At 44.7% G+C, this 72,089-nt stretch overlaps 1 protein-coding gene and 1 long non-coding RNA gene across 2 annotated transcripts in view; both read right to left on the reverse strand.

Annotated features, from left to right (window-relative positions):
• Window positions 1-9,274: 9,274 nt before the first annotated feature.
• LOC124008575 lies at window positions 9,275-37,878 on the reverse strand. Its single transcript, XR_006834115.1, has 3 exons — window positions 37,553-37,878; window positions 10,668-10,722; window positions 9,275-9,710 (listed from the first exon to the last, which is right to left on the reverse strand). It is a non-coding gene; the product is annotated as an uncharacterized LOC124008575 (long non-coding RNA).
• Window positions 37,879-44,591: 6,713 nt separating this feature from the next.
• The window catches only part of LOC124007899 (zinc finger protein 219-like), a 92,403-nt gene continuing 64,905 nt past the window's right edge, over window positions 44,592-72,089 (reverse strand). Inside the window, 7 exon segments of the mRNA XM_046318759.1 lie at window positions 44,592-50,137; window positions 50,288-51,167; window positions 54,144-54,290; window positions 54,694-55,186; window positions 55,188-55,505; window positions 55,725-57,236; window positions 57,680-57,743. Of these exon segments, the coding sequence (XP_046174715.1) occupies window positions 49,759-50,137; window positions 50,288-51,167; window positions 54,144-54,290; window positions 54,694-55,186; window positions 55,188-55,505; window positions 55,725-57,236; window positions 57,680-57,743 (3,793 nt within the window). The 3' untranslated portion in view covers window positions 44,592-49,758.

The following is a 72,089-nucleotide window of genomic DNA, read 5'->3' on the forward strand; positions in this document are numbered from 1 at the left end:
AGGGAGGTGCACAGGAGGCCGGATGCGTGAGACTGGCACAATCTTCACCAGCCGACTAACACGCACCTCAGGACGAGTATGGAGAGCTGACCCAGGTGCCATCAAATCCCCGACATGCTCCGTCGGGCGACTATCTTGCATATTACGCCAAATCAACTGCTCTCTCTCTTCACTCTCCTCCACTTCTATTAACAACTCCTCGAGTGTCTCCTCATCTCCCATCTGTTCACTCTCCTCCATTCTGTCCAATAATTCCTCGACCCTCTCAGACTCAGCCCTCAGCTTCGCCGATAGCTCCAATAACACCCATGGCTCCTTACGGAAAACAAGGGGAGTTGGCTTAGGTCTGAACCCTGACTCTGCCACACTCTCCCTGAGCCCCCCCCCCCCCCATACATTTTTGGGGCTGACTCTCGGTCTTCCGTCCGCGCCGCCATGCTTGCTTCGCCAACTCCATTCTCCGATAACCTGCTTCGCACTGCTCCAGCGAATCCCAGGCGGGCTCCGGGCACTCTCTCTGGGTCGACCGCCCGCCTGTCTATTTCCTCCCAAGTAGTGTAGTCCCGATATTGTTGCTCCTGCTGCCGCTGTTGCTTCTCCTCATACCAGCGCCTCTCAGCTCTTGCCGCCTCCAGGCTGATCCCAGGGTCCTTCTCCGAACAATTCATCCTCCCATGTCCGTTCCTCCTTTCGCTGCTTCTGCTGTCGCTGCCTGTCACCACGCTGCTCGGTCCTGGTGTGGTGGGTGATTCTGTAACGGCTTTCTTCCGTCGAAGGAGAGTCGGACCAAAATGCAGCATGGTTAGTTCGATACATCTTTAATAATGAAAACACGAACAAACAAAAACAACAAACGGAACGTGAAAACCTATACAGCCTATCTGGTGAACACAAACACAGAGACAGGAACAATCACCCATGACATACTCAAAGAATATGGCTGACTAAATATGGTTCCCAATCAGAGACAACGAAAATCACCTGACTCTGATTGAGAACCGCCTCAGGCAGCCATAGACTATGCTAGACACCCCATAAACACCCCATGACAAAAACGCACCACAATAACCCATGTCACACCCTGGCCTGACCAAATAAATGAAGACAAACATAAATACTTCGACCAGGGCGTGACAGTAGCCTACTTTATATTTCAATGCGGTCATCTCGGTTTTCATTTGAAGCATATTTTTACCCTTTGCTTGTTTATAACAATTTCAAAGACAACTTTGTTTTGTAGTCAACTTCATTCTGAAGTTATCGGCAGTCACAGAGAGACGGATAAACATCTTGATTCTATGTTTGGCAGAGATACATTGTTTGGAACTAAAGGTATTTTTTCTCCAATGTAATCAGTTACTTTCCAACCCTGTGCATGTCTGCCCTGTTAATGCGAGGACATGAAATCACATCACGCCATCACATCCGTTGAGCTCTTAGGCAATTTGCAGCAAATTTTATTAGTGCAGAAAAACACAGTACAAGGGTGTACAGTACAGGGATATTTCATGTGCATTCTCACTGCAAACTCCATCTCTATATAATATATGTATATATACTATTCCTCCCACACCCCTGGTAGTTTGAAATGCCAAAACACAGAATGGGGAATATTAGCAACAAAACAACAACAGAAAATGTATCTCATCACATGCGACCTCAAGTTGAAATACTCCAAATAAACCAAACAGAAGGGTATAGGTAGCGTAGGTAGGTAGATAGTTATAAACATAAATAAACCAAACAGAAGGGTATAGGTAGCGTAGGTAGGTAGATAGTTATAAACATAAATAAACCAAACAGAAGGGTATAGGTACCGTAGGTAGGTAGATAGTTATAAACATAAATAAACCAAACAGAAGGGTATAGGTAGCGTAGGTAGGTAGATAGTTATAAACATAAATACACCAAACAGAAGGGTATAGGTAGCGTAGGTAGGTAGATAGTTATAAACATAAATAAACCAAACAGAAGGGTATAGGTAGCGTAGGTAGGTAGATAGTTATAAACATAAATAAACCAAACAGAAGGGTATAGGTAGCGTAGGTAGGTAGATAGTTATAAACATAAATAAACCAAACAGAAGGGTATAGGTAGCGTAGGTAGGTAGATAGTTATAAACATAAATAAACCAAACAGAAGGGTATAGGTAGCGTAGGTAGGTAGATAGTTATAAACATAAATAAACCAAACAGAAGGGTATAGGTAGCGTAGGTAGGTAGATAGTTATAAACATAAATAAACCAAACAGAAGGGTATAGGTAGCGTAGGTAGGTAGATAGTTATAAACATAAATAAACCAAACAGAAGGGTATAGGTAGCGTAGGTAGGTAGATAGTTATAAACATAAATAAACCAAACAGAAGGGTATAGGTAGCGTAGGTAGGTAGATAGTTATAAACATAAATAAACCAAACAGAAGGGTATAGGTACCGTAGGTAGGTTGTTATAAAGATAAATAAACTAAACAAAAGGGTATAGGTACCGTAGGTAGGTAGGTAGTTATAAACATAAATACACCAAACAGAAGGGTATAGGTACTGTAGGTAGGTAGGTAGTTATAAACATGAATACACCAAACAGAAGGGTATAGGTACCGTAGGTAGGTAGATAGTTATAAACATGAATACACCAAACAAAAGGGTATAGGTAGCGTAGGTAGGTAGGTAGTTATAAACATAAATAAACCAAACAGAAGGGTATAGGTACCGTAGGTAGGCAGGTAGGTAGTTATAAACATGAATAAACCAAACAGAAGGGTATAGGTAGAGTACGTAGGTAGGTAGGTAGTTATAAACATAAATACACCAAACAGAAGGGTATAGGTACCGTAGGTAGGTAGGCAGTTATAAACATAAATAAACCAAACAGAAGGGTATAGGTACCGTAGGTAGGCAGGTAGGTAGTTATAAACATGAATAAACCAAACAGAAGGGTATAGGTAGAGTACGTAGGTAGGTAGGTAGTTATAAACATGAATACACCAAACAGAAGGGTATAGGTACCGTAGGTAGGTAGTTATAAACATAAATAAACCAAACAGAAGGGTATAGGTACCGTAGGTAGGCAGGTAGGTAGTTATAAACATGAATAAACCAAACAGAAGGGTATAGGTAGAGTACGTAGGTAGGTAGGTAGTTATAAACATGAATACACCAAACAGAAGGGTATAGGTAGCGTAGGTAGGTAGGTAGTTATAAACATAAATAAACCAAACAGAAGGGTATAGGTAGCGTAGGTAGGTAGGTAGTTATAAACATGAATAAACCAAACAGAAGGGTATAGGTAGCGTAGGTAGGTAGGTAGTTATAAACATGAATACACCAAAAAGAAGGGTATAGGTAGCGTAGGTAGGTAGGTAGTTATAAACATGAATAAACCAAACAGAAGGGTATAGGTAGCGTAGGTAGGTAGTTATAAACATGAATACACCAAACAGAAGGGTATAGGTAGCGTAGGTAGGTAGGTAGTTATAAACATAAATAAACCAAACAGAAGGGTATAGGTACCGTAGGTAGGTAGGTAGTTATAAACATGAATAAACCAAACAGAAGGGTATAGGTACCGTAGGTAGGTAGTTATAAACATAAATAAACCAAACAGAAGGGTATAGGTACCGTAGGTAGGTAGTTATAAACATAAATAAACCAAACAGAAGGGTATAGGTACCGTAGGTAGGTAGTTATAAACATAAATAAACCAAACAGAAGGGTATAGGTACCGTAGGTAGGTAGGTAGTTATAAACATAAATAAACCAAACAGAAGGGTATAGGTACCGTAGGTAGGTAGTTATAAACATAAATAAACCAAACAGAAGGGTATAGGTACCGTAGGTAGGTAGGTAGTTATAAACATAAATAAACCAAACAGAAGGGTATAGGTACCGTAGTTAGGTAGGTAGTTATAAACATAAATAAACCAAACAGAAGGGTATAGGTACCGTAGGTAGGTAGGTAGTTATAAACATAAATAAACCAAACAGAAGGGTATAGGTACCGTAGGTAGGTAGTTATAAACATAAATAAACCAAACAGAAGGGTATAGGTACCGTAGGTAGGTAGGTAGTTATAAACATAAATAAACCAAACAGAAGGGTATAGGTAGCATAGGTAGGTAGGTAGTTATAAACATAAATAAACCAAACAGAAGGGTATAGGTACCGTAGGTAGATAGTTATAAACATAAATAAACCAAACAGAAGGGTATAGGTAGCGTAGGTAGGTAGTTATAAACATAAATAAACCAAACAGAAGGGTATAGGTACCGTAGGTAGGTAGGTAGGTAGGTAGGTAGGTAGGTAGGTAGGTAGGTAGGTAGGTAGGTAGGTAGGTAGGTAGGTAGTTATAAACATAAATAAACCAAACAGAAGGGTATAGGTACCGTAGGTAGGTAGGTAGGTAGTTATAAACATAAATAAACCAAACAGAAGGGTATAGGTACCGTAGGTAGGTAGTTATAAACATAAATAAACCAAACAGAAGGGTATAGGTACCGTAGGTAGGTAGGTAGGTAGGTAGGTAGGTAGTTATAAACATAAATAAACCAAACAGAAGGGTATAGGTAGCGTAGGTAGGTAGTTATAAACATAAATAAACCAAACAGAAGGGTATAGGTAGCGTAGGTAGGTAGTTATAAACATAAATAAACCAAACAGAAGGGTATAGGTACCGTAGGTAGGTAGTTATAAACATAAATACACCAAACAGAAGGGTATAGGTAGCGTAGGTAGGTAGTTATAAACATAAATAAACCAAACAGAAGGGTATAGGTACCGTAGGTAGGTAGTTATAAACATAAATAAACCAAACAGAAGGGTATAGGTACCGTAGGTAGGTAGGTAGGTAGTTATAAACATAAATAAACCAAACAGAAGGGTATAGGTACCGTAGGTAGTTATAAACATAAATAAACCAAACAGAAGGGTATAGGTACCGTAGGTAGGTAGGTAGGTAGGTAGTTATAAACATAAATAAACCAAACAGAAGGGTATAGGTAGCGTAGGTAGGTAGTTATAAACATAAATAAACCAAACAGAAGGGTATAGGTAGCGTAGGTAGGTAGTTATAAACATAAATAAACCAAACAGAAGGGTATAGGTACCGTAGGTAGGTAGTTATAAACATAAATACACCAAACAGAAGGGTATAGGTAGCGTAGGTAGGTAGTTATAAACATAAATAAACCAAACAGAAGGGTATAGGTACCGTAGGTAGGTAGTTATAAACATAAATAAACCAAACAGAAGGGTATAGGTACCGTAGGTAGGTTGTTATAAACATAAATAAACCAAACAGACAGAACTTAAACATCATCAGTAAATAACACATCAATAATATATGAATTCAATAATTAAATATAGACAATATAATGTTTTGATTGATCCTAACCACAAACAGAGAGTTTGCTTGGGGGAGTAAATCTGAAATGACACCCTATTCCCTACATAGTGCACTTCTTCCTGACCATACTATTCCCTACATAGTGCACTTCTTCGGACCATACTATTCCCTTGATAGTGCACCATTTTATTTTACCATATTATTCCCTAGATAGTGGACTACTTCAAACATACTATTCCCTAAATAGTACACTATGTACTGAAATGCACTGTCTAGGGAACGGGGAGTCATTTGAAACGCAGATCCCTTGAAATGATTGGTGAGGATTCACTTTAGGATGGTCTCCTTACTAAACTGGGTTAGTCTACTATTGCTTTAAGTCACTACAGAGTACACCGACAGTAAGGACATATAGGCAACTAGAACATGTGACTTACAGTCATATAGGGGTTGGCTGAACAGTCTTCGGTGAGATAAGTATGTATGGGTCTAATGTTAAATCCAAGTTGTATTTTTGTGTATATCCAAAAATCCATGTTACTAGCATACTTCTACTGCTACCTCCTTAGTATATCGTAAGTAAGCTAGAACAGTAAGCCAGAACAGCCCATAGGGCAGGAGCATATCTCCTGTTTCTGTAGCATGAGGCAGCTTAATGTGCAAGTACACCCCCTAAACAGGACACTACTTGTGCTGTGCAGTAATATATTGGCCAAGCATACTTAAAACTATGTTCACAGGAGGTTGGTGGCCCCTTAAATGGGGAACGCCTGGAGCGGAATTAGTGGAATGGTATCAAATACATCAAACACATTGTTTCCACATGGTTTCCACATGGTTTCCTCATGGTTTCCACATGGTTTCCACATGGTTTCCACATGGTTTCCTCATGGTTTCCACATGGTTTCCACATGGTTTCCTCATGGTTTCCTCATGGTTTCCACATGGTTTCCTCATGGTTTCCACATGGTTTCCACATGGTTTCCTCATGGTTTCCTCATGGTTTCCACATGGTTTCCACATGGTTTCCACATGGTTTCCTCATGGTTTCCATGGTTTCCTCATGGTTTCCACATGGTTTCCTCATGGTTTCCTCATGGTTTCTTCATGGTTTCCACATGGTTTCCTCATGGTTTCCACATGGTTTCCACATGGTGTCCACATGGTGTCCACATGGTTTCCATGTGTTTGCAATTCCATTTGCGCCGTTCCAGCCATTATTATGAGCCGACCTCCACTCAGCAGCCTCCTGTGTTCTAGTATGGATATTGGGACACACATTGTTTACGGGATGTGCTATTTTGCTATAAGGGTCTATAGCTCTTGTCAAGAATTAGGTCACTAGGGTTTTGGAGGAGAGCAGAATTGTTTACTTAAAGAGATTCTCCAGTACTTTTGTATACTTTTTAGTCAGTCTTTCTGAAAGTAGCGCTCACGAGTCAAAAGTGGTCCCCTAAAATGGTGTAGTATGTCACATATGTGCAGATATGTGCACCACGTCATTGCTCTTTCTCTCGTTCTGCTGTGTGTGGATCTTGCTAGTTGTTACTCAAATGGTGAGGGGCTGAAGTTCGTTGGCTAGAATGTGAATTGCTATAGGGCTGGCCCACTTGGGGGAAAATGTAGAGAAAATGGCGCACCACAGCGTCCAGACAAACACTCACTTTCAAACTAGGGACTTTGTGGCTAATTGAGGTAAAACAGTAATTCTGCTCATAGATTATGCATGTATAAACTACACATTGACACATCCAGCCCAAAGCGGGAGGTAAAAAAACCCAAAACACACTTAGTAGTCGCCAAAGTTCCGGAGCATGTCTTGAAGACATCTCAGACCCACTCTATATACCCTATCTAGAATCCATCATTAATTCCATTCAGAAACACAATCACCAAGACAGGCTTTCATCACATCATCCATTTAGTCACAGTAGCACTATGTTCTTGATAATCCTACAATATTTGGTTGCCTTTAGGGGAAGAAGTGGAAAAGGGTCCGGTTAACCAAGAACTAAGATGACTACAACCCAGGTTTTAAATGGGGCCATCTCTGATTCAATAGAACTAACTAACTAGCTCTGGGCCCGTAGTTATCAAGCGTCTCAGAGTCGGAGTGCTGATCTCGGATCAGGTCCTCTCCATGTCCATACAGATCAGATTCATTATGATCTAAAAGGCCAAGCTGATCCCAGATATGCATTCCTGTTCTGAGTGAGCTCCGACTGACAAGGGGCTCTTAGAAAAAGTCTTAAGTAAAAAATCCATATGTAAGATATAGTCCAAGATAAGGGTAAATGAGAAAAGGCTTAGGAGGGAGGAGAGAGGAGGGGGGTGGGTGGAATGATATTGCTTGTGCTCGTTTTGTCTTAATCTGCTCTGTCCTTGAAATAGAAAAGAGGTTACATTCCAATAATAATACTATGAATTAGTAGGGAGATTAAAGCGTAAGGAGTACAGAGGTCTGGGCTTTCAGGAGCAGTCCTGTGTGCTACATACGAGGGGAGGGGATGGAAAGTGGGAGTGGGTTTAATCATTGTCCAAACAGGCAGAATTATTAGTTCTGTGCGTAGGAAATATGTGTGTGCGTGTGCATGTGTGTGTGTTTGTTTGTGCAGACTTTTTCACTGTCAAGTGCAGTCGTCGACATTTTGTCGTTTTTTTACGATTGTGTGCTCCGGATTGGGCGTATGATTGCTATTTTTATATATGGGTGCAGTGTGACTGTGCTGTGGGGGCGTTAGTATGCAACTCTTTTACCTCTCGCTCCTCATTCATTTCTCTATCCTCTCACCTCATTATATCTCTCTCTCTCTCTCTTTCTTGCTCTTTCCATCTCTCACACCCCCTCTGCCAGTCTGTCTGTCTCTGTGTAAACTGAGGGTTTTTAGATCAGGTCATATGTCGGTGCTGGCACCTGGTCCAGAGATGTTATCAAGTGTTTATTTAAGGGCCTGAGGGTCTCAGGTTACAGCAGAAGTAACTCTACACCACTGCTAGGCTGACCCACAAGAATACAACATTCAGCTACAACCAGTTGACCAAGACCTTTCCAAAAATATTTCCCTAAAGGGACAGACTGGCTCAGGTATTCCGAACACACCGGATAGTTATCTATCAGCGGGTTAACTTTATAGTCTCTTTCCTGGAGGGTTATCTGACCATCTCTTGACTGATATTGATATTGTTTTTGATGAGCCAATGAAAGCGTCAGTAACTGGATGTTGGATGGAAAAAGGCTCCTATGTACTCTGTTGAGTTTCTAATGGTTATGTAAGTACAACTGAGTTTTCTGTCCGCCTGTCCATCATCTCAGCGCGTCCTCTCATGAGGTCAGAGCCACTGAGTCCAGCGATCGGATGTCTGGCCTACATCGGAAAAAGAATGGAAAAGAAAGGAAGAGAGAGAGATACAGAGCCCTTTAAAACTAACTAATTACAGCTGTCTAAAACAGGAGCTAGTAACTCTGCCTTTCTTATTGAGGGTACCACAAAAACACACACACACACACACACATGCACGCACGCACATACACACACACAGAGAGAGAGATGTTAAATGAATGAAAGAGAGCTGGAAATATAGTATGTGTTTTTTTACATGCTGTGTGTGGCAGCCAGTTGTGTTTGTTCGGTCAGAGGACTTTGTTCTCTGTTTTCAAGGGAACAGTTTTCCTCTCTCTTGGGGGTTGGGGGCATGGGGATGTGCGGCTGTGCAGTGGGAGTGGTGGGATGGGGTGTGTTTGGGAGGGAGGATGCAGGGGGATTCATCAGGATATCTGCAAAGGTGGTGGTGACTGGGGTTATTGGTCATGCCAGATTATAAATGATGTTTTAACATATTATCTCTTCTCCTCTCCTTTCTTCTCCTCTCTTCCCCTCTCCTCTCCCCTTCTCCTCTCTTCCCTCTCCTCTCCTTCCCTCTCCTCTCTTCTCTTCTTCCCTCCCTTCCTTCCCTCTCCTCTCTTCTCCTCCCTTCCCCTCTGCTCTCTTCTCCTCTCCTTCCCTCTCCTTTCTTGTCCTCTCCTCTCCTCCCCTCTCCCTCTCTCACAGTGAAGATATTGGTTGGTTTTATAATTTGCGATGACACAATTCCTAACTTCATCTCCCCTCTTCCTCAACGTCTCCACCCTCACACCACCCGTCCTCCTCCATCACTATTTATCTGTTCTGCAGAAAGTTTTTTGTCTTTTTTTTTCTTCTCTTTTTTCCTTCCTTTCTTCTCCTTCTGTCACTACTTCTTGTTCTTCTTGAAGCGTCTGAACTGGTTCTGGATGGCGAGCGCTGCTTTCTCCGTCTCTGGCGCTTCCAAGTCGATGTCCACTTCCTCTTCCTCCTCCCCAGTCGCTGGGGCCTTGGAGTCAACCGCCTTCTCTGGAGTGGACAAATCAAAAAGGCATTGATTTCAAAAGGGCATAAGTAACAAATACGTGTACACACACAGTAGCGATGTTCCCACATCCATGTTCATCTTTACCAGGTTTGGCCTGGCCATGAAGGACAGGACAGTGGGTAAGTGTTTGGGGTGACTTAGTGTGTTAGTGTCTCTCCATCGGGCTGCTATAGGTCACAGACCTCGGGTTCAAACACTATTTGAAATCTGTCAAATACTTATAAGTGTTTACTTTAGCCTGCCTGGAGTGGCAGTTGGGAAGAGTGTGGAATTTTATGATTATTCTGTCAGTTCCATTGCGCCAGGCAAACTCAATATAGAACAGCTAAAGTATTCAACATGATTTTGTCTGGTAGCTTCAGCACTACTTTGACAGAGGTGACAGAGGTGCAGAGGAGAGAGGATGGAATGACTGTTCTAACAGTCCAAAGTGGCTGGAGTGACAATGTACTTCTAGACAAACAAACTCATCAAATATATATTTAGTGTCTTGGAGATGGAGAATACAAAACAAAGAATTATAACGAGGGGCCAAATATGGAGGTGGAGATTTAGCTCATGCATTCAGCCCCAACAACATATCACAGGATGCGTCCCAAATGACACAATTTTACCTTTTTAGTGCACTACTTTGTACAGGGCCGATAGGGCACAGGGTGCCATTTGGGAGACAACCCCAGTGAATCCAGACAAAATTTTAAACATTGGGCCAAATATGGAGACTTAGTTTATGCATTCACCTGAAAAAAGTAATCCCAAAATTAGGAGAATGTGGCCTTCAGCCGGGCTAACAATGGCCATATCAGGCAAAACCTACACTGAAAGGCTAGCAGGTCGGTGATACACTTACAGATGAGAGAGCGAGTATGACAGACAAGGAGAAAGAGACAGAGACCAAGTTTATAGAGTGTGCAGTCTAAATACACTGTGAGACAGACCTTTGTTGTCTGACGCAGGCGCCTGGCTGCTGTTGGGGTTCCCAGTGGATCTGAGCTGCAGAGAAGAAGAGAAAGAAAGAAGAGGTGTCAACTACAACAGAATTCTTCAACTAACACACAATATCACCAGTGTCAACTACATAACCAGTATCACTACATAACCAGTATCAACTACATAACCAGTATCAACTAAATAACCAGTATCAACTACATAACCAGTATCACTACATAACCAGTATCAACTACATAACCAGTATCACTACATAACCAGTATCACTACATAACCAGTATCACTACATAACCAGTATCAACTACATAACCAGTATCAACTACATAACCAGTATCACTACATAACCAGAATCAACTACATAACCAGTATCAACTAAATAACCAGTATCAACTACATAACCAGTATCACTACATTACCAGTATCACTACATAACCAGTATCAACTACATAACCAGCATCACTACATAACCAGTATCAACTACATAACCAGTATCACTACATAACCAGTATCACTACATAACCAGTATCACTACATAACCCGTATCACTACATAACCAGTATCACTTCATAACCAGTATCAACTACATAACCAGTATCACTACATAACCAGTATCACTACATAACCAGTATCACTTCATAACCAGTATCAACTACATAACCAGTATCACTACATAACCCGTATCACTTCATAACCAGTATCACTACATAACCAGTATCAACTACATAACCAGTATCACTACATAACCAGTATCACTTCATAACCAGTATCAACTACATAACCAGTATCACTACATAACCCGTATCACTTCATAACCAGTATCACTACATAACCAGTATCACTACATAACCAGTATCACTACATAACCAGTATCGACTACATAACCAGTATCACTACATAACCAGTATCACTTCATCACCAGTATCACTACATAACCAGTATCACTACATAACCAGTATCACTACATAACCAGTATCACTTCAAATGAGTATCACTACATAACCAGTATCAACTACATAACCAGTATCACTACATAACCAGTATCACTTCATAACCAGTATCAACTACATAACCAGTATCACTACATAACCCGTATCACTTCATAACCAGTATCACTACATAACCAGTATCAACTACATAACCAGTATCACTACATAACCAGTATCACTACATAACCAGTATCACTACATAACCAGTATCGACTACATAACCAGTATCACTACATAACCAGTATCACTTCATCACCAGTATCACTACATAACCAGTATCAACTACATAACCAGTATCACTACATAACCAGTATCACTTCATAACCAGTATCACTACAAAACCAGTATCACTACATAACCAGTATCACTACATAACCAGTATCACTACATAACCAGTATCACTTCATAACCAGTATCAACTACATAACCAGTATCAACTACATAACCAGTATCAACTACATAACCAGTATCACTACATAACCCGTATCACTTCATAACCAGTATCACTACATAACCAGTATCAACTACATAACCAGTATCACTACATAACCAGTATCGGCTACATAACCAGTATCACTACATAACCAGTATCACTTCATCACCAGTATCACTACATAACCAGTATCACGACATAACCAGTATCACTACATAGCCAGTATCAGCAGTAATACCTTTATCAGCAACACAACTCGTGCCAACTTCATGTAACTGCCAAAATAAAGGAAACACCAACATAAAGTGACCTAATGGGGAATTGGGCCAGAACAGCTTCAATGCATCTTCACATAGATTATACAAGTGTCTGGAACTCTATTGGAGGGATGCGACACCATTCTTCAATGAGAAATTCCATGTTTTGGTGTTTTGTTGGTAGTGGTGGAAAACTTATGCTCCACTCCAAAATCTCCAAAAAGTGTTCATTTGGGTTTAGATATGGTGACTGAGACACACACACACACATTACTTGCCTAATTAACTAAGGAACCTCAAGTGAACTGCACTTTCTTTCAATAAACTTTGTATCCTTCATTTACTCAAGTGTTACCTTTCTTATGTAGTTGCCAGTATTAACTGACTGAATTACAAGAGACATGTACGAGGACAGGCAGTCCTCTTGGAGTGGGTAACAGGAGTGTCTATGAGAGTGACATCCTCTTAGAGTGGGTAACAGGAGTGTCTGTGAGAGTGACATCCTCTTGGAGTGGGTAACAGGAGTGTCTGTGAGAGTGACATCCTCTTGGAGTGGGTAACAGGAGTGTCTGTGAGAGTGACATCCTCTTAGAGTGGGTAACAGGAGTGTCTGTGAGAGTGACATCCTCTTAGAGTGGGTAACAGGAGTGTCTGTGAGAGTGACATCCTCTTGGAGTGGGTAACAGGAGTGTCTGTGAGAGTGACATCCTCTTGGAGTGGGTAACAGGAGTGTCTGTGAGAGTGACATTCTCTTGGAGTGGGTAACAGGAGTGTCTGTGAGAGTGACATCCTCTTGGAGTGGGTAACAGGAGTGTCTGTGAGAGTGACATCCTCTTGGAGTGGGTAACAGGAGTGTCTGTGAGAGTGACATACTCTTGGAGTGGGTAACAGGAGTGTCTGTGAGAGTGACATCCTCTTGGAGTGGATAACAGGAGTGTCTGCGGGAGTGACATCCTCTTGGAGTGGGTAACAGGAGTGTCTGTGAGAGTGACATCCTCTTGGAGTGGGTAACAGGAGTGTCTGTGAGAGTGACATCCTCTTGGAGTGGGTAACAGGAGTGTCTGTGAGAGTGACATCCTCTTGGAGTGGGTAACAGGAGTGTCTGTGAGAGTGACATCCTCTTGGACTGGGTAACAGGAGTGTCTGTGAGAGTGACATCCTCTTAGAGTGGGTAACAGGAGTGTCTGTGAGAGTGACATCCTCTTGGAGTGGGTAACAGGAGTGTCTGTGAGAATGACATCCTCTTGGAGTGGGTAACAGGAGTGTCTGTGAGAGTGACATCCTCTTGGAGTGGGTAACAGGAGTGTCTGTGAGAGTGACATCCTCTTGGAGTGGGTAACAGGAGTGTCTGTGAGAGTGACATCCTCTTGGAGTGGGTAACAGGAGTGTCTGTGAGAGTGACATACTCTTGGAGTGGGTAACAGGAGTGTCTGTGAGAGTGACATCCTCTTGGAGTGGATAACAGGAGTGTCTGCGAGAGTGACATCCTCTTGGAGTGGGTAACAGGAGTGTCTGTGAGAGTGACATCCTCTTGGAGTGGGTAACAGGAGTGTCTGTGAGAGTGACATCCTCTTGGAGTGGGTAACAGGAGTGTCTGTGAGAGTGTCATCCTCTTGGAGTGGGTAACAGGAGTGTCTGTGAGAGTGACATCCTCTTGGAGTGGGTAACAGGAGTGTCTGTGAGAGTGACATCCTCTTGGAGTGGGTAACAGGAGTGTCTGTGAGAGTGACATCCTCTTGGAGTGGGTAACAGGAGTGTCTGTGAGAGTGACATCCTCTTGGAGTGGGTAACAGGAGTGTCTGTGAGAGTGACATCCTCTTGGAGTGGGTAACAGGAGTGTCTGTGAGAGTGACATCCCCAGAGACACAATGGAACCAGAGAACATAGATGGTTTAACAAGAGAATGTTTTTTTCCCTCTCCTTTTCCCTTTAATCTCTTTAGTGTCTCTGTGTGTGTGTGTGTGTGTGTGTGTGTGTGTGTGTGTGTGTGTGTGTGTGTGTGTGTGTGTGTGTGTGTGTGTGTGTGTGTGTGTGTGTGTGTGTGTGTGTGTGTGTGTGTGTGTGTGTGTGTGTGTGTGTGTGTGTGTGTGTGTGTGTGTGTGTGTGTGTGTGTGTGTGGTTTACACATGAGGCCCTTTCCCTCAAGCACATTAAAAGACACCAGACCGTCCTGGCTGACCCCTCCCTGTGTGTGACAAGTGACCTAATTTTATGATCTCTATTTCTCATCTCCCCTCTCTTTCATTTCCCATTTCACTCTCATTATCTCTCTCTTTCCCTCCCTCTCTCTCATTTTCCGCTATATCTCTCTCATCTCCCTCTCTCTCTTTTTCTGTTTTAAGGTCTCCTAAATTATAAGTACTGTGCTTATGTGCATACGTCTCGGGCAGGGGGAAAGACAGGGAGAGAGATAAGGTGGAGATGGTGGATACAGAGAGATAGCGCATCTGCTGTGTGTGTGTGTGTGTGTATTGTGTCCCTGCGTAACCCCAACATCCTCATTACGCCTTGTGATGCAGGCACGAAATGGATCGTGCATAAAACAATCTCCAGCTAAGCGTGATGTGCAAACATGAGGCCTGCCACTCCGGCCTTAGTGATGAAATAACATAATAGTTAGTGTGAGACACCTTAGAGATCGTAGAAACTCATGTAAATGACAAAGACTGAGTTTGTGTATCGTGGAGAGAGAGAGAGATGGAGAGAGAGAGAGAGAGAGAGAGAGAGAGAGAGAGAGAGAGAGAGAGAGAGAGAGAGAGAGAGAGAGAGAGAGAGAGAGAGAGAGAGGGAGATTGAGAGATATGGAGAAAGAGATGGAGGGAAAGAGAGAGATGGAGAAAGAGATGGAGGGCGAGAGAGAGATGGGGAGAAAGAGGGATGGATGGATGGATGGAGAGAGATGGAGAAAGAGATGGGGGGAATGGAGAGAGAGAATGTAAGCGTTGGTTAGAAAGAGAGTACGAGCGGACATACAGAGGCTTTCAGACGGCATTAAATCGTCCTTTCACTGAAAAAGCACAGCTCTCATCAAAAACATCACTGCTCTATTCCTGTACTCGCCTCTCACTGACTCTCCCAATCACTGTCAGCGCTGCGGCGGATGAGAAAGGGAAGGAGGGAGGGAAGGGTGGCGGTAATAGCAAGTGTGAAAGAGACACAGGATGCTTAGCTGAAGAGTGAAAAGCACCCTTGGCTTTGGAACGCGTATCTGCAACAATGCCATAATGTTATATCATCTGTCTGTCTGTGCTATAGGTCTTAAGCTGACAATCATTATCTAGTATGAATATAAATTATGTTGAAATAGATACTGGTATAGATTTGGACCAGTATAACAGAGTATGATAATCTGGTCTGTTAGTGTCACTAAGCTATAGCTTTATGTTCAATATCCTCCATCTATTCTCTATTGTTCTCTTCTTCGTTGTCATTCCTCCCTTCTTCCCTCTCTGACTGACACACACACACACACACACACACACACACACACACACACACACACACACACACACACACACACACACACACACACACACACACACACACACACACACACACACACACACACACACACACACACACACACACACACACACACACACACACACACACACACACACACTGCCTGGAGGCAATGGTTGTCTCTCTATGCTGTGTTGTTCCTCTCACACTCAGAGGAGACAAAAACTGACACACAAAGCAGGAGAGGAGATGGGCTTGAGTGAGAAAGAGAGTGGGGAGAGAGAAGAAAAGCAGGCATCTGGGTTGCAGAGAGGTGGCTTTGAATGATGAGCTGAGAGAGAGAGAGAGAGAGATAGAGAGAGAGAGAGAGAGAGGGAGAGGGAGAGCACAGGGACGGGAATGGAGAAAAAAGAGACTAAGGTTGAAGAGTGAAAAGAGAGAACTCACACGATAAACACATTCCCACTGTGAATAGACCTCCGTTTTACCTCTTCTTACCCCCCACACTCTCTCTATTACACACATACACCCTCTCTCTGCTACATTCTCATCTTTACATGGATGGCTGGCTAAAACTCAAGTGAAGATGGCACTCTCTCTCCCTCCCTGCTTGTCAAGGATTTCTTACTTATTTGTAGCTGCTAACGCCATAACCCATGAATATATAGACATGAAGCACAGAGAAGGCCAAAAAGTGGAGAGGGGAGGGAAAGGTGAAACGAGGGAGGGAGAGAGGGGTGCGAGACAGATTGCCTGGGAGCTGCTGTAGGTGTTGGAGAGAGAGGAAACGAGAGACAGAGAGAGAGAGAGAGAGAGAGAGAGAGAGAGAGAGAGAGAGAGAGAGAGAGAGAGAGAGAGAGAGAGAGAGAGAGAGAGAGAGAGAGAGAGAGAGAGAGAGAGTGAGTGAATGGAGGAAGAAAGGAGGGAGACAGCAAGTGGATGAAAACGGAAGATTCCTACTTATCGAGACAGACGGTTGGGAAAATGGAGCCGAGGGATAGACAGACATCGCTTAATTTTCCCCCCATGCCAACATGCTTTAGCCGGACAAGCTTTCTATTCTAGGAATATACTATCTCTTTCCATCAAAGTTTCATCAGTTTTCTACTGTATGTTGTAAAGCCTTTTATCTTTCAGTCCCTTACTTCTCACTGTTTGACACTGACACTGTCTCTGCATCCAAAATAGCACTGTAATCACTCTTTAGTGAGCTACATTTGATCAGGGGACTAGTGCACTTAATAGGGAAGTTTGTATGGCCATTCGTCCCAGCTCTATACTGTCTGTATTCATCATTCTGTGTTCAGTTATCTGTTTGTATGGCCATTCGTCCCAGCTCTATACTGTCTGTATTCATCATTCTGTGTTCAGTTATCTGTTTGTATGGCCATTCGTCCCAGCTCTATACTGTCTGTATTCATCATTCTGTGTTCAGTTATCTGTTTGTATGGCCATTCGTCCCAGCTCTATACTGTCTGTATTCATCATTCTGTGAAAAATCTGGTAACCTTCGCAAAATGAAAACCAAAAGTAATAATCCTAAAACTCCTGGATGTAAGATTAGCAGAATGGGGAGGGAATAAGCAGGAATAAAAAGCAAACAAATGGGGGTGAAGTTACCAGAATTTTGCAACCCTACAACCTGTGTTTAGCTGTGTTAGTATGGCCATTTGGCCCAGATCTATACTGAATTCATAATCCAGCCGGCTGATCATGGAGATGTAAACTGTCCTCCACCAGCTGTCTGTCTGTCACTGGCTACATACTGGACTGCTGTCTGTCTCCAGGCTACATACTGGACTGCTGTATGTTATCCTCACTGCTCCCAACTGCACTTAGCCAGATGGACACACACGAGCACAAGCACGCAAAAACTTCTATCCACCTAGCTGTTTTCTCACTGCCGAAAATGTCATTCTGAGGGACTCCAGTCCTCGCTTTTATTTTCCATCCTGAACCACTCTGACCGTCTCTATATGAACCACTGACAACTTGGAGGGAAAATTACTGAGGATAATAGCGGACAATATTGGCATTCCTATTTGCCACATCTTCAAATTAAAATCAGATCAAATCAAATTGTATTGGTCACATGCTTGTTTTCCTAGCTCCAACAGTGCAGTAGCACCTATCAATTCACAACAATCCACACAAATCCAAAACTAAAAGAATGGAATTAAGAAATATATAAATATTAAGATGAGCAATGTCGGAGTGGCACTGATTAAAATACAGTGGAATTTAGGCCTCCCGGGTGGCGCAGTGGACTAAAGCACTGCATTGCAGTGCTAGCTGTGCCACCAGAGACCCTGGGTTTGAGCCCAGGCTCTGTCGCAGCCGGCTGCGACCGGGAGGTCCATGGGGTGACGCACAATTGGCCTAGCGTCGTCCGGGTTAGGTAGGGTTTGGCCGGTAGGGATATCCTTGTCTCATCGTGCACTAGTGACTCCTGTGGTGGGTCAGGTGCAGTGCCCGCTGACCAGGTCGCCAGGTGCACTGTGTTTCCTCCAACACATGGATGCTTCAGGGTTGGATGTGCGCTGTGTGGCTTGGTTGGGTTGTGTTTCGGAGGACACATGGCGTTCAGCCTTTGTCTCTCCTGAGCCTGTATGGTAGTTGTAGAGATGAGACAAGACAGTAACTACTAACAATTAGATACCATGAAATTGGGGAGAAAAAGAGGGTAAAATCTAAAAAATTAAAAAATACAGTGGAATTTAATACAGAATATACATATGAGATGAGTAAAGCATTACGTAAACATTATTAAAGTGAGTAGTGTTCCGTTAGTGGGCAGTGATTCCATGTCTATGTAAATAAGGCAGCAGCCTCTAAGGTTCAGGGTTGAGTAGTCGGGTGGTAGCCGGCTAGTGATGGCTGTTTTAATTGATTGTTTGTGGTCTGATGGCCTTCAGATAGAAGCTGTTTTTTTAGTCCTTTTTAGTTTTTTAGTCTCTCTGTCCCTGATTTGATGCACCTGTTCTGACATCACCGAGTGGTTGATGTCCTTAATGATCTGTTTGGCCTTCCTGTGACATCGGATGCTGTAGGGATACTGGAGGGCAGGCAGTGTGCCCCCCAGTGATGCATTGGGTGGACCACACCACCCTCTGGAGTGCCCTGCGGTTGTGGGCGTTGCAGTTGCCGTACCAGGTGGTGATACAGCCCAACAGGATGCTCTCAATTGTGCATCTGTAAAAGTTTGTGAGGGTCTTAGCCCTGAGGTTGAAGAGGTGCTGTATCACCACACTGTCTGTGTGGCTGGACCATTTCAGATTGTCAGTGATGTGTATGCCGAGGAACTTGAAGCTTTCCGCCATCTCCACTGTGGTCCCATCGATTTGGGCCGATTTCAAGTTTTCATAACAATCGTAATCAGCCTTTTTGGATCCTGATTATGGCCGATTACATTGCAATCCATGAGGAGACTGCATGGCAGGCTGACCACCTGTTACATGAGTGCAGCTTCAAAAGGACCTTGTGGCTGCAAGGAGCCAAGGTAAATTGCTAGCTAGCATTAAACTTATCTCATAAAAAAAAATCTATCTTCACATTATCACTAGTTAATAACACATGGTTGATGGTTGATGATATTACAATGAGGTGCCTGTTAATTTATCATCGAATCAAAGCCTACTTCAACTTGATGATTTAACAAAAGCTCATTCGCAAAAAAGCACAATCGTTGCAATATTGTACATAACCATAAACATCCATGCCTTTCTTAAAATCAATACACAAGTATATATTTTTTTAAACCTGCATATGTAGTTAAAATAAATTATTGTTAGCAGGCAATATTAACTAGGAAATTGTGTCACCTCTTGCGTTCAGTGCAAGCAGAGTCAGGGTATATGCAGCAGTTTGAGCCGCCTGGCTCGTTGCGAACTGTTGAAAGGCCATTTATTCCTAACAAAGACCGTAATAAATTTGCAAGAATTTGAAATAATTATGACATAATATTGAAGGTTGTGCAATGTAAGAGTAATATTTAGACTTATGGTTGCCACCCGTTCCATAAAATACGGAACCGTTCCGTATGTCACTGAAAGAATAAACGTTTTGTTTTCGAAATGACAGTTTCCGGATTTGACCATATTAATGACCTAAGGCTCATATATATATATGTGTGTTCAGCAGGCTCGTAAGCATTCATTCAAAAAGCAGCTCCTAGCAATGCTGGGATGCACAGCACTGTTTATGACTTCAAGCCTATCAACTCCCGAGATTAGGCTAGCAATACTAAAGTGCCTTTAAAGAACATCCAATAGTCAAAGGTATATGAAATACAAATGGTTTAGAGAGAAATAGTTCTATAATTCCTATAATAACTACATCTTAAAACTTCTTAACTGGGAATATTGAAGACTCATGTTAAAAGGAAGCACCAGCTTTCATATGTTCTCATGTTTTGAGCAAGGAACTAAAAAATGTTTTACATGGCACATATTGCACTTTTAACTTCTTCTCCAACACTGTGTTTTTGCATTATTTAAACCAAATTGAAGATGTTTCATTATTTATTTGAGACTAAATAGATTTTGTTTATGTATTATATTAAGTTAAAATAAAAGTCTTTATTGTTCATTCAGCATTGTTGTAATTGTCATTTACTACAAATATATATATATAAATTGTCCGATTAATCGGTATCGGCTTTTTTTTGTGTCCTCCAATAATCGGTATCGACGTAAAAAAAAAAAAAAAAAAACATAATCGGTATACCTCTAATGTGGATAGGAGCATCTTCAATCTAAGCCTAATAGAAAGCCTGTGCCCTCAGGCCGGGAGGAAAGCAAAAGTAATTCCGCTACCCAAGATAGCCGACCAATCAGCCTGTTACCAACCCTTAGTAAACTTTTGGGAAAAAATGTGTTTGAGCAGATAAAATGCTATTTTACTGTAAACAAATTGACAAACACTTTTAGCAGGCTTATAGAAAAGGACATTCAACAAGCACAGCACCTACACAAATGACTGATGATAGGTTGAGAGAAATTGATGATAAAAAGATAGTGGGAGCAATTTTGTTAGACTTCAGTGTGGCTAGTCTGATGATTGAAAAACGTATGTGTTACTGCTATATTGTGGATAAAAAGCTACTTTTTTTAAATAGAAGCCTCTTCAACATAATCCAGGTAGAATCAGGAATTCTCCAGGGCAGCTATCTAGGCCCCATACTTTTTTCAATCTTTACTAATGACATGGACATGTTGCTAGCCTTGAGTAAAGCCAGCTGGTCTATGTATGCGGATGACTCAACACTATACACGTTAGCTACTACAGCGTGTGAAATCTCAGCAACACTTACAAAGAGCTGCAGGTAGTTTCAGAATGTGTAGCAAGGAATAAGTTAGTCCTGTATATTTCAAAAACAAAAAGCATTATAAATCATTACAAATCATTAATTAAACCATAAACCTCAACTAAATCTTGTAATAAATCATGTGGAAATGAAGCAAGTTGAGGTGACTAAACTGCTTGGAGTAACCCTGGATTGTAAACTGTCATGGTCAAAACATGTTGATACAACAGTAGCTAAAATTGGGAGAAGTATGTCCATAATGAAGCACTGCTCTGCCTTTTGAACAACACTATGAACAAGGCAGATCCTACAGTCCAGGTGAGTTTTGTCTCACCTGGACTACTGTTCAGTCGTGTGTTCAGGTGCCACAAAGACAATTGGCTCAGAACAGGGAAGCACGGCTGACCCTTAAAAGTACACGAAGAGCTAACATGAATAATATGCATATAAATCTATCATGGCTCAAATTGGAAGAGAGATTGACTTCATAACTACTTGTTTTTGTAAGAAGTGTTGACATGCTAAATCCACCGAGATGTCTGATTAAACTACTAGCACACAGCTCAGACACCCATGCACACCCCAGAAGACAAGCCACCAGAGGTCTATTCACAATCCACAAGTCAAGAACAGGCTATGGGAGACGCGCAGTACTATTTAGAGTCATGGCTACATGGAACTCTCTTCAACATCAGATAACTGACGTGAGCAAGTAGAATCAGATAAAAAACAGATAAAAATACACCTTATGGAACAGCAGAGAGTGTGAAGAGACACACACAGGCATAGACACACATACAGATGATAAGACACACTGTACACACATGTACACATGGATGTTGTATTGTAAATATGTGATAGTGGTGTAGTGGCCTAAGTGTCATGCAGGTGAAAGAGGACCCAAAAGCGACTTAACAGAAACAGAGTTTATTTAAGTCCAAACAGGGAATAACAGAAATCCTCTAGTCTGTAGAGGGGAATAACTGGAGAAGCGGCCACAGACTGCAGGTCGCTTCGGGTAGGCGCAGGCCGTAGTAGACAGCGACACCTGCTCACACGCAGCATCTGATGAAGGCAAAAAACACGACAGGACAGGGCGATACACAATCACAGCAAAAACACGACAGGACAGGGCGAAACGCAATCACAGCATGGTGAATACTAAACAAGGAACCGACGGGACAGGAACGGAACACAAAGGAATAAATAGGGACTCTAATCAGGGGAAAGGATCGGGAACAGGTGTGGGAAGACTAAATGATGATTAGGGGAATAGGAACAGCTGGGAGCAGGAACGGAACGATAGAGAGAGGAGAGAGAGGGAGGGGAGAGAGAGGGATAGAAAAAGGGAACGAACCTAATAAGACCAGCAGGGGGAAACGAACAGAAGGAAAAGCAAAATGACAAGATGATATAAGACAAAACATGACAGTACCCCCCACTCACCGAGCGCCTCCTGGCGCTCTCGAGGAGGAACACTGGCGGCAACGGAGGAAATCATAGATCAAACGGTCCAGCACGTCCCGAGAAAGAACCCAACTCCTCTCCTCAGGACCGTAACGAAAAACGATAAAAGGGAAACTAGGGTACTACTCTAAAAAAAAAATGAGAACTAGGGACAGACTGAGACACAGCAAGGGCAGGAACAAGAACAGGAGAGATGCGATGGCAGGGAACAGACTGAGACCCAGCAAGACCAGGAGCAGAAGCAGAAAAAAATTACCAGACTTCTTCTGCGCGCAGTCTGAACACGCAGCCACGAAACGGCGCGTGTCACGCTCCTGAGTCGGCCACCAAAAGCGCTGGCGAATAGACGCAAGAGTGCCTCGAACACCGGGATGACCAGCTAACTTGGCAGAGTGAGCCCACTGAAGAACAGCCAGACGAGTGGAAACAGGAACGAAAAAGGAGGTTACTAGGACAAGCGCGCGGCGACGCAGTGTGCGTGAGTGCTTGCTTAACCTGTCTTTCAATTCCCCAGACTGTCAACCCGACAACACGCCCATAAGGAAGAATCCCCTCGAGATCAGTAGAAGCCACAGAAGAACTAAACAGACGGGATAAGGCATCAGGCTTGGTGTTCTTGCTACCCGGACGGTAAGAAATCACAAACTCGAAACGAGCGAAAAACAACGCCCAACGAGCTTGACGGGCATTAAGTCGTTTGGCAGAACGGATGTACTCAAGGTTCTTATGGTCTGTCCAAACGACAAAGGAACGGTCGCCCCTCCAACCACTGTCGCCATTCGCCTAGGGCTAAGCGGATGGCGAGCAGTTCACGGTTACCCACATCATAGTTGCGCTCAGATGGCGACAGGCGATGAGAAAAATAAGCGCAAGGATGAACCTTATCGTCAGACTGGAAGCGCTGGGATAGAATGGCTCCCACGCCTACCTCTGAAGCGTCAACCTCGACAATGAATTGTCTAGTGACGTCAGGAGTAACGAGGATAGGAGCGGACGTAAAACGTTCTTTTAGAAGATCAAAAGCTCCCTGGGCGGAACCGGACCACTTAAAACACGTCTTGACAGAAGTAAGAGCTGTGAGAGGGGCAGCAACTTGACCGAAATTACGAATGAAACGCCGATAGAAATTAGCGAAACCTAAAAGCGCTGCAACTCGACACGTGACCTTGGAACGGGCCAATCACTGACAGCTTGGACCTTAGCGGAATCCATCTGAATGCCTTCAGCGGAAATAACGGAACCGAGAAAAGTAACGGAGGAGACATGAAAAGAGCACTTCTCAGCCTTTACGTAGAGACAATTCTCTAAAAGGCGCTGTAGAACACGTCGAACGTGCTGAACATGAATCTCGAGTGACGGAGAAAAAATCAGGATATCGTCAAGATAGACAAAAACAAAAATGTTCAGCATGTCTCTCAGAACATCATTAACTAATGCCTGAAAAACAGCTGGCGCATTGGCGAGACCGAACGGCAGAACCCGGTACTCAAAATGCCCTAACGGAGTGTTAAACGCCGTTTTCCACTCGTCCCCCTCTCTGATGCGCACGAGATGGTAAGCGTTACGAAGGTCCAACTTAGTAAAGCACCTGGCTCCCTGCAGAATCTCGAAGGCTGATGACATAAGGGGAAGCGGATAACGATTCTTAACCGTTATGTCATTCAGCCTCGATAATCCACGCAGGGGCGCAGAGTACCGTCCTTCTTCTTAACAAAAAGAACCCCGCCCCGGCCGGAGAAGAAGAAGGCACTATGGTACCGGCGTCAAGAGACACAGACAAATAATCCTCGAGAGCCTTACGTTCGGGAGCCGACAGAGAGTATAGTCTACCTCGAGGAGGAGTGGTCCCCGGAAGGAGATCAATACTACAATCATACGACCGGTGAGGAGGAAGGGAGTTGGCTCGGGACCGACTGAAGACCGTGCGCAGATCATGATATTCCTCCGGCACTCCTGTCAAATCGCCAGGTTCCTCCTGGGAAGTAGGGACAGAAGAAACGGGAGGGATGGCAGACATTAAACACTTCACATGACAAGAAACGTTCCAGGATAGGATAGAATTACTAGACCAATTAATAGAAGGATTATGACATACTAGCCAGGGATGACCCAAAACAACAGGTGTAAACGGTGAACGGAAAATCAAAAAAGAAATAGTCTCACTGTGGTTACCAGATACTGTGAGGGTTAAAGGTAGTGTCTCAAATCTGATACTGGGAAGATGACTACCATCTAAGGCAAACATGGGCGTAGGCTTGTCTAACGGTCTGAAAGGAATGTTATGTTTCCGAACCCATGCTTCGTCCATGAAACAACCCTCAGCCCCAGAGTCAATCAAGGCACTGCATGTAGCACCCGAACCGGTCCAGCGTAGATGGACCGACATAGTAGTACAAGATCTAGATGAAGAGACCAGAGTAGTAGCGCTCACCAGTAGCCCTCCGCTTACTGATGGGCTCTGGCCTCTTACTGGACATGAATTAACAAAATGTCCAGCAACTCCGCAATAGAGGCACAGGCGGTTGGTGATCCTCCGTTCCCTCTCCTTAGTCGAGATGCGAATCCCTCCCAGCTGCATGGGCTCAGTCTCAAAGCCAGAGGAGGGAGATGGTTGCGATGCGGAGCAGGGAAACACCGTTGATGCGAGCTCTCTTCCACGAGCCCGGTGACGAAGATCTACCCGTCGTTCTATGCGGATGGCGAGAGCAATCAAAGAGTCCACATCTGAAGGAACCTCCCGGGAGAGAATCTCATCCTTAACCACTGCGTGGAGTCCCTCCAGAAAACGAGCGAGCAGCGCCGGCTCGTTCCACTCACTAGAGGCAGCAAGAGTGCGAAACTCAATAGAATAATCCGTTATGGACCGTTCACCTTGGCATAAGGAAGCCAGGGCCCTAGAAGCCTCCCTACCAAAAACTGAACGGTCAAAAACCCGAATCATCTCCTCTTTAAAGTTCTGGAACTTGTTAGAGCAATCAGCCCTTGCCTCCCAGATAGCTGTGCCCCATTCTCGAGCCCGGCCAGTAAGGAGTGAAATGACGTAAGCAACCCTAGCTCTCTCTCTAGAGTATGTGTGGGGTTGGAGAGAGAACACAATCTCACACTGCGTGAGAAAGGAGCGGCACTCAGTGGGCTGCCCGGAGTAGCAAGGTGGGTTATTAACCCTAGGTTCTGGAGGCTCGGCAGGCCAGGAAGTAACAGGTGGCACGAGACGTAGACTCTGGAACTGTCCAGAGAGGTCGGAAACCTGAGCGGCCAGGTTCTCCACGGCATGGCGAGCAGCAGACAATTCCTGCTCGTGTCTGCCGAGCATGGCTCCTTGGATCTCGACGGCAGTGTAACGAGCGTCTGAAGTCGCTGGGTCCATTACTTGGTCGGTTCCTTCTGTCATGCAGGTGAAAGAGGACCCAAAAGCGACTTAACAGAAACAGAGTTTATTTAAGTCCAAACAGGGAATAACAGAAATCCTCTAGTCTGTAGAGGGGAATAACTGGAGAAGCGGCCACAGACTGCAGGTCGCCGGGTAGGCGCAGGCCGTAGTAGACAGCGACACCTGCTCACACGCAGCATCTGATGAAGGCAAAAACACGACAGGACAGGGCGATACACAATCACAGCAAAAACACGACAGGACAGGGCGAAACGCAATCACAGCATGGTGAATACTAAACAAGGAACCGACGGGACAGGAACGGAACACAAAGGAATAAATAGGGACTCTAATCAGGGGAAAGGATCGGGAACAGGTGTGGGAAGACTAAATGATGATTAGGGGAATAGGAACAGCTGGGAGCAGGAACGGAACGATAGAGAGAGGAGAGAGAGGGAGGGGGAGAGAGAGGGATAGAAAAAGGGAACGAACCTAATAAGACCAGCAGGGGGAAACGAACAGAAGGAAAAGCAAAATGACAAGATGATATAAGACAAAACATGACACTAAGGGAGCGCACTACATGTATAGAGTAAAGTGTTATGAAATGTCATATTTTAAATGGTTTGTAACTGCCTTAATGTTGCTGGACCCCCGGAAGAGTAGCCTTGGTAGTAGCTAATGGGGATCCTTAATAAAAACAAACACAAATACTTCATAGACCAGTTAGTCAACACTCAGTTTCTTATGTTTTAATAGGTCTAGCTCTCCATACTTAAGCAATGAAGGAATCAGAGGACAAACTGCATTGCCTTGCATAATGTAATTCAATATTCACATTGTCTACCCCTCTCTCCCTACCCCCCACCCTCTTTCTCTCTCTCCCTCCCTCCCCTCTCTCTCGCTCCAGGCATCAAGATCTGACGATGACTTTCAACCAACGCTCGCTACCTCGCTCTCCAACCAGAAATATTGGCCCTCAATGTAAACTATTTCCAGTTAATGGTTTTATATAAGTACTGTAAGTAGGTGGATGGAAGGGAGTCTATTGGGTAACGTACTTCAAAAATACACTGACACCTGGGAGATGGAGGATTATGCCTGCGTCCCAAATGGCCCATAGGACAATGCTCAGGAGAGATAGAGAGAGAGACAAGCGAGAGAGAGACAAACGAGACAAGCGAGAGAGAGACAAACGAGACAAGCGAGAGAGGGAGACAAGCAAGAGAGAGATTTTGTAACCTTACTCTGTGTTCAGCTGTGAGTTACAGTAGTATGGCCATTTGGCCCAGATCTATACTGAATTCATAATCCAGCCGGCTGTTCATGGGGATGTAAACTGTCCTCCACCAGCTGTCTGTCTGTCACTCCTCCAGACTACATACTGGACTGCTGTATGTTATCCTCACTGCTCCCAACTGCACTTAGCCAGATGGACACATACACACACACGAGCGTAAGCACACACACACACAGGAACAAAAGCATGCAAAAATGTGGAAACACACACACTGTTCTACAGTATAGGCCTTCTGTATCCACCAAGCTGTTTTCTCACTGCAGAACATGTCATTTTGAGGGACTCCAGTCCTCGCTTTTATTTTCCATCCTGAACCACTTTGACCGTCTCTATATGAACCTCCCCATAGACCAGTTAGTCAACACTCGGTTTCTTCTGTTTTAAAAGGTCTTGGCTTCCCCCTTTCTCTTCATAAGAACAAACTGTTCTTCATTGCCTTGCATCATGTAATTCAATATCCAGATATGAGGCATGTTAAGGACTGCCACTCGGATACCCTCTCCTGTACTTTCTTTCTGAAGATGTCAAATAATACAAATAAAGTCCTTTCCTTTTTGATCTCTAATGACAATTTGACATTTTTCTCACTCTCAATCTGATACTGCCATGTCATCACCTGATCATCTCTCTCTCTTTCTCACTCTCAATCTGATACTGCCATGTCATCACCTGATCATCTCTCTCTCTTTCTCTCTCTCAATCTGATACTGCCATGTCATCACCTGATCATCTCTCTCTCTTTCTCTCTCTCAATCTGATACTGCCATGTCATCACCTGATCATCTCTCTCTCTTTCTCTCTCTCAATCTGATACTGCCCTGTCATCACCTGATCATCTCTCTCTCTTTCTCTCTCTCAATCTGATACTGCCTTGTCATCACCTAATCATCTCTTTCTCTCTCTCTCTCTCTCTCTCTCTCTCTCTCTCTCTCTCTCTCTCAATCTGATACCGCCATGTCATCACCTAATCATCTCTTTCTCTCTCTTTCTCTCTCTCTCAATCTGATACTGCCATGTCATCACCTAATCATCTCTTTTCTCTCTCTCTCTCTCTCTCTCTCTCTCTCTCTCTCTCTCTCTCTCTCTCTCTCTCTCTCGCTCTCAATCTGATACTGCCATGTCATCACCTAATCATCTCTCTCTCTCTCTCTCTCTCTCTCTCTCTCTCTCTCTCTCTCTCTCTCTCTCTCTCTCTCTCAATCTGATACTGCCATGTCATCACCTAATCATCTCTTTCTTTTCTCTCTCTCTCTCTCTCTCTCTCTCTCTCTCTCTCTCTCTCTCTCTCTCTCTCTCTCTCTCTCGCTCTCAATCTGATACTGCCATGTCATCACCTAATCATCTCTTTCTCTCTCTCTCTCTCTCTCTCTCTCTCTCTCTCTCTCTCTCTCTCTCTCTCTCTCTCTCTCTCTCTCTCTCTCTCTCTCTCTCTCTCTCTCTCTCTCTCTCTCTCTCTCTCTCTCTCTCTCTCTCTCTCTCAATCTGATACTGCCATGTCATCACCTAATCATCTCTTTCTCTCTCTCTCTCTCTCTCTCTCTCTCTCTCTCTCTCTCTCTCTCTCTCTCTCTCTCTCTCTCTCTCTCTCTCTCTCTCTCTCTCTCTCTTCTCTCTCTCTCAATCTGATACTGTCATGTCATCACCTAATCATCTCTTTCTCTCTCTTTCTCTCTCTCTCAATCTGATACTGCCATGTCATCACCTAATCATCTCTTTCTCTCTCTCTCTCTCTCTCTCTCTCTCTCTCTCTCTCTCTCTCTCTCTCTCTCTCTCAATCTGATACTGCCATGTCATCACCTAATCATCTCTTTCTTTCTCTCTCTCTCTCTCTCTCTCTCTCTCTCTCTCTCTCTCTCTCTCTCTCTCTCTCTCTCTCTCTCTCTCTCTCTCTCTCTCTCTCTCAATCTGATACTGTCATGTCATCACCTAATCATCTCTTTCTCTCTCTTTCTCTCTCTCTCAATCTGATACTGCCATGTCATCACCTAATCATCTCTTTCTTCTCTCTCTCTCTCTCTCTCTCTCTCTCTCTCTCTCTCTCTCTCTCTCTCTCTCTCTCTCTCTCTCTCTCTCTCTCTCAATCTGATACTGCCATGTCATCACCTAATCATCTCTCTCTCTCTCTCTCTCTCTCTCTCTCTCTCTCTCTCTCTCTCTCTCTCTCTCAATCTGATACTGCCATGTCATCACCTAATCATCTCTTTCTCTCTCTCTCTCTCTCTCAATCTGATACTGTCATGTCATCACCTAATCATCTCTTTCTCTCTCTCTCTCTCTCTCTCTCTCAATCTGATACTGTCATGTCATCACCTAATCATCTCTTTCTCTCTCTCTCTCTCTCTCTCAATCTGATACTGCCATGTCATCACCTAATCATCTCTTTCTCTCTCTTTCTCTCTCTCTCAATCTGATACTGCCATGTCATCACCTAATCATCTCTCTCTCTCTCTCTCTCTCTCTCTCTCTCTCTCTCTCTCTCTCTCTCTCTCTCTCTCTCTCTCTCTCTCTCTCTCTCTCTCTCTCTCTCTCTCTCTCTCAATCTGATACTGTCATGTCATCACCTAATCATCTCTTTCTCTCTCTTTTCTCTCTCTCTCAATCTGATACTGCCATGTCATCACCTAATAATCTCTTTCTCTCTCTCTCTCTCTCTCTCTCTCAATCTGATACTGTCATGTCATCCCCTGATCAACTATTTATCTTTCTATCTCTATCTCCCCACCCTCTCCCTCTGTCTATCTCTATCTCCCCACCCTCTCCCTCTCTCTATCTCTATATAGCTCCCTCTCTCAATTGCTCTTCATCAATCTTTCTCAGGCTCTTTCTCTCATACTCTTCTCTCACTTTCTCTATCTCTACCCCCTCTCTCTTTCTCTCCTTCTCTCTCTCCTTCTCCAGACGTCAAGATCTGATGATGACTTTCAACCCACGCTCGCTACCTCGCTCTCCAACCAGAAATATTGGCCCTTAATGTAAACGTAAACTATGTGCAGTTAATGGTTTTATGTAAGTACTGTAAGTAGGTGGATGGAAGGGAGTCTATTTGGTAACGTACTTCAAAAATAGACTGACACCTGGGAAATGAAGGATTATGGATTTGTCCTAAATGACACCCTATTCCCTACGAAGTGCACTCCTTTTGACCAGCACCCACAGGGCTATGGTCAGAAGTAGTGCACTATGTAGGGAATAGGGTGCCAGTTGGTATGATCTCTGATGATGCAGTTTGAAACAGTGAAATGGAGAGGGAGGGAGGGAGGGAGGGAGGGAGGGAGGGAGGGAGGGAGGGAGGGAGGGAGGGAGGGAGGGAGGGAGGGAGGGAGGGAGGGAGGGAGGGAGGGAGAGAGAGAGAGAGGGAGGGAGGGAGGATAAATGGAGAGAGAGAGATTTGAAGAGAAACAGACAAGGGGTCTTAAAGAGGAGGAGCATAGGAAAGAGGAGAGAGGGAAGGGAGTGACAAAAGGAGAGAACAAGAAAACATGACAGGTTTGACTTTAGACATTTAACTGCCCTTTATGGATAATTTTTTTCATTTTCATAATTTTCACAGCATGTGTTGGTCTTTAATCGAACCACAAATACCACTCTACATCTCTAAGAAAAACAGCACAGCTAAAGATATATTGGAGGGGATAAAGAATAGACCCAAAGCATACGCAACCTGTTATACAAGGCCCACAAATGCATGTATTGGTACAACAAAAGAGACATTACTGTAAGAATAATAATACAGTGCCTTGCGAAAGTATTCGGCCCCCTTGAACTTTGTGACCTTTTGCCACATTTCAGGCTTCAAACATAAAGATATAAAACTGTATTTTTTTGTGAAGAATCAACAACAAGTGGGACACAATCATGAAGTGGAACAACATTTATTGGATATTTCAAACTTTTTTAACAAACAAAAAACTGAAAAATTGGGCGTGCAAAATTATTCAGCCCCTTTACTTTCAGTACAGCAAGCTTTAAACATCCCAAGGAGCACTGTGCAAGCAATAATATTGAAATGGAAGGAGTATCAGACCACTGCAAATCTACCAAGACCTGGCCGTCCCTCTAAACTTTCAGCTCATACAAGGAGAAGACTGATCAGAGATGCAGCCAAGAGGCCCATGATCACTCTGGATGAACTGCAGAGATCTACAGCTGAGATGGGAGACTCTGTCCATAGGACAACAATCAGTCGTATATTGCACAAATCTGGCCTTTATGGAAGAGTGGCAAGAAGAAAGCCATTTCTTAAAGATATCCATAAAAAGTGTCGTTTAAAGTTCGCCACAAGCCACCTGGGAGACACACCAAACATGTGGAAGGAGGTGCTCTGGTCAGATGAAACCAAAATTGAACTTTTTAGCAACAAGGCAAAACGTTATGTTTGGCGTAAAAGCAACACAGCTCATCACCCTGAACACACCATCCCCACTGTCAAACATGGTGGTGGCAGCATCATGGTTTGGGCCTGCTTTTCTTCAGCAGGGACAGGGAAGATGGTTAAAATTGATGGGAAGATGGATGGAGCCAAATACAGGACCATTCTGGAAGAAAACCTGATGGAGTCTGCAAAAGACCTGAGACTGGGACGGAGATTTGTCTTCCAACAAGACAATGATCCAAAACATAAAGCAAAATCTACAATGGAATGGTTCAAAAATAAACATATCCAGGTGTTAGAATGGCCAAGTCAAAGTCCAGACCTGAATCCAATCGAGAATCTGTGGAAAGAACTGAAAACTGCTGTTCACAAATGCTCTCCATCCAACCTCACTGAGCTCGAGCTGTTTTGCAAGGAGGAATGGGAAAAAATTTCAGTCTCTCGATGTGCAAAACTGATAGAGACATACCCCAAGCGACTTACAGCTGTAATCACAGCAAAAGGTGGTGCTAAAAAAGTATTAACTTAAGGGGGCTGAATAATTTAAAAAAAGTTTTATATCTTTATGTTTGAAGCCTGAAATGTGGCAAAAGGTCGCAAAGTTCAAGGGGGCCGAATACTTTCACAAGGCACTGTATATACAATACTATTCAAAAGTTTGGGGTCACTTAGAAATGTCCTTGTTTTTGAAAGAAAAGCTACTTTTTTGTCCATTAAAATAACATCAAATTGATAAGAAATACACTGTAGACATGGTTAATGTTGTAAATGACTATTGTAGCTGGAAACTGCAGATTTTTTATTGAATATCTACATAGGCATACAGAGGCCCATTATCAGCAACCATCACTCCTGTGTTCCAATGGCACGTTGTGTTAGCTAATCCAGGTTGATCATTTTAAAAGGTTAATTGATCATTAGAAAACCTGTTTGAAATTATGTTAGCACAGCTGAAAACTGTTGTCCTGATTAAAGAAACAATACAACTGGCCTTCGTTAGACGAGTTGAGTATCTGGAACATCAGCATTTGTGCGTTCAATTACAGGCTCAAAATGGCCAGAAACAAAGACCTTTCTTCTGAATCTCGTCTGTCTATTCTTGTTCTGAGAAATGAAGGCTATTCCATGTGAGAAATTTCCAAGAAACTGAAGATCTCGCACAATGCTGTGTACTATTCCCTTTTACAGAACAGCACAAACTGGCCCTAACCAGAATAGAAACTGAGCAAGAGGACAAGTACATTACAGGGTCTAGTTTGAGAAAGAGATGCCTCACAAGTCCTCAACTGGCAGCTTCATTAAATAGTAACCGCAAAACACCAGTCTCATCGTCAACAGTGAAGAGGCGACTTCGGGATGCTGGGAGCACACCAGGGCCTCCCACTCCTATTTCTATTCTGTTTAGAGACAGTTTGAGGTTAGTTAACACAGTGTCCAAAGAAGGGCCAGATGTATATAGAATGGCATCGTCTGCGTAGAGGTGGATCGGGGAATCACCCGCAGCAAGAGCAACACCATTGACATATACAGAGAAAAGAGTCGGCCCGAGAATTGAACGCTGTGGTACCCCCATAGAGACTGCCAGAGGTCCGGACAACAGGCCCTCCGATTTGACACACTGAACTCGAACTGAGAACCAGACGAGGCAGTCATTTGAGAAACCAAGGCTGTTGAGTCTGCCGATAATAATACGGTGATTGACAGAGTCGAAAGACTTGGCCAGGTCGATGAAGAAGGCTGCACAGTACTATTTTTTATTGATGGCGGTTATGATATTGTTTAGTACCTTGAGCGTGGCTGAGGTGCACCCGTGACCAGCTTGGAAACTGGATTGCACAGCGGAGAAGGTAGGGTGGGATTCAAAATGGTCAGTGATCTGTTTATTAACTTGGCTTTCGAAGACTTTAGAGGGGCAGGGCAGGATGGATATAGGTCTATAACAGTTTGGTTCTAGAGTGTCACCCCCTTTGAAGAGGGGGATGACCGTGGCATCTTTCCAATCTTTAGGGATCTCGGACGATACGAAAGAGAGGTTGCACAGACTGATAATAGGGGTTGCAACAATGGCGGCAGATAGTTTTAGAAAGAGAGTGTCCAGATTGTCTAGCCCAGCTGATTTGTACGGGTCCAGGTTCTGCTCTCTCAGAACATCTGCTATCTGGATTTGGGTGAAGGAGAAGCTGGGAAGGCTCGAGCAAGTAGCTGTGGGGGGGGGATGCTCTTGTTCTCCATGGACTTATCCAACTAGTCTAAAGAAGGACAGTTTTATTGCTTTCTTTTTCTTTCTTTTTATTGCTTCTTTTTTTATTGCTTCTTTTTGCTAACATAATTGCAAAAGGGTTTCCTAATGATCAATTAGCGTTTTAAAATGACAAACTTGGATTAGCTAACACAAAGTGCCATTGGAATACAGGAGTGGTGGTTGTTGATAATGGGCCTCTGTAGCCGTTTCCAGCTACAATAGTCATTTACAACATTAACAATGTCTACACTGTATTTCTGATCAATTTGATGTTATTTTAGTGGGGGAAAAATGTATTTTTCTTACAACAACAAGGACATTTCTAAGTGAGCCCAAACTTTTGAATAGTAGTGTATAAGCCTACAGGAAGGCTTAAAACCGCATCGGGTCCACGGGAGAGGAGAGAGAAAGAGGAACTACCCTCCTCAGCATTAAAATGTCTTTATTTATAGATATCAATAAAGGGATTATCTCCTTGTCGGGGGAGAGGGAGAAAGGAGAAGAGGAGGGGACCGAGCCATAAGCCAATAATATTCTAACATCCCAGTCAAGAAGAGGAGAGGGGGAGAGATAGAGTCAGGAAGGCAGAGAGATAAGGGGGGATAGGTTGAGAGATGGAGGGGGGATTGGCACTTTTTCACTTTTTGCCTCAGTGGCTGGAGGATTGGCCTCGCGCTGCAATTAAGACCTGCTAATTAGCCACACATGATTAAAATAGAACGTGTTTAGTGAGGAGGAAACCTGCTAACTGTTAATTGCAAGCATGTGTGCGTGTGTAGGCTGCCTGCAGGCACTTGCGACAGTTGCGCAAATGTAATTTCTTATATCTATCTGTGCTACAGCCTAGTCTATAGAATTGTATATTTTATGAATAAATAATCACTCACAAATTCCAACGAGTCTGAACTTGACAAGAGAGGCGACAAGTACAAAATGAAAAGAAAGTCTTCAAAACAAGCAGCTGTGTCAATTCTGGCGCCAAACATAACTTACATAAGGCAACTCGTTTCATTGCATGCTACTCAACTCTTGTCTTCAGAGGCTTGCAAATGCGCCGTGCATATTGGCGCTCCCGGATATGTGCGCGCGAGTTTTAATACCCTGGCTGTACAGTATGTTCTCGCGCTGTTGCTAAGGGGAATATTGTGTGGTTTTACTAAAGGGATGAAGAATAGCAGGAACACCATAAAACATGTCGGCCTTGGGTGGAAAGTAGATTTGAAAAAAGATAAAGCCGACAGGGGGGTCGCGAAACGGTGGCAAATAGAAGAGCCATCTGTCCACACTACTTATCCAACACAACCACAAGAGCACCAAGTGGCACGGAGTAAGTTAGCCAACAGTGCGACTGCAGTGCAGGGCCCGTATTCACGAAGTGACTCAGAGTAGGAGTGCTGATCAAGGTTCAGATCCCTCCCCCTGTCCATATACACTGAACAAAACTATAAAAAGAGCATTGAAATGTCTGGGTCCCATCTTTCATGAGCTGAAATTGAACATCCAATACATTTTCCATACACACAAAAAGCTTATTTCTCTCAAATGTTCTGCACAAATATGTTTACATCCCTGTTAGTGAGCATTTCTCCATTGCCAAGATAATCCTTCCACCTGACAGGTGTGGCATTTCAAGAAGCTGATTAAACAGAATGATCATTACACAGGTGCTCCTTGTGCTGGGACAATAAAAGGCCTAAAATGTGCAGTTTGTGCACAACACAATGCCGCAGATGTGTTTGGAGGGAGCATGGAATTGGAATATCCACCAGAGCTGTTGCCAGAGCATTGAATGTTAATTTCTCTACCATAGGCCACCTCCAATGTCATTTTAGAGAATTTGTCAGTACATCCAACCGGTCTCACAACCGCAAGCCACATGTATGGCCTTGTGTGGGCGAGCGGTTTGCTGATGTCTATGTTGTGCTCCATAATGGTATGGGCAGGTATAAACTACAGACAATGAACACAGTTGCATTTTATCAGTGACAAATTGAATGCACAAAAATACCGTGATGAGATCCTGAGGCCAGTTTTGAGGCCCATGTTTTTCAAAGGTATATGTGACCAACAGATGCATATCTCAGTCATGTGAAATCCATAGATTAGGGCCCAATGCATTTATTTCAAGTGACTGATTTCCTTATATGAACTGTAACTCAGTAAAAACAAGGAAATTGTTGCATGATGCATTTATATTTTTGTTCAGTATAAAAATATTTATTAAAATCGAAATGGCAAAACCGATTAATAGTGTCACTAATAAGTATTGTGATTATTGCTCTTAATAAGTTGTAGGCAAACTTTGAAAGATGTGAATAATTGTCGTTCAAGAACATTTCAAACCTGAATTATGTGGTGGCAGGTAGCCTAGTGGTTAGAGTGTTGGACTAGTAACTGAAAGGTTGAAAGATCCCTGAGCTGACAAGGTAAAAAGCTGTTTTTCTTCCCCTGAACAAGGCAGTTAACCCACTGTTCCTAGGCTGTCATTGTAAATAAGAATTTGTTCTTAACTGACTTCCCTAGGTACATTTTTTTTTAAATATCTCTAATATGTGAACATACAGTATATGATCCTATATAAACCATTAACTAAAAGTGAAAAACAGATTCACCAAGAACCAAAGCAAAAACTATAATATTTGTATATGTCCCAAATGGTATTCCCTATTTAGTGCACTACTTTCGACGAGGGCTCATTGGCACCCTACTCCAGTCCTATGAGCCCTGGGAATAGGGTGCCACTTACGAGTCTGAAACATTATAAAGGGTGTCCAATTTAGTCTCGATTACTGTAGGCCTAATAATAACATGTTGAATAGTCAAATGGCAAATTACATGTACTTCTTAATAAATGGATTCCAGAGACAAAACAGGTAGGCTAAACCATAAAGACTCAAGTTTATTTGATCAATTAGAAAATAAATGGACGTGCTACATCATGGTTTAAGTCCATGATAGACCGCGTAGTCATATAGCCCATATGGTTCGTAATAAAATCATCTCTATTCCAGAGAAACAGGTGTGTCTGACATCTGCGTGACAATTCACACCGGCGGCGGAGGAGACTTTTGCCACCCATCACTGGGCTTGAACGGCTGTTCACAATGCCCATCGGCGATGCAGGCCTCGGTAGTCTACAACGTAGAGCCGGTAACAGCCAGGTATTTGTGTGCGGACGTCCAGTGATTCTCGCCTCGCGCTCTCGGTACAGTGTCCGTTTGATTTGGGACCGGAGCCAAACAATAGTCGCAAGAAGATGGAGACAGAGCTGCGCTCTGAAAACGAGACTTTAAAAAATGTTTTTACCGCACCTTGCATGTGTTGCCGCCATGGGGTGGAGGTGCGGTGTGTCATGGTGGTATCATCTTAAAGATACTCAGATAGACAGTTATGTGAGCAGGGTAAAAATGAATACGTTCCCATGATAAAGTGAATAAAACATTGGCTATAATTTCCATCCAAGCATAACCATGGGATTTATTGAATGGTGCGGATGGGAGTTATATTGTGCATTCTCATAGCGCATAGCCTTAAACCCAATCAGTACAATAACGGCAGAATAATAATAATAATCTCATTAATATATTCTAACAACAACTGCGGCTCCAACTGTTGGAAACAGATATAGTTGATATAGTTGATCTGCACACCTACCAAGATATAGTTGATCTGCACACCTACCTCGCTCATGTTGAGTACGTGCAGTGGGGAGAGAGTTATTCAAACAAGTGACTTCTTCACGTTTTTATAACCGGTTATACTGGCAGTTTCAACGGTCTCTTTCCTTGGAAAAACACTTCAGTCGATCAAAGGTTTTAAAGAGAAACTAAAAGACAGAAGAGTCGGGTGTAGAGTGGAGTAAACGGACTCTGTATCAAGCAGACAGTCTAGGATACAGCAGCATGGACAGTGCAGTCAGAGCAAGCAGTGCGGTTTTGTGCAACAGAGAACGTCAGAATCTTCGGTACCTCTCTGCCTCCCCCCACCCTCTCTTCTACTCTTTCTTGCTCGCCCACTCAAGAGCGCTCTCACCCACTCACTGGAGACTTGCCCTTGTGCCAACTGAGCGATGATGCGCTGACGCTTACTCCTGGACATGAATCTTTGAATAAATCACTTGGGAATAGATAAAGTAACATTTCCAACAAAACAATTAAAACTAGAGAAGTTTTATCAGATTTTAATGTAAAAATTACACCATTGAGATGAACTCCAAAAATGCGTCATATTTGATGACTGGTGCATGCGCTATGAGAAGCATAGATCTCAAAATAGGCCGACATGACATCATCAATCGTCGTATCATATTTAATGACATACAGTGATGCCATCTAATGTATGTTCTGTTCATCCTATGTCAGGAAAATGCGTGGATACGTGACCATTGGACCTACATTGTGCTATCGTTCCCCTTAGAGGAATAGGAACCACACATTTTCCTTACGATGTTTTAATTGTATCAGCCAGGAAAACAGACAGCGTGGCCCCCCTCTATCATAATCACATTCATATCCCTCCAGTCACAGAATCACATTAATGATACCTGAGAATCTAGATGTGCCTGTTATACCCACTAGAGGACGATAGAGCCCCACCGTCTATTTTTACAGTCAAGACGTGCATGCCAAATGGCACTATATAGTACTATAGACAAGAGCCTCACGAGCCCTGTTCAAAAGTAGTGCACTAATTAGGGAATATGGTGCCATTTTGGATGTCCCCAAGTTGTGAGAGGTGAAGGGTGGAGTCCTCCGGTGCTCCAACACTGTCATAGGCCACCACCGTTATAGGCCAGTATGACTAGACACTCTCATATGATAATATCATTTATCATGGCACACTGCGCCATGATGGTTCAACAGTGTATAGTCACATGGATGTCGTAACCCTTTAGTGAAGGCATGGTGAAGTCCCATCAAGTTTTAATCGTGTGTGTTAATTAGGGGTTCAGCAGCAAAGCAGGTGAAACCCTGTTGTGTTTGTTGCCGTGCATTATTGTCATTCTAGAGTTGTGGAAAATAGTGCTTTTGATGCTATTTACTGAATTTGGTTCAGATCGGTCCAGCGGTCCAGTTCATTATTGCTATTAATATGTTCATTTTTCTGCCGTTTCGGTGGGAAATAAGCAAATTCCAGTGAGATTAAAATGCCCAGGATTGTGCAATTTAGCAATATGGTAAAGTCCCAAGGGCCACACACTCTCATGCAATATCATGCCAATTGGCCACATGGTGTCGCTTTAACAAGCAATAAAAAATGCAAAGTTTGAAAGATCAGCCTCTGCACCCCGTTTGACCTAGATTCATGACATTTTGTCCATAATTTCCTCACATTGAACAGATTTGCCTCAAGAACCCATAAAGTCCACCCTGGTGGATTCTCCATCATTTTGAATGTTGTCAAAAACCCTTCAAATGCTACTCTGGCACCGAATGACCGATCTTTGCAAAACTTGATATATGGCATCTATGGACCAAGGTCAGTTAACACACTATAACCCAGGCTAGTACATCAAACAACATGGCCGTAATGGACCAATAAACATTCACGTGGGCGTGGTTTGTCAAATAAATGTATATAAATCAGTCACATATATTTGTATTGTAACGAAACTTGGTACACGTGTTCCAAAAAGTGTGAAGAGTGAACATAGCTCAGCACATTCATATTGACCACATGGTACCGCTATAACGGGCACATTTTTATATCTCTTGATCTGTTTGACTCAAAGTTATGAAATTTGGCACACACGTTCAAGGATAGTCTAGCTAACCTGTAAAATATGGTTGAGTTTGTCCACATTGTGGTGCTGTTGGACAGGTGAAATCATTTATTCAAGCTCATTGCCTCATAGCGGCCATACTTTTTCAGCTAGTTTTGGAAAATGGTGATGCTGTATACCAAATTGTGATGCTATATACCAAATTCATAGCTGCTATATACCAAATTTGGTTCTGATCGGTCCAGCGGTTCTGGAGAAGATGTTTAAAGTAGTCAACATCATTGAAAATGGTCCAAAATACATAAAAAGCAAATAATATTGCATGATCAGTTTGATTTTGACTTCTGATATTTGGCAAGCATTTGAAATAGTACAGAATTAACTCGTACTAGGGCAATGTGTCCAACTTGTCCTAATGGTGGCACATTGGGCACACAGCTGAACCCCGGCAATGCTGCTTGCAGCTTTAATGTTATGTTGTAACCCTACATATAATTGAATGCATCTGAGAATAGGACTGCTGATCTAGGATCTGTTCTTATGTAACACACTTAATTCGGTCAGGGTCATGTGATGAGGTAGCCCCGCCTACAAATGTCAAAACTAGTGATGAACCCAGGTTCATTACATTTACATTACATTTAAGTCATTTAGCAGACGCTCTTAACCAGAGCGACTTACAAATTGGTGCATTCACCTTATGACATCCAGTGGAACAGTCACTTTACAATAGTGCATCTAAATCTTAAAGGGGGGGAAGGATTACTTATCCTATCCTAGGTATTCCTTAAAGAGGTGGGGTTTCAGGTGTCTCCGGAAGGTGGTGATTGACTCCGCTGTCCTGGCGTCGTGAGGGAATTTGTTCCACCATTGGGGGGCCAGAGCAGCGAACAGTTTAGACTGGGCTGAGCGGGAACTGTACTTCCTCAGTGGTAGGGAGGCGAGCAGGCCAGAGGTGGATGAACGCAGTGCCCTTGTTTGGGTGTAGGGCCTGATCAGAGCCTGGAGGTACCGAGGTGCCGTTCCCCTCACAGCTCCGTAGGCAAGCACCATGGTCTTGTAGCGGATGCGAGCTTCAACTGGAAGCCAGTGGAGAGAGCGGAGGAGCAGGGTGACGTGAGAGAACTTGGGAAGGTTGAACACCAGACGGGCTGCGGCGTTCTGGATGAGTTGTAGGGGTTTAATGGCACAGGCAGGGAGCCCAGCCAACAGCGAGTTGCAGTAATCCAGACGGGAGATGACAAGTGCCTGGATTAGGACCTGCGCCGCTTCCTGTGTGAGGCAGGGTCGTACTCTGCGGATGTTGTAGAGCATGAACCTACAGGAACGGGCCACCGCCTTGATGTTAGTTGAGAACGACAGGGTGTTGTCCAGGATCACGCCAAGGTTCTTAGCGCTCTGGGAGGAGGACACAATGGAGTTGTCAACCGTGATGGCGAGATCATGGAACGGGCAGTCCTTCCCCGGAAGGAAGAGCAGCTCCGTCTTGCCGAGGTTCAGCTTGAGGTGGTGATCCGTCATCCACACTGATATGTCTGCCAGACATGCAGAGATGCGATTCGCCACCTGGTCATCAGAAGGGGGAAAGGAGAAGATTAATTGTGTGTCGTCTGCATAGCAATGATAGGAGAGACCATGTGAGGTTATGACAGAGCCAAGTGACTTGGTGTATAGCGAGAATAGGAGAGGGCCTAGAACAGAGCCCTGGGGGACACCAGTGGTGAGAGCGCGTGGTGAGGAGACAGATTCTCGCCACGCCACCTGGTAGGAGCGACCTGTCAGGTAGGACGCAATCCAAGCGTGGGCCGCGCCGGAGATGCCCAACTCGGAGAGGGTGGAGAGGAGGATCTGATGGTTCACAGTATCGAAGGCAGCCGATAGGTCTAGAAGGATGAGAGCAGAGGAGAGAGAGTTAGCTTTAGCGGTGCGGAGCGCCTCCGTGATACAGAGAAGAGCAGTCTCAGTTGAATGACTAGTCTTGAAACCTGACTGATTTGGATCAAGAAGGTCATTCTGAGAGAGATAGCGGGAGAGCTGGCCAAGCACGGCACGTTCAAGAGTTTTGGAGAGAAAAGAAAGAAGGGATACTGGTCTGTAGTTGTTGACATCGGAGTGATCGAGTGTGGGTTTTTTCAGAAGGGGTGCAACTCTCGCTCTCTTGAAGACGGAAGGGACGTAGCCAGCAGTCAGGGATAAGTTGATGAGCGAGGTGAGGTAAGGGAGAAGGTCTCCGGAAATGGTCTGGAGAAGAGAGGAGGGGATAGGGTCGAGCGGGCAGGTTGTTGGGCGGCCGGCCGTCACAAGACGCGAGATTTCATCTGGAGAGAGAGGGGAGAAAGAGGTCAGAGCACAGGGTAGGGCAGTGTGAGCAGAACCAGCGGTGTCGTTTGACTTAGCAAACGAGGATCGGATGTCGTCGACCTTCTTTTCAAAATGGTTGACGAAGTCATCTGCAGAGAGGGAGGAGAGGGGGTGAGGGGGAGGAGGATTCAGGAGGGAGGAGAAGGTGGCAAAGAGCTTCCTAGGGTTAGAGGCAGAAGCTTGGAATTTAGAGTGGTAGAAAGTGGCTTTAGCAGCAGAGACAGAAGAGGAAAATGTAGAGAGGAGGGAGCGAAAGGATGCCAGGTCCGCAGGGAGGCGAGTTTTCCTCCATTTCCGCTCGGCTGCCCGGAGCCCTGTTCTGTGAGCTTGCAATGAGTCGTCGAGCCACGGAGCGGGAGGGGAGGACCGAGCCGGCCTGGAGGATAGGGGGCATAGAGAGTCAAAGGATGCAGAAAGGGAGGAGAGGAGGGTTGAGGAGGCAGAATCAGGAGATAGGTTGGAGAAGGTTTGAGCAGAGGGAAGAGATGATAGGATGGAAGAGGAGAGAGTAGCGGGGGAGAGAGAGCGAAGGTTGGGACGGCGCGATACCATCCGAGTGGGGGCAGTGTGGGAAGTGTTGGATGAGAGCGAGAGGGAAAAGGATACAAGGTAGTGGTCGGAGACTTGGAGGGGAGTTGCAATGAGGTTAGTGGAAGAACAGCATCTAGTAAAGATGAGGTCGAGCGTATTGCCTGCCTTGTGAGTAGGGGGGGAAGGTGAGAGGGTGAGGTCAAAAGAGGAGAGGAGTGGAAAGAAGGAGGCAGATAGGAATGAGTCAAAGGTAGACGTGGGGAGGTTAAAGTCGCCCAGAACTGTGAGAGGTGAGCCGTCCTCAGGAAAGGAGCTTATCAAGGCATCAAGCTCATTGATGAACTCTCCGAGGGAATCTGGAGTGCGATAAATGATAAGGATGTTAAGCTTGAAAGGGCTGGTAACTGTGACAGCATGGAATTCAAAGGAGGCGATAGACAGATGGGTAAGGGGAGAAAGAGAGAATGACCACTTGGGAGAGCTGAGGATCCCGGTGCCACCACCCCGCTGACCAGAAGCTCTCGGGGTGTGCGAGAACACGTGGGCGGACGAAGAGAGAGCAGTAGGAGTGGCAGTGTTATCTGTGGTGATCCATGTTTCCGTCAGTGCCAAGAAGTCGAGGGACTGGAGGGAGGCATAGGCTGAGATGAACTCTGCCTTGTTGGCCGCAGATCGGCAGTTCCAGAGGCTACCGGAGACCTGGAACTCCACGTGGGTCGTGCGCGCTGGGACCACCAGATTAGGGTGGCCGCGGCCACGCGGTGTGGAGCGTTTGTATGGTCTGTGCAGAGAGGAGAGAACAGGGATAGACAGACACATAGTTGACAGGCTACAAAAGAGGCTATGCTAATGCAAAGGAGATTGGAATGACAAGTGGACTACACGTCTTGAATGTTCAGAAAGTTAAGCTTACGTAGCAAGAATCTTATTGACTAAAATTATTAAAATGATACAGTACTGCTGAAGTAGGCTAGCTGGCAGTGGCTGCGTTGTTGACTTATAATAATAATAATAATAATATATGCCATTTAGCAGACGCTTTTATCCAAAGCGACTTACAGTCATGTGTGCATACATTCTTTGTAGGCTAGCTGGCAGTGGCTGCGTTGTTGACACTACACTAATCAGGTCGTTCCGTTGAGTGTAATAGTTTCTACAGTGCTGCTATTCGGGGGCTAGCTGGCTAGCTAGCAGTGTTGTTTACGTTACGTTGCGTTAAAAGAACGACAATAGCTGGCTAGCTAATGTAGAAAGTCGCTCTAGACTACACAATTATCTTTGATACAAAGACGGCTATGTAGCTAGCTATGTAGCTAGCTACGATCAAACAAATCAAACCGTTGTACTGTAATGAAATGAAGTGAAAATGTGATACTACCTGTGGAGCGAAGCGGAATGCGACCGGGTTGTTGAGTTCTATTCGGAAGACGTTGGCTAGCTGTTGGCTAGCTAGCAGTGTCTCCTACGTTAAGGACGACAAATAGCTGGCTAGCTAACCTCGGTAAATTAAGATAATCACTCTAAGACTACACACTCTAAACTACACAATTATCTTGGATACGAAGACAGCAAAGACAGCTATGTAGCTAGCTAACACTACACTAATCAAGTCGTTCAGTTGAGTGTAATAGTTTCTACAGTGCTGCTAATCGGTGGACGTTTGCTAGCTGGCTAGCTGCTGGGCAGAGCAGTGAAGACTACGTTAGGAAGACGAAATACGATAATTACGCAATTATCTTTGATACAAAGACGGCTATGTAGCTAGCTAAGAAGAAATTGCTAAGATTAGACAAATCAAACCGTTGTACTATAATGAAATGTAATGAAATGTAATGAAAAAGTTATACTACCTGCGTGATACATATAATATCTATTATTCATTATGATCCAAAAGGAAGAACTTGATCCCAGATCAGTGCTCCGACTCCCAGAGGTTTTGTGGATACGGGCTCTGGTTCCTCTCAACGTTTCTTTCTTTGTGTTCTGTCTTTTTCTTGACCTCTGTCCCCCTTCAATTCTTCTCAGGTACTGCCTTTGAAATAACAACACTGTAAAAGAGCATTAGAGAATGACACAGGACTCACAAAAAGAAATCGTCAAACCTTGTTTTTCTTTGCGTTTATTCATCTCTAATGTTGTTTTTTAAATCTGTCCACAAACTCATATTATTAGTTACTACTATGTTAGGTACATTTTTCCCTCACTGCAATGGCAGTAATCTACACAAGAGCCCAAACCCAGCACTTCCCTCCACCTCTCCAACAGACAGTGGTGTTGGACCAAATGGCACCCTATAGTGCACTGCTTTGGACCAGAGCCCTATGGCCCTGGTCAAAAGCAGGGCATTTAATAGGGAATACGGTGCCATTTGGGACAAAACCTATCACTATAGGATGCCCTCACACACCACTATAGTTTTTTTTCTTTGAAAAAAAAAACTAAGAAATTAAGGGTCAACAATATACACTAACTGGACAGTTTATTAGGTACAAAATGGATTGTTCCTATAGACAGTGAATCATGTGGCAATGGCTTGCTATATAAATCAGGCACACGGGCACCAAGGCATTCAGTTACTGTTCGACTGAACGTTAGAATGGGCAAAACGAGTGACCTAAGCAACTTTGGGCGTGATATGATCAACATGCCAGAAGCAATATATTAGAAACGGCTGCCGTCCTGGGCTTTTCAGGCATGACAGTGTCTAGGGTTTACTGAGAATGGTGCTACAAATAAAAAAACATCCAGTCAGTGGTAGTTCTGTGGGCAAAAACAGCTCGTTGATGAGAGATCGAAGGCAAATGGCAAGAATCATGCAAACTAACAGGTGGGCCGAAAAACAGACAAATAACGGCGCACTACAACAGTGGTGTGCAGAACGGCATCTCGGAACGCACAACTTCTTGTCACGGATGGGCTGTTGCAGCAGACGACCACCAAGTGTTTCACTCCTATCAGCTAAAAACAAGAAGAAGCGGCTCCAGTGATCACGCAATCACCAACTCTGGAACATGACAGTGAGTTGTACTTGAGTGGCCTGCGCAGTCCCCAGACATCAACCAAATAGAACATATTTGGGGTGAGAAGGAACAGGCTGTCCCGCTGTCCAATCTGCAGCAGCTGCGTGATGCCATCGTGTCAGCATGGACCAATCTCCTTTTGAACATTTCTGACACCTTGTAGAATGACCCAATAATTTAGTCAGTTCTGGAGGAAAAGGGGGGTCCGAACTGGTGCTAGATCGGTGTACCTAATAAACTGTCTGGTGAGTGTAGCTAGGAACCAATTAAAATATTTCAAGCATGTTTCAGGGAGATTTTCAGTGCAAAAAGCAATTGAGGAAATATTTAAGATTGCCTGTTGCCTGTCTGGGACATTCATATTATCACATATTATCACATTATATATAGTGCTCCAAATTGGTGCAGTGGTCTAAGACACTGCATCTCAGTGCTAGAGGCGTCACTAAAGACCTTGGTTTGATTCCAGGCTGTATTACAACTGGCCGTGATTGGGAGTACCATAGGGCGACGCACAATTGGCCCAGCATCGCTGGGGTAGGCCGTCATTGTAAATAAGAATTTGTTCTTAACTGACTTGCCTGGTTAAAGCATTTAAATACAAATATGACATATTCTGTGGGTAATTTAAGAGTACGATGTGGATTAGATTCATTGGATCGAACATGTTTGTCAGTTTGAGGGCAAGTCAGTTACCTTTAGGTCACTTCTCCTATCGTTGGCAGGGCACTTGTCCTATCTGCCAATTGGAGGGAGGAGTGGGCGGGACTAGCACTTGGGTTTATGCTCTCTTTTTAAAAACACAACATCTCTAGTGCTATAATGTTCTGTACAACATTAAACAACACATTTTTTTTCATTTTTTCTTTCTTTCTTCTCCATAATAATGCCAAAGCAATAATAATAATAATTATAAGAAGACCATCTCATCAGGCATCAAATGTCAAACAAACGTACGAACATCACACAAACTGACAATACAAATCTAAGAATAAAAGGCCTCAATACCAGATAGTACACATCATCACCTTCTAATGGTGCCACAGAGAGAGAGTGACAGGTTACAGAAGAGAGGAAGAGTAGAGAGAGAGGGTATGGAAGGGAGGTAGAGAAGAGAGAGAGAGAGTGACAGGTTACGGAAGAGAGAAAGAAAAGAGAGAGAGACATGCACACAGACATGAAAGGATAAAGGGATTGAAAGGGGGGAGGGAGTAGACAGAACAAAATTGGAGGTCACAAAGAGGATGAGAGAGAAAGAGGATGAGAGAGAGAGAGAGAGAGAGAGAGAGAGAGAGAGAGAGAGAGAGAGAGAGAGAGAGAGAGAGAGAGAGAGAGAGAGACAGATGTGGGCTAAGTGCTTTTGGTGAGCTTACAAAATACCAAATCCAGGAAGTGCTTGACACAGAAGGCACGGTGGCTTTGACACTACAGTCTACATCCAAACGGGCACTCTATTCCCTAAATAGTACACTACGTTCGATCAGGGTTCATAGCACTAGTTTTGACCGGGGCTCAATGGTCCTGGTCAAAAGTAACGGACTATATAGGGAATAGAGTGCAGTTATGGATGTAGCCTGTCTTTAAGGAAACACCACTTAGGGAACTTCTAAACTCATATAAGGCGCTCTAATGAGGATAGAAGTAAAACACGTAAACCAAAAGTAAGGCTGCGGTTCCGATCCCAGGCTCTCGCCGTCAACCAATGGGCAAAGAGGGCGAGAAGGCAGGACTTATCCAATCAAATAGTTTAGTGATGTTTACAATCATGAGTAGGGATTTTCTATATTTTTTATATTTGCATGTTCACTGTGTGCAGAACTGTGTGTGGTATGATGCTCTAAGACAATACCATGGCTAAGGTATGTGATACTAGGTATAGGTTCATATTTTGATATCAAATTATATTTTGTGATGTCAACTTGAATCTCATACAAGCACTTAATAATAACATGACAATAAAGTTTTGATTTGATTATTGATTGATTGATTGATTGATTTATCGGGACGAGGGGATGGAAACGGCAGCTGTTTACTCCAACAGAATGTGACTCATTACATTTTCATAAGATATAGGTTTGGTCTATCGATAAAGTCAAAATAAAATGACTACTTTGGGAAATGATAAACCTTGCACAGTGCTCTTTATAGACAGAAGGGTTGGGGTTAATTCCATTTAAATTCCAGTCAATTCAGGAAGTAAACTGAAATTCCAATTCTCTTCAATGGAGAAAATTTGGAATTGGAATCGGGTTGACTTTCTGAATTGACTGGAATTGAAATGGAATTGACCCCAACCCTGATAGACAGACATTCCAACTAGTGTTTTCCTCACAACAACAAGCCTTATATTTATTATTATTACCTATATTCATAACCTTCTCTGTAAGCTTCTCTTCTTGAAATGAAAATAAACAAAGGGATTTTTTTCTTATCTTCTTGTCTTTACAAAAGCTACACATTCTACCGGAATGTATCTATGGATTTGTTAGTTTTTTTAATGCTTACTCTTTTCTACTGTTCTTCTTCTTCTCTTAAAAAGAAATGAATCTAGTCATCTAAAAGACGGCGTACCCCAAGAGTACAACAGTTTCCTTTCTCAGCTTCGGTCCCCCGCTCTGTGAGGGAACTTACTCTTTTCTCTCCTCCATTTTTCCTCCCCCTTGTTTTTTTATATTTTTCTGGTAAAAGGAATGAAATGAAAGAGTGTGACAAGGTCGTGGAGCCTTGGTCACCTGACCAGACGTGTCAGCTGATTGTGTTCGGGATGCACAGTCTGTCTGTCGGTCCCGTGTCCCCCAAAACAGTCTTCTGTTTGTTCAGTTGTCAGTTGTTCACCACGACAACGTAAGAAATAACCGCTATCCCACGTCCGACTCTGAACATGCTGGCATTTCTGCTGTAAACACTGACCTCTGACCTTTCATCTACATTTTCACTTCTTGACCTTTCGCCTTGATCTCTTTTGATTCATATGTATATCTATTGTTTCATCATCATCAACTAAGTGCTTTATCTTTTTCTTTTCACAGAAGCCACAGAGAGATGCTATCGGTCTCTTGTAACGAGAGACAGATCCACACCACTTTGTATACCACTACAGCTTTCTATTCACAATACCCTAGAACCATTTTTTAAACATATATACTTTTGCTTTATACTGTATACTCAGATATCATTGTTCTATAAGAGCCCAGAAACACTGGTCTATACTGTAGATCTCCCTTGACGACATACCATACATAGACAGGCACTAAACTGAGGGGAAAACAGGAAATGACAAACTTGCTCCTCTGTTCTCGTGGTGACCTTGGAACAGCCATCCGACCAATGAGAGGCAGTGATAACAGGGTCCAGGATCATCTTGTCCATGATCATTGTCATGTCAATAGTTGTCTGTTAAAAAGTTGCTCCTGTTGCTCCTGTTGTGTTTTTTGTTGTTGTTGCAGACAGCTGGATTGCTTAGCTTGAGTTGACAGCTTGAATGGTTCCGGGTTGAACCGCGGTTCCGAATCGGTGCTCTTGAACAGACCATAATATGACCTGAAAGTGTCAAGAAGTGGTATCTTATTTAAACGGCAGTTGTGATGAAGGTTGGCTTATTTTGACACTTGTTCTGCTAAAGATTTCCTCCATTCACAGCGGTGGGTTGTATAACTAATCAACAACGTTACTCTTATAAGTATTATTATTCTCGAAACATGAAGTATAAGGTCTGATAAAATCCTTTTTGTGTTCTCTGGAATAGTAGGAGGTCACAGTTTCTTTTTGCTCACGTACTAATATTAAGACTCACAGCAGCAAGTGGACAATCTCGATCAAATCATCACAATTAGCCCTCTTGGTAGGAGATGGAATGGAAAACAGGTAACGTTGAAATATAGAAGAGAAGGCCTCAAAAGTCCTACACTGTACTGTGTGTTTGTACAAGGGGGGTTTTGGTTGGTTGGGAAAATGGAGAGGACTGCACTGAACTCCCGGGATGTAAATATTAAAAAAGAATAAAAATGGAGGATGTTTAAAAGGGGTTTCTAAAGAGGTGTGTGAGCTGTTGTTTACATGACCCTCTCCATGGACATGGTTCTCAGTCCCTGGCCCTTGAAAGTCAAGGGTCAGGGGTCGTGACATTGACCTTGAACTATATAAAAGAGGTGATATGAACTTGACATCCAACCTATGACCCCCAAACAACTTCCTTCATGTCAAGTTGAACAGCTTTTTCCCTTCACTCTGCAGGATGACATTGTTGTTGTTGTTTAGTCCCCCATCACTCCTTCCTCCCCTCTGGTTAGACGGTCAGAGCCGAGGGAAGGTGACATGGTGAGAGACATCCTCATCCCATGCTCTCTAGGAGAATCCCCAGGACTAATGCTCTCCCCTTCCAAATTCTCTTCTTCCTCCTCTTCCTCTTCTTCCTCCTCTTCCTCATCCAACTTCCTACTACCGGCGAGGCCAATCTGTTTTTTCCTGATTGTGGTGGAGGCCCGGTTAGAAGCCACGGGATGGTGGTGGTCGTAGCGACCCTCGAGGTCCCCTTCCTCTGGTGTGAGGCCGTTCTCCGTCCCCCTCCCCCTCTCCATCCTGGATGAGGCCCACTCCTCCAGGGGGGCCCGGTCTTCAGCCTCGCTCAGATACCTAGGATGGGACAGGGTCAAGTTTAGGAAGTGTTACCCATGTCATACACGTCATAAGCAGAAGAGTCTACTTGAGAGTCTACTGTGTTTGTTCCTATGCACTGATTATAAGTTGCTCTGGATAAGAGTATCTACTAAAAGCATCTCTTACCTCCACAGGGCCAGGGGGTTGGGGTCGGCCCGGGGTTGGGGAGGCCTCTGAGGCCCGTGGTTACCCAGGGCGGTGGGGATGGAGGCCCTCCTCTTACGCCTGGACTTGCTGGTGTGGTTGACCTGGAGGTGCATGGCCATGAGCTCGGCCGAGGAGGTGCGGAAGGGACAGAACAGGCACTGGTTGAGGGTATCCCCTGCTCCTCCACCTCCTCCTGGTACTCCATCCTCCTCCAGACCTCCGAGCCCAGGGGAGGGGCGGCGGGAGAGGTCCAGGGGCTGGGACAACAACCCTCCCTCCTGGGAACCCCGAGGAGCTGACCCCCCTCCCTTCCGCTCCCTCCCATTAGCTGGCACCATACGGCTGGTGGTGAGCGGTTTGCGGCGGGACACTTTGGGCGCCTTTGGTGGGGTTGGGGTGGGGGTGGAGGTTGGTGACTCCCCCGTCCACCCTCCCTCCATCCCTCCCTGGTACAAAGCCCCCATCACCCCAGACAGATACCGGTACTGGCTCTCCAGATCTGCCTCTCTCAGTCCCGCCATGGCCTTCGCGTGTTCCCTGTCTCTCTGCTCGGGGAGGCCCAGTATCCAGGGCTGGTGCTGATTGTGCCTGGAGGAAGGCGTCTCATCTGGCCCTCTGGTGGCCGAGCTGTGGTTGAGGCTCTGGGGCCGGCGCTGCTTGGCCATCCCCTCCCTCCCCTCCCCCTGTGGAGCTCCTCCTCTGCCCAGGGAGGCGGTGGTGAGGCCTGGTGAGGAGGCGGTGGATGAAGAGGCTCCCATGGTGTTCCTCTGTTCTCTGTGGTGCCTCTGGAGGTGGTACTTTAGAGAGCCTGACTGGGTGCCAGCGTAGTCACAGTGGGGACATTTATACGGTCTCTCCCCTGAAAGAGATACATACACAAGTTGTGATTATCAGGGCACTGGTACAATGGAGGAATGTCAGTAGATGGATAGTAACATTTGTATAATTATAATTCTGCTCAAAAACCCAAATTTAGAAAAGACCACTGAACTAAAGATGGAGCAGCCCATATGGCATTTGCCCAAACTTCACTATGGACAGTCTGTTTCTTTCCACAGAGAAAATAAAAACAACAATTCTGCGGACCTTGAGGCCCGGATTTCTGATATAGGGCACTTTTTTGGGCTGCCGTTAAGGTGACACTAGTGTCCAATGCACGTTAGTTTGCAATTTCGTCATGTAAAAACTGATGCACTGGTATTTTCCAGCCCTAACGCCAGGTTTGACAATTGACCTGTCTTATGTCAGCACTCTTTCTCTCAGATGGAAGGAATTATTTTAGGCGTGTCCTTAAACACATGATCCAAAGGGCTAATTTCAGGCGGGGTTGGTAGAGATATTTTAAGCCCAACCAAAAGCTGGTTCTAGTGGTAACACAGTTGCTATGTCATGAATTTCGACAGCGGAAAAACAGCCTATCCAGGTTTTGACTTGCAATGACATACCATTTTTTATTTACGTACTTTTATTTAACTAGGCAAGTCAGTTAAGAACAAAATCTCAATTTACAATGACTGCCTAGGAACAGTGGGATAACTGTCTTGTTCAGGGGCAGAACAGCAGTTTTTTATATCTTCTCAGCTCAGAGATTTGATCTACCTTTCAGTTACTGGCCCAACACTCTAACCACTAGCCTACCTTCATCCCCCTTCGAGCACTCCACAGAGCTGGGCTTTACGGAAAAGTGGCCAGAAAAAAAACATTGCTTAAAGACAAAAATAAGCAAACATGTTTGGTGTTCGCCAAAAGGGATGTGGGAGACTCCCAAACATATGGAAGAATGTACTCTAGTCATATGAGAATAACATTTAGAATTTTTGGCAATCAAGGAAAACGCTATGTCTGGCGCAAACCTAACACCTCTCATCACCCCGAGAATCCCATCCCGTTTTTCATTGACAGGGACGGGGAAGCTGGTCAGAATTGAAGGAACGCTGGCTGATGCTAAATACAGGGAAATTCTTGAGGGAAACCTGTTTCAGTCTTCCAGAGATTTGAGACTGGGACGGAGGTTCACCTTCCAGCATGACAATGACCTGAAGCACACTACTAAAGCAACACTCGAGTGGTTTAAGGGGAAACATTTATATGTCTTGGAATGGCCTAGTCAAAGCCCAGACCTCAATCTGGGCTTTGGGGTGGCAGGTAGCCTGGTGGTTAGTTTTGGACTAATAAACCGAAAGGTTGCAAGATTGAATCCTTGAGCAGACAAGGTAAACATCTGTCATTCTGCCCCTGAACAAGGCAGTTATCCCACTGTTCCTAGGCCGTCATTGTAAATAATAATTTGTTTTTAACTGACTTGCCTAGTTAAATGAAGAAAGAATAAAAAGAAAATCCAATTGAGATTCTGTGGTACGACTTAAAGATTGCCGTACACCAGCAAAACCCATCCAACTTGAAGGAACTGGAGCAGTTTTGCCTTGAAGAATGGGCAAAAATCCCAGTGGATAGATGTGCCAAGTTTATAGAGACTTACCCCAAGAGACTGGCAGCTGTAATTGCTGCAAAAATGTGGCTCTACAAAGTACTGACTTTGGGGGGTGAACAGTTATGTACGCTCAACTTTTCATTTTTTTGTCTTATTTCTTATTTGTTTCACAAGAAAAAATATTTTGCATCTTCAAAGTGGTAGGTATGTTGTGTAAATCAAATGATATATTGAATATATATATATATATATCGACATTGAAGCCATGCAAATACTTAGAACAATGTGGACTGGAAACAGATTCAAAATAACACGTTTAGCAAAGACGGGATAGGTCTACATTTTACCATTTTGTCTGTAAGCTCTTTAACTAACTATAATGGACTAACATTTGGAATTAGAGTTGATTCCAAGTCAATATGTAAAAGACCGTAAATACACAACTTGAAGCAACCACATATTCAGCCATGGAGCACTTTCTGATTGGCAATGACTCGGCAACATTAGCATCTGCGCCGATAATTGTGCATGTAAAAATAGAACAAATATTTCTTACACATCCCCGAACCTACAGTGCTACCGCCCAGCGCTTCGATTAACCATTGCATTAGGTTCATTAAAATAGAGCCAATAGAGTACATGAGAGGAAACTATATGGTTATTAAAGTATTAAATGAGGTTGTAGTTACACATTTCAAACAACAGATGGCAGTGCTCCATCACAATCTAGAACCCTGACTGGCTTCAATTGTACTTAACTAGGCAAGTCAGTTATGAACAAATACTTATTTACAATGACGGCCTACCCCGGCGACGCTGCGCCAATTTTGCGGCCAGATGTGATGCAGCCTGGATTCAGCCCATGGACTACAGTGACACCTGTTACACTGAGATGCAGTGCCTTAGACAGCTGCGCCACTCAGGAGTCCCTACTAGAGTGACATGGAGGACATTCCATGTAATACCCCATCAGACTCAAAAGGAAGTGTTAAAAGTAAATACTGCTAGTGGCAATTTACTGAAGTATAATTATTTGGCAAATTAATTTGAACAGACAGAGCAGAGGATTGTGTCTAAGAATCAGCAACTTTAATAGTAGGAATTTAATGAATGGTGTATGCACTTAATTAGATGTTAAGTCCCCAATATAGGGTTAGGATTAGTTAAGGTTAGTATGGCGACATTTCCACACAGCCAATCAGAAAGTGAGATTAAATTATTACCGTAACGCTTATACTGTATCTTATCCAATCATCTCAGATCTACAGGAGTGCCTAGGCCCTAAGTTGGATAGATACGCATAAGCGTCCGAGGCCCTAGAGTGTAGGGTTTACGGACTAGGGGTTGATTTGAGATCCAGCCATTGTTAGGTGAGTTGGTGGGGGGGGCTAGAGGCAGGCTCACCTGTGTGAACTCTCAGATGCACTTTAAGGTGATGGGAAGAGCGGAAAGCTTTACTGCAATAGGGGCAGTCTTTCACCCCCGTGCCTCGCACACGCTCCCTAGAGCTCACCGAAGAGCCTGACGAAGAGCCAGACAGACCATTCTCTCCTGGAGAGAGAGAGAGGGAGGGAGAGGATGGGGGGAGGGCAGGGAAGGGAGAGAGAGAGTGAGAGGACAGGACAGAGAGAGAGAGAGAAAGAGGGGGAGAGCAAGAGAAGAAGGGAGGGGGAATGAGAGAGCAAGAGAGAAGGAAGAATGGAGGATGGAGTGGGAGAGAGAGAGGGAGAAAAAGGGAGGGAGAGGAAGGGAGAATAAGAAAGACGGATCAGAGATTTGACAATGGAAGAAATTTAGCGAGTGATATTGATAGCTAATTGAGTTGCTAGCATCTACACTCACCCACTCTTTCTACAAGCTTTTTATTTGTGTCCTGTTTTTCTCTAATGAAAATGTGAAACAAACGGAAGACATATTGGAGACGTTTTGTTGGGTCGAAGTCATGTCACCGTACCTTGGAACTGGGACATCACTGAGTGGAACCCTCCGACTACTGCTTGTTGATGCTGATGCTGAGATCCGCTTTGAAGTTTGGACTCCTGTCTTCTTTCAGTACTACTTCCTCTCCCTCCTCCTCGTCCTTCTGCAACCCGGCTCCCCCCTCCATCCTCCTCTCCTCCCCCGGTGTGGCGTGGGGGGTGACCGTGGCTCTTCTGGGGCCGCTGGACGTGGACGCGGGCGTGCGCCACCACCTGCTGCAGGCTCCGGAACAGCTTCCCACAGTCGGGGCACTCCCATGGGACTCCGGAAGACGACGGCTCCTCCCGGGGTTCCAGACCTCCAAGGTAGGCCCTGACCTGCTCAGATTCCCCCACCACGGTGCTCCTGGATGTGGCTCGGTGCTGCTGCTGCTGGGCCTGTTGAGCTGCTACCAGGCTACGAGCTACAAACTGCCACATGGCTATCTGGTCTCCTCCATTTGTTGTCTCTCTTCCTCCTCCTCCTCCTCCTCCTCCTCCCCCCGTTACCGTTACCCATCTCCGCAACCTGAGCCACTGCCTGGAGTCGTTCCATGCAGCTGGCGCCGCCGTCACTAGGCAACCCCAGGTAGCCTAAGATGGCAGATTTACTAGAGACTCCGGCGCCGTCCCTGTCGCCCCTTCCTCGTCCGCCTCTCCCCCCTCCACCACCACCCCCACCACGAGCCAGCAGGAGGCTGGAGTAGAGAGCGTTGAGGCCCTGGTTGGTGACTGAGCCTTTGGGCCCTCCTTGTTCAGCCCCGGCACCAGCAAGACCGGCCTTCAGGCCCAACTTGTTGAGGTGCACCTGTAACAAAGTTTAAAGTCACAACACATCTTCAATAGTTTGACAGCTGCTATTACAGAATATACTGACACACACACACACACACACACACACACACACACACACACACACACACACACACACACACACACACACACACACACACACACACACACACACACACACACACACACACACACACACACACACACACACACACACACACACACGGTCACACACCTTCATGTGGTTCTTGAGGAACCAGGGCTCCTTGAAGCCACGGCCGCACACCTGACACTTGTGGTCCAGAGAGTCCTTGTGCTTCCTCATGTGGCCCTTCAGGAACCAGGACTGGGTAAAGCGCTGGCCGCATGTCTCACAGCAGAAGGCAGGCAGAGGGGATGCCCCTGGGGCCGGGGCTGTGGTTGGGTTGATAGTGGGGGTGGGCAGGGGTGCGTCTGGAATGGGGGTGGCGATGATGGTAGTGGTGGTTACAATAGGGATGTGTCTGGGGGTGTAGGGGGGCAGGGTGGGGAGGTCCACAGGTGGGGAGAGGGACAGGGAGGACAGGGAGGGGTGACAGTCGTGGAGGTGTGCGGCCAGGCGCTCTTCCTGGCTGGCAGAGAAGGGACACAGGGTGCACTTGTATGGGTTGTGGAGGATCCGGACGTGGCGAGACAGCTCCGAGGCGGTGCGGAATTTACCTTTGCAGGCATGGCAGCGGAACGCGGGCGCAGCCACTGTGACGGCAGTAGCTTTTTCCAAGATGGTGGGACCCACACCACCCAGGCCACAGGAGGAGTAGGGAGAGGTGAGGGAGAGAGAGAGGGGCACCTCCTCGGTCAGCAGAGGGGTCAGCTGTGTGCTGTCGTCCATCAGGAACTGCTGGAGGATCTGGTGATCCATCTGAAGAGCCTCCTCTAGGGCTTCCCTGTCCCTGTCCTCCCCTCTATGGCCCTGGGTGAGAGATCTAGACAGCGGGGGGCTCTGGTGGTGGATGTAGTGGTTCTGCCCGACATCCTTGTCGTTCTGGTGGGTCTTGAGCTGTGTCTTGGATCCCGTCCCAATGATGCTACCGGACACGGTACCGGTCCGGTACAGAGCTGAGGCGCGGCGGTCCCTGTCTAGACTGTGAGCGCGGGCGTGGAGCGACAGGATACTCTGAAAGCGGAACTTCTTCCCACACACCAAGCAGGGGAACTTGAGCCCGGCCACACCCCCAGAAACACCCACCACCCCAGGAATTGATCCTGACAGACACCCCCCGTCCTTATGGAAGAGCTGGAGGTCCAGCTCATCACTACAGGTGGCACCCGGCTGCCCGGAGGACAGAGCCAGCTCCAGGGCCCCGAACCCTGAGAGAGGGGCTGACGATGTCGGAGTGGCCGGAGGAGAGCTCTCCAGAGAGGGGCTACACACCTCCCGAAGACCCCCTGGGAAGAGAGCAATGGCTGGGGTGGGGGACAGAGGGACTGACAGCCTCTCTTCATCCTCTTCTTCATTGTGGTGATTGAGGGGGAAGGGGGAGAGGGGGGAGTAGGGGGTGGTGTCTGGGGTGTCGGAGGTCGGGGTGTGGGACAGGGCTGTGGGACTGAGGGGGACAGGCAGGTCCAGGAGGCTGTGTAAAGGGGAGAGTTGGGAGCAAGAGTGAAGGGAGGCCAGGGGACTGTGGTCCAGAGATGGTAGTGTAGGGGGTGACTGGGGCGGCTCACAGGACAGAGCCAACACACACTCAGGAGGAGAATCCATTCTCTGAAAAGAGAGAGAGAGAGAGAGAGAGAGAGAGAGAGAGAGAGAGAGAGAGAGAGAGAGAGAGGTGATGACATGTCAGTATCAGATTGAGAGAGTGAAAAATGTCAAATTGTCATTAGAGATCAACAAGGAAAGGACTTGATTTGTATTATTTTTACATATTCAGAAAGAAAGTACAGGAGAGGGTATCCGAGTGGCAGTCCTTAACATGCCTCATATCTGGATATTGTATTACATGATGCAAGACAATGAAGAACAGTTTGTTCTCATACCGCTTCATTGCTGGAGAGTATGGAGAGCGAATGAATGACATTTTATTTTTGTGTTAAATAGCTAGTTGCCAACCCATCCGTTTTGGGATTCATTTACACATAAACCGACTTTACAATAATTGACTGTGATGATTCAGTGATAATTCTTCCGGTGTTCTGTACAGAACTCACCAGTAGTATGTGTGATGCTATGCCATGCTTCAGTTTCTTGGCAGAGGGGGCCTCCTTTAGTGCTCTGAGAAACACACACAGTCAATATGTTATCACATATGTTTAAAAAATATGTTAAAACACACATATTTTACATTATAACTCCTCCTGCTGCATACTCCATTACACCGAGAAAACAACAACATATTGTTCATCCATGTGGTGTGTGTGTGTGCGTGTGTGTGTGCGTGTGCGCACGTAACATGCGTCAGTCTGTCTCTTTTTTACAGGTGTGTGCTTAAACGTGTAACAGTTGATCACCTGTTTGATGTTAACTTAACCATATGTTTGATGTCTGTGTATATGAACGTGTGTGTGTGTGTGTGTGTGTGTGTGTGTGTGTGTGTGTGTGTGTGTGTGTGTGTGTGTGTGTGTGTGTGTGTGTGTGTGTGTGTGTGTGTGTGTGTGTGTGTGTGTGAGCGTGTTTTCATTTCACGGCGTGTGTATTGTGTGTGTGAGCTAAGCGCACCACAGGACACGGACTGTCCCAAACAGGATGGGCGCGAGATGTTTTGACTTCCCCACACACCCTTCCTCTGTACTCATACAGTAGCAGCTTAACCTTAAAAAAGTCCAAGCCCCCTTTAACTAACATATGGAATTGTTTTTGGATGGTGATACCAATGATCACTTAGCAATTAGATTTAGAATTGTAGGACCCCTGTAAGTATTAAAAAATATATTTGAACTTTAAACATTATTTGATAAAATATTGAACTTGGCATTTACTACTATAGAAATGTACTGATGCCATAAATGGCAAAACAGACAGTCAATAAATAAATCATAAGGAATAAGGTTTTGAAGTGTATTTCCCTTATCAAGGAGATATTTTTGTTTTTTGGACACATATTCAACCCCTTTTTCCGGGGGTAACCACAAAACGACCTCCGTACTTCCATTCATTATTTTATACCGATACCGGTTACAATCAGACGAGTCCCGTGACACTTGTGGGGGTCGTATAGAGAAAACCATTGTGTTCGTGAGAGTCTCTTTCCATAGAGTGATCGTAAAACATTTAAATGTGTTAGCGCTCGCAAGACGGCATCCCCAGCCACGTCCTCAGAGCATGCGCAGACCAGCTGGCTGGTGTGTGTACGGACATATTCAATCAATCCTTATCCCAGTCTGCTGTCCCCACATACTTCATCATTGTTCCTGTACCCAAGATAGCTAAGGTATCTGAACTAAATGACTATCGCCCCGTAGCACTCACTTCTGTCGGCATGAAGTGCTTTGAGAGACTAGTCAAGGATCATATCACCTCCACCTTACCCGACACCCTAGACCCACTTCAATTTGCTTACCGCCCCAATAGGTCCACAGACAAAACAATCGCCATCACACTGCCCTATCCCATCTGGACAAGAGGAATAACTATGTAAGAATACTGTTCATTGACTACAGCTCAGCATTAAACAACATAGCAAACTACCCGCCCTCCAGGACACCTACAGCACCCGATGTCACAGGAAGGCAAAAAAGATCATCAAGGACAACAACCACCCGAGCCACTGCCTGTTCACCCCGCTTCCATCCAGAAGGCGAGGTCAGTACAGGTGCTTTAGAGCTGGGACAGAGAGATTGAAAAACAGCTTCTATCTCAAGGCCATCAGATTGTTAGACAGCCACCACTAACACAGAGAGGCGGCTGCCTACCTACAGACTTTGTATCTTTGGCCACTTTAAGAAATGGAACACTAGTCACTTTAATAATGCCACTTGAAGAATGTTTACATATCTCGCCTTACTCATCTCATATGTATATAATGTATACCGTATCCCTCACTATCTATTCTTTACTATCTACTGCATCTCAGCCGCTCTGTCACTGCTCATCCATATGTTTGACATATTCTCATCCCGTTCCTTTACTAGATTGGGTGTATAAGTTTTTGTTGTGGAATTGTTAGATATTACCTGTTAGATACTGCTGCACTGTTGGATCTAGAAGCATAAGCATTTGTAAACCTTCAACCCGGGATGAGGAAGGCCGACAAAGACGGATGTGGTGGATTAAGATGCAGCCCATGCAAAGAAACGGATGGCTTTTTCAGTTTTATTATGTTACTTAGATTGACACACAGGGATTATTCAGACACACACACACATCTGAGCCTACAGAATCACAAGCAACCACACACACACATCTGAGCCTACAGAATCACAAGCAACCACACACACACATCTGAGCCTACAGAATCACAAGCAACCACACACACACATCTGAGCCTACAGAATCACAAGCAACCACACACACACATCTGAGCCTACAGAATCACAAGCAACCACACACACACATCTGAACACATACAACCACACAAAAAACACACAAGCCACTGCATTTGAATGTTTACAAGAACAGACGCCAATTATATGTCAGACATGTTTTCACCCGCAACTGTAGTAACAGATCAGAGAAGAAGCACTTGAAACACACGGTCGTATACAAGGTCATCATCATTATGGCTAAACAATCTGTGTGTGCAGATCTGTGTACGCTCTGTACGTCTGTGTGTTCATATATACTGTGTGAGTGTGTGTGTCAGCGGGCCAGGACCACAAAAAGCCAGTTGACATTTTAGCTCCGCCATACACAAACAGGGATATCACACCGTATCAATCATACTCTGTCTCTTTCCTCTGCTCCCTCTCTTCTCTCTCTCCTTCTTAATCCACCATTGTTGTTCCTTCTTTTCCCCGTCTCTCTTTCTTTCTCTGTTTCCCTCCGTCATTGTGATTCCATTCTCCTCCCATCCCCCTCTCTTTCTCTCTCATTCTCTCTCTCTCGCTCCCTCCTCCTTCTATTATTCACTAATTTTCTTTCATTCTCTCACTCCCTCTGTCTTTCTGTCCTGCGGCGGAGCCAGTTGGCACGGTGCCAGGGAATGCTGATATCAGCTGGTAGATTGGGGCCTGCCAAAATGGCGAAGAGAGAAAGAAGGGACGAGGTAGACAGCGAAAGAGAACGATAGAGAGAGAGGAGGGAGTTAGAAGAGAAAGAGAAAGATAGAGAGGAGGGAGTTAGAAGAGAAAAAGAGAGATAGAGAGAGGAGGGAATTAGAAGAGAAAGAGAGAGATAGAGAGAGAGGAGGGAGTTAGAAGAGAAAAAGAGAGATAGAGAGAGGAGGGAATTAGAAGAGAAAGAGAGAGATAGAGAGAGAGGAGGGAGTTAGAAGAGAAAGAGGGAGATAGGGAGGAGGGAGTTAGAAGAGAAAGAGAGAGCGAGAGAGATAGCGAGAGAGAGGAGGGAGTTAGAAGAGAGAGAGGAGGGAGTTAGAAGAGAACGAGAGAGATAGAGAGAGAGGAGGGAGTTAGAAGAGAAAGAGAGAGATAGGGAGAGAGGAGGGGGTTAGAAGAGAAAGAGAGAGATAGGGAGAGAGGAGGGAGTTAGAAGAGAAAGAGAGAGATCGAGAGAGAGAGGAGGGAGTTAGAAGAGAAAGAGAGAGATAGAGAGAGAGGAGGGAGTTAGAAGAGAAAGGGAGAGATAGAGAGAGGAGGGAGTTAGAAGGGAAAGAGAGAGATCGAGAGAGAGATGAGGGAGTTAGAAGAGAAAGAGAGAGATAGAGAGAGAGGAGGAAGTTAGAAGAGAAAGAGAGAGATAGAGAGAGAGGAGGGAGTTAGAAGAGAAAGAGAGAGATATAGAGAGAGGAGGGAGTTAGATGGGAAAGAGAGAGAGGAGGGAGTTAGAAGAGAAAGAGAGAAGGAGGGAGTTAGAGAGAGAGGAGAGAGGAGGGAGTTAGAAGAGAAAGAGAGAGATAGAGAGAGAGGAGGGAGTTAGAAGAGAAAGAGAGAGATAGAGAGAGAGGAGGGAGTTAGAAGAGAAAGAGAGAGATAGAGAGAGAGGAGGGAGTTAGAAGAGAAAGAGAGAGATAGAGAGAGAGAGGAGGGAGTTAGAAGAGAAAGAGAGAGATAGAGAGAGGAGGGAGTTAGAAGAGAAAGAGAGAGATAGAGAGAGGAGGGAGTTAGAAGAGAAAGAGAGAGATAGAGAGAGAGGAGGGAGTTAGAAGAGAAAGAGAGAGAGAGAGGAGGGAGTTAGAAGAGAAAGAGAGAGATAGAGAGAGAGAGGGAGTTAGAAGAGAAAGAGAGAGATAGAGAGAGGAGGGAGTTAGAAGAGAAAGAGAGAGAGAGAGAGGAGGGAGTTAGAAGAGAAAGAGAGAGATAGAGAGAGAGGAGGGAGTTAGAAGAGAAAGAGAGAGATAGATAGAGGGAGTTAGAAGAGAGGAGGGAGTTAGAAGAGAAAGAGAGAGATAGAGAGAGAGAGGAGGGAGTTAGAAGAGAAGAGAGAGAGATAGGGAGAGAGAGAGAGAGAGAGGAGTTAGAAGAGAAAGAGAGAGATAGAGGAGGAGGGAGTTAGAAGAGAAAGAGAGAGATAGAGAGAGGAGGGAGTTAGAAGAGAAAGAGAGAGATAGAGAGAGAGGAGGGAGTTAGAAGAGAAAGAGAGAGATAGAGAGAGGAGGAGGGAGTTAGAAGAGAAAGAGAGAGATAGATAGAGAGAGGAGGGAGTTAGAAGAGAAAGAGAGAGAGAGAGAGGAGGGAGTTAGAGAGAGAGATAGAGAGAGAAGAGAAAGAGAGAGAGAGGGAGAGTTAGAGGAGGGAGAGAGAGAAAGAGAGAGATAGAGAGAGAGGAGGGAGTTAGAAGAGAAAGAGAGAGAGGAGGGAGTTAGAGAGAGAGGAGGGAGTTAGAAGAGAAAGAGAGAGATAGAGAGAGGAGGGAGTTAGAAGAGAAAGAGAGAGATAGAGAGAGAGAGGAGGGAGTTAGAAGAGAAAGAGAGAGATAGAGAGAGAGGAGGGAGTTAGAAGAGAAAGAGAGAGATAGGGAGGAGGGAGTTAGAAGAGAAAGAGAGAGATAGAGAGAGAGAGAGGAGGGAGTTAGAAGAGAAAGAGAGAGATAGAGAGAGAGGAGGGGTTAGTTAGAAAGAGAGAGATAGAGAGAGAGGAGGGAGTTAGAAGAGAAAGAGAGAGATAGAGAGAGGAGGGAGTTAGAAGAGAAAGAGAGAGATAGAGAGAGAGGAGGGAGTTAGAAGAGAAAGAGAGAGAGGAGGAGTTAGAAGAGAGGGAGATAGAAGAGTTAGAAGAGAGAGATAGAGAGAGAGGAGGGAGTTAGAAGAGAAAGAGAGAGATAGAGAGAGAGGAGGGAGTTAGAAGAGAAAGAGAGAGATAGAGAGAGAGGAGGGAGTTAGAAGAGATAGAGAGAGAGAGTTAGAAGAGAAAGAGAGAGAGAGAGAGGGGAGTTAGAAGAGAAAGAGAGAGATAGAGAGAGAGGAGGGAGTTAGAAGAGAAAGAGAGAGAGATAGAGAGAGGAGGGAGTTAGAAGAGAAAGAGAGAGATAGAGAGAGGAGGGAGTTAGAAGAGAAAGAGAGAGATAGAGAGAGAGAGGGAGTTAGAAGAGAAAGAGAGAGATAGAGAGAGAGAGGGGAGTTAGAAGAGAAAGAGAGAGAGAGAGAGGAGGGAGTTAGAAGAGAAAGAGAGAGATAGAGAGAGAGGGGGAGTTAGAAGAGAAAGAGAGAGAGAGAGAGAGGAGGGAGTTAGAAGAGAAAGAGAGAGATAGAGAGAGAGGAGGGAGTTAGAAGAGAAAGAGAGAGATAGAGAGAGAGGAGTTAGGAGTTAGAAGAGAAAGAGAGAGATAGAGAGAGAGAGGAGGGAGTTAGAAGAGAAAGAGAGAGATAGAGAGAGAGGAGGGAGTTAGAAGAGAAAAGAGAGAGATAGAGAGAGAGGAGGGTTAGAAGAGAAAGAGAGAGATAGAGAGAGAGGAGGGAGTTAGAAGAGAGAAAGAGAGAAGAGAGAGAGGAGGGAGTTAGAAGAGAAGAGAGAAGAGAAAGAGAGAGAGAGAGAGAGGAGGGAGTTAGAAGAGAAAGAGAGAGATAGAGAGAGAGGAGGGAGTTAGAAGAGAAAGAGAGAGATAGAGAGAGAGGAGGGAGTTAGAAGAGAAAGAGAGAGATAGAGAGAGAGGAGGGAGTTAGAAGAGAAAGAGAGAGATAGAGAGAGAGGAGGGAGTTAGAAGAGAAAGAGATAGAGAGAGAGGAGGGAGTTAGAAGAGAAAGAGAGAGATAGAGAGAGGAGGGAGTTAGAAGAGAAAGAGAGAGATAGAGAGAGAGGAGGGAGTTAGAAGAGAAAGAGAGAGATAGAGAGAGAGGAGGGAGTTAGAGAGAGAGAAGAGAGAGTTAGAAGAGAAAGAGAGAGATAGAGGAGAGGGAGTTAGAAGAGAAAGAGAGAGATAGAGAGAGAGGAGGGAGTTAGAAGAGAAAGAGAGAGAGAGAGAGAGAGGAGGGAGTTTAGAGAAAGAGAGAGATAGAGAGAGAGAGGAGTTAGAGAGAGAAGAGGAGAGATAGAGAGAGAGGAGGGAGTTAGAAGAGAAAGAGAGAGATAGAGAGAGGAGGGAGTTAGAAGAGAAAGAGAGAGAAGAGAGAGAGGAGGGAGTTAGAAGAGAAAGAGAGAGATAGAGAGAGAGGAGGGAGTTAGAAGAGAAAGAGAGAGATAGAGAGAGAGGAGGGAGTTAGAAGAGAAAGAGAGAGATAGAGAGAGAGGAGGGAGTTAGAAGAGAAAAGAGAGAGATAGAGAGAGGAGGGAGTTAGAAGAGAAAGAGAGAGAAGAGAGGGAGTTAGAAGAGAAAGAGAGAGGGAGTTAGAGGGAGTTAGAAGAGAGAGATAGAGAGAGAGAGGAGGGAGTTAGAAGAGAAAGAGAGAGATAGAGAGAGAGGAGGGAGTTAGAAGAGAAAGAGAGAGATAGAGAGAGGAGGGAGTTAGAAGAGAAAGAGAGAGATAGAGAGAGAGGAGGGAGAAGAGAAAGAGAGAGATAGAGAGAGAGGAGGGAGTTAGAAGAGAAAGAGAGAGATAGAGAGAGAGGAGGGAGTTAGAAGAGAAAGAGAGAGAGAGAGAGAGAGAGGAGGGAGTTAGAAGAGAAAAGAGAGAGAGAGAGAGAGGAGGGAGTTAGAAGAGAAAGAGAGAGATAGAGAGAGAGAGGAGGGAGTTAGAAGAGAGAGAAGAGGAGGGAGATAGAAGAGAAAGAGAGAGATAGAGGAGGGAGGGAGTTAGAAGAGAAAGAGAGAGATAGAGAGAGAGGAGGGAGTTAGAAGAGAAAGAGAGAGATAGAAGAGAGAGAGAGGAGGGAGTTAGAAGAGAAAGAGAGAGATAGAGAGAGAGGAGGGTTAGTTAGAAGAGAAAGAGAGAGATAGAGAGAGAGGAGGGAGTTAGAAGAGAAAAGAGAGAAAGAGAGAGGAGGGAGTTAGAAGAGAAAGAGAGAGAGAGAGAGGAGGGAGTTAGAAGAGAAAGAGAGAGATAGAGAGAGAGGAGGGAGTTAGAAGAGAAAGAGAGAGAGAGAGAGAGGAGGGAGTTAGAAGAGAAGAGAGAGATAGAGAGAGAGGAGGGAGTTAGAAGAGAAAAGAGAGAGATAGAGAGAGGAGGGAGTTAGAAGAGAAAGAGAGAGAGAGAGAGAGGAGGGAGTTAGAAGAGAAAGAGAGAGATAGAGAGAGAGGAGGGAGTTAGAAGAGAAAGAGAGAGATAGAGAGAGAGGAGGGAGTTAGAAGAGAAAGAGAGAGATAGAGAGAGAGTTAGAGGGAGTTAGAAGAGAAAGAGAGAGAAAGAGAGAGAGAGGAGGGAGTTAGAAGAGAAAGAGAGAGAGAGAGAGAGGAGGGAGTTAGAAGAGAAAGAGAGAGATAGAGAGAGAGGAGGGAGTTAGAAGAGAAAGAGAGATAGAGAGAGGAGGGAGTTAGAAGAGAAGAGAGAGAGAGAGAGAGGGAGTTAGAAGAGAAAGAGAGAGAGAGAGGAGTTAGAAGAGAAAGAGAGAGATAGAGAGAGAGGAGGGAGTTAGAAGAGAAAGAGAGAGATAGAGAGAGAGGAGGGAGTTAGAAGAGAAAGTTAGAAGAGAAAGAGAGAGAGAGAGGAGGGAGTTAGAAGAGAAAGAGAGAGAGAGAGAGAGAGGAGGGAGTTAGAAGAGAAAGAGAGAGATAGAGAGAGAGGAGGGAGTTAGAAAGAGAAAGAGAGAGAGTTAGAAGAGAAAGAGAGAGAGAGAGAGGAGTTAGAAGAGAAAGAGAGAGATAGAGAGGAGGGAGTTAGAAGAGAAAGAGAGAGATAGAGGAGAGAGAGAGGAGTTAGAAGAGAAAGAGAGAGATAGAGAGAGAGGAGGGAGTTAGAAGAGAAAGAGAGAGAGAGAGAGGAGGGAGTTAGAAGAGAAAGAGAGAGATAGAGAGAGAGGAGGGAGTTAGAAGAGAAAGAGAGAGATAGAGAGAGAGGAGGGAGTTAGAAGAGAAAGAGAGAGAGTTAGAAGAGAGAGGAGGGAGTTAGAAGAGAAAGAGAGAGATAGAGAGAGAGGAGGAGTTAGAAGAGAAAGAGAGAGAGAGAGAGAGAGGAGGGAGTTAGAAGAGAAAGAGAGAGAGAGAGAGAGGAGGGAGTTAGAAGAGAAAGAGAGAGATAGAGAGAGAGGAGGGAGTTAGAAGAGAAAGAGAGAGATAGAGAGGAGGGAGTTAGAAGAGAAAGAGAGAGATAGAGAGAGGAGGGAGTTAGAAGAGAAAGAGAGAGATAGAGAGAGAGAGGAGGGAGTTAGAAGAGAAAGAGAGAGATAGAGAGAGAGGAGGGAGTTAGAAGAGAAAGAGAGAGATAGAGAGAGAGAGGAGGGAGTTAGAAGAGAAAGAGAGAGATAGAGAGAGAGGAGGGAGTTAGAAGAGAAAAGAGAGATAGAGAGAGAGGAGGGAGTTAGAAGAGAAAGAGAGAGATAGAGAGAGAGAGGAGGGAGTTAGAAGAGAAAGAGAGAGATAGAGAGAGGAGGGAGTTAGAAGAGAAAGAGAGAGATAGAGAGAGAGGAGGGAGTTAGAAGAGAAAGAGAGAGATAGAGAGAGAGGAGGGAGTTAGAAGAGAAAGAGAGAGATAGAGAGAGGAGGGAGTTAGAAGAGAAAGAGAGAGATAGAGAGAGAGGAGGGAGTTAGAAGAGAAGAGAGATAGAGAGAGGAGGGAGTTAGAAGAGAAAGAGAGAGATAGAGAGAGAGGAGGGAGTTAGAAGAGAAAGAGAGAGATAGAGAGAGAGGAGGGAGTTAGAAGAGAAAGAGAGAGAAAGAGAGAGAGGAGGGAGTTAGAAGAGAAAGAGAGAGATAGAGAGAGAGGAGGGAGTTAGAAGAGAAAGAGAGAGAGAGAGAGAGGAGGGAGTTAGAAGAGAAAGAGAGAGATAGAGAGAGAGGAGGGAGTTAGAAGAGAAAGAGAGAGATAGAGAGAGAGGAGGGAGTTAGAAGAGAAAGAGAGAGATAGAGAGAGAGGAGGGAGTTAGAAGAGAAAGAGAGAGATAGAGAGAGAGGAGGGAGTTAGAAGAGAAAGAGAGAGATAGAGAGAGAGGAGGGAGTTAGAAAGAGAGAGATAGAGAGAGAGGGCTTTAGAAGAGAAAAGAGAGAGAGAGAGGAGGAGTTAGAAGAGAAAGAGAGAGATAGAGAGAGAGGAGGGAGTTAGAAGAGAGAGAGAGAGGAGGGAGTTAGAAGAGAAAGAGAGAGATAGAGAGAGGAGGGAGTTAGAAGAGAAAGAGAGAGATAGAGAGAGAGGAGGGAGTTAGAAGAGAAAGAGAGAAGAGAGAGTTAGAAGAGAAAGAGAGAGATAGATAGAAGAGAAGAGAGAGAGATAGAGAGAGAGGAGGGAGTTAGAAGAGAAAGAGAGAGATAGAGAGAGAGGAGGGAGTTAGAAGAGAAAGAGAGAGAGAGAGAGAGAGGAGGGAGTAGAAGAGAAGAGAGAGAGAGAGAGGAGTTAGAAGAGAAAGAGAGAGGGAGAGAGAGAGAGGAAGAGTTAGAGAGAGAAAGAGAGATAGAGAGAGAGGAGGGAGTTAGAAGAGAAAGAGAGAGATAGAGAGAGAGGAGGGAGTTAGAAGAGAAAGAGAGAGATAGAGAGAGAGGAGGGAGTTAGAAGAGAAAGAGAGAGATAGAGAGAGGAGGAGGGAGTTAGAAGAGAAAGAGAGAGATAGAGAGAGGAGGGAGTTAGAAGAGAAAGAGAGAGATAGAGAGAGGAGGGAGTTAGAAGAGAAAGAGAGAGATAGAGAGAGAGGAGGGCTTTAGAAGAGAAAGAGAGAGATAGAGAGAGAGGAGGGAGTTAGAAGAGAAAGAGAGAGATAGAGAGAGAGGAGGGAGTTAGAAGAGAAAGAGAGAGATAGAGAGAGAGGAGGGAGTTAGAAGAGAAAAGAGAGAGAGAGGGAGTTAGAAGAGAGAGAGAGAGAGAGAGGAGTTAGAAGAGAAAGAGAGAGATAGAGAGAGAGGAGGGAGTTAGAAGAGAAAGAGAGAGATAGAGAGAGAGGAGGGAGTTAGAAGAGAAAGAGAGAGATAGAGAGAGAGGAGGGAGTTAGAAGAGAAAGAGAGAGATAGAGAGAGAGGGAGTTAGAAGAGAAAAGAGAGAGATAGAGAGAGAGGAGGGAGTTAGAAGAGAAAGAGAGAGATAGAGAGAGAGGAGGGAGTTAGAAGAGAAAGAGAGAGATAGAGAGAGAGGAGGGAGTTAGAAGAGAGAAGAGAGAGATAGAGAAAGAGAGAGATAGAGAGAGGAGGGAGAGAAGAGAAGAGAGAGGGAGTTAGAAGAGAAAGGAGAGATAGAGAGAGAGGAGGGAGTTAGAAGAGAAAGAGAGAGATAGAGAGAGAGAGGAGTTAGAAGAGAAAAGAGAGATAGAGAGAGAGGAGGGAGTTAGAAGAGAAAGAGAGAGATAGAGAGAGAGGAGGGAGTTAGAAGAGAAAGAGAGAGATAGAGAGAGAGGAGGGAGTTAGAAGAGAAAGAGAGATAGAGAGAGAGGAGAGGAGAGTTAGAAGAGAGAGAGAGATAGAGAGAGAGGAGGGAGTTAGAAGAGAAAGAGAGAGATAGAGAGAGAGGAGGGAGTTAGAAGAGAAAGAGAGAGGAGGGAGTTAGAAGAGAAAGAGAGAGAGAGAGAGGAGTTAGAAGAGAAAGAGAGAGTAGAGAGAGGAGAGTTAGAAGAGAAAGAGAGAGATAGAGGGAGTTAGAAGAGAAAGAGAGAGATAGAGAGAGAGGAGGGAGTTAGAAGAGAAAGAGAGAGATAGAGAGAGAGGAGGGAGTTAGAAGAGAAAGAGAGAGATAGAGAGAGAGAGAGGGAGTTAGAAGAGAAAGAGAGAGATAGAGAGAGAGGAGGGAGTTAGAAGAGAAAGAGAGAGATAGAGAGAGAGGAGGGAGTTAGAAGAGAAAGAGAGAGATAGAGAGAGAGGAGGGAGTTAGAAGAGAGAAGAGAGAGAGATAGAGAGAGGAGGGAGTTAGAAGAGAAAGAGAGAGATAGAGAGAGAGGAGGGAGTTAGAAGAGAAAGAGAGAGATAGAGAGAGAGGAGGGAGTTAGAAGAGAAAGAGAGAGATAGAGAGAGAGGAGGGAGATAGAAGAGAAAGAGAGAGATAGAGAGAGGAGGGAGTTAGAAGAGAAAGAGAGAGATAGAGAGAGAGGAGGGAGTTAGAAGAGAAAGAGAGAGATAGAGAGAGAGAGAGAGGAGGGAGTTAGAAGAGAAAGAGAGAGAGAGAGGAGTTAGAAGAGTTAGAGAGAAAGAGAGAGATAGAAGAGAAAGAGAGAGAGAGGAGGGAGTTAGAAGAGAAAGAGAGAGATAGAGAGAGAGGAGGGAGTTAGAAGAGAAAGAGAGAGATAGAGAGAGAGAGAGAGAGAGGAGGGAGTTAGAAGAGAAAGAGAGAAGAGAGAGAGGGCTTTATAGAGAAAGAGAGAGAGAGTTAGAAGAGAAAGAGAGAGATAGAGAGAGAGGAGGGAGTTAGAAGAGAAAGAGAGAGATAGAGAGAGAGGAGGGAGTTAGAAGAGAAAGAGAGAGATAGAGAGAGAGAGAGCTTTAGAAGAGAAAGAGAGAGATAGAGAGAGAGAGGGAGTTAGAAGAGAAAGAGAGAGATAGAGAGAGTTAGAAGAGAGGGATTTAGAGAGAGTTAGAAGAGAGAGAGAGAGAGAGAGGAGGGAGTTAGAAGAGAAAGAGAGAGAGATAGAGAGAGAGGAGGAGCTTTAGAAGAGAAAGAGAGAGATAGAGAGAGAGGAGGGAGTTAGAAGAGAAAGAGAGAGATAGAGAGAGAGGAGGGAGTTAGAAAGAAAGAGAGAGATAGAGAGAGAGGAGGGAGATAGAAGAGAAAGAGAGAGATAGAGAGAGAGGAGGGAGTTAGAAGAGAAAGAGAGAGATAGAGAGAGAGGAGGGAGTTAGAAGAGAAAGAGAGAGATAGAGAGAGAGGAGGGAGTTAGAAGAGAAAGGGAGAGAGAGATAGGAGTTAGAAGAGAAAGAGAGAGAAAGAGAGAGATAGAGAGAGAGGAGGGAGATAGAAGAGAAAGAGAGAGATAGAGAGAGAGAGGGAGTTAGAAGAGAAAGAGAGAGATAGAGAGAGAGGAGGAGTTAGAAGAGAAAGAGAGAGATAGAGAGAGAGGAGGGAGTTAGAAGAGAAAGAGAGAGATAGAGAGAGAGGAGGGAGATAGAAGAGAAAGAGAGAGATAGAGAGAGAGGGAGTTAGAAGAGAAAAGAGAGATAGAGAGAGAGGAGGGAGTTAGAAGAGAAAGAGGAGGGAGATAGAGAGAGAGGATAGGAGAGTTAGAAGAGAAAGAGAGAGAGAGAGAGAGAGTTAGAAGGAGAGAGAGTTAGAAGAGAAAGAGAGAGATAGAGAGAGAGGAGGGAGTTAGAAGAGAAAGAGAGAGATAGAGAGAGAGGAGGGAGTTAGAAGAGAAAGAGAGAGATAGAGAGAGAGGAGGGAGTTAGAAGAGAAAGAGAGAGATTAGAAGAGAAAGAGAGAGAGAGAGAGGAGGGAGTTAGAAGAGAAAGAGAGAGATAGAGAGAGAGGAGGGAGTTAGAAGAGAAAGAGAGAGATAGAGAGAGAGGAGGGAGATAGAAGAGAAAGAGAGAGAGGAGGGAGTAGAAGAGAGAGATAGAGAGAGAGAGTTAGAGAGAGAGAGAGGAGAGGGAGTTAGAAGAGAAAGAGAGAGATAGAGAGAGAGGAGGGAGATAGAAGAGAAAGAGAGAGATAGAGAGAGAGGAGGGAGTTAGAAGAGAAAGAGAGAGATAGAGAGAGAGGAGGGAGTTAGAAGAGAAAGAGAGAGATAGAGAGAGAGAGGGAGTTAGAAGAGAAAGAGAGAGAGAGAGAGAGAGAGGGAGTTAGAAGAGAAAGAGAGAGATAGAGAGAGAGGAGGGAGTTAGAAGAGAAAGAGAGAGATAGAGAGAGAGGAGGGAGTTAGAAGAGAAAGAGAGAGATAGAGAGAGAGGAGGGAGATAGAAGAGAAAGAGAGAGATAGAGAGAGAGGAGGAGCTTTAGAAGAGAGAGAGAGAGAAGAGAGAGAAGAGAAAGAGAGAGAGAGAGAGAGGAGGGAGTTAGAAGAGAAAGAGAGAGAGAGAGAGAGGAGGGAGTTAGAGAGAGAAAGAGAGAGATAGAGAGAGAGGAGGGAGATAGAAGAGAAAGAGAGAGATAGAGAGAGAGGAGGGAGTTAGAAGAGAAAGAGAGAGATAGAGAGAGAGGAGGGAGTTAGAAGAGAAAGAGAGAGATAGAGAGAGAGGAGGGAGTTAGAAGAGAAAGAGAGAGATAGAGAGAGAGGAGGGAGATAGAAGAGAAAGAAAGAGAGATAGAGAGAGAGGAGGGAGTTAGAGAGAGAAGAGAGGGAGATAGAGGAGGGAGTTAGAAGAGAGAGATAGAGAGAGAGGAGGGAGTTAGAAGAGAAAGAGAGAGATAGAGAGAGTAGGGAGATAGTTAAGAGAAAGAGAGAGATAGAGAGAGAGGAGGGAGTTAGAAGAGAAAGAGAGAGATAGAGAGAGAGGAGGGAGTTAGAAGAGAAAGAGAGAGATAGAGAGAGAGGAGGGAGTTAGAAGAGAAAGAGAGAGATAGAGAGAGAGGAGGGAGATAGAAGAGAAAGAGAGAGAGAGAGAGAGGAGGGAGTTAGAAGAAGAAAGAGAGAGATAGAGGAGGGAAATAGAAAGAGAGAGATAGAGAGAGAGGAGGGAGTTAGAAGAGAAAGAGAGAGATAGAGAGAGAGGAGGGAGATAGAAGAGAAAGAGAGAGAGAGAGAGAGGAGGGAGATAGAAGAGAAAGAGTTAGAGAGAGAGAGGAGGGAGATAGAAGAGAAAAGAGAGAGAGAGAGGAGGGAGTTAGAAGAGAAAGAGAGAGATAGAGAGAGGAGGGAGTAGAAGAGAAAGAGAGAAGAGAGGGAGTTAGAAGAGAAAGAGAGAGATAGAGAGAGAGAGGAGGGAGTTAGAAGAGAAAGAGAGAGAGAGAGAGAGGGAGTTAGAAGAGAGGAAAGAAGAGAGAGAGAGAGAGGGAGTTAGAAGAGAAAGAGAGAGATAGAGAGAGAGGAGGGAGTTAGAAGAGAAAGAGAGAGATAGAGAGAGAGGAGGGAGTTAGAAGAGAAAGAGAGAGATAGAGAGAGAGGAGGGAGTTAGAAGAGAAAGAGAGAGATAGAG

Source organism: Oncorhynchus gorbuscha, linkage group LG21 (genome assembly GCF_021184085.1).
Source record: "Oncorhynchus gorbuscha isolate QuinsamMale2020 ecotype Even-year linkage group LG21, OgorEven_v1.0, whole genome shotgun sequence".
Lineage (NCBI taxonomy): Eukaryota > Metazoa > Chordata > Actinopteri > Salmoniformes > Salmonidae > Oncorhynchus > Oncorhynchus gorbuscha.